This window comes from Malurus melanocephalus, unplaced genomic scaffold, assembly GCF_030028575.1.
Source record: "Malurus melanocephalus ecotype Western Australia unplaced genomic scaffold, MMel_1.1 scaffold_12, whole genome shotgun sequence".
NCBI classification, from domain to species: domain Eukaryota; kingdom Metazoa; phylum Chordata; class Aves; order Passeriformes; family Maluridae; genus Malurus; species Malurus melanocephalus.
Genome location: NW_026623244.1, coordinates 4898323 through 4959757, shown reverse-complemented (window position 1 = coordinate 4959757; position 61435 = coordinate 4898323). Strand labels below are relative to the sequence as shown.

Here is a 61435-nt window from a genome sequence, read left to right as displayed (position 1 = left end):
CCGCCCTCTCTTGTCCCCGCCCGGCCGGTGCCGTGCCCAGCCTCCGCCGCAGGGGCTCGCAGCCCGGTGTGAGCGGCGGGGCTCCGGCTGTCGCCGGGCTGCGGGAGGGTGGAACAGGCTGTCGCGGTGCTCAGGACGAGTCTGCCGGGTCCCCTCAGTGCTGTCTCTTACGTGTCTGTTTACTCGTTCCTCGCTGAACACGTGCGTTTTTTTCTCCTCCAGGAATCCTCTTCGTTGACCCAAAATCTAATCATTTTAGAAGTGACAGAGTAAGCTAGGATAGTCCTTATGTGACCGTGTAAAAACAGGGCTGAACTGCCCTCACATGTGGCTCATTTTGCTCCGTCTTGCTGCCTTTTCCTCTCCTTTCTCCTTGAAGACGTGCGTGGCACCGTGCGCCTCCCGGGTTTTCACGTCTGTTCACAGCTGAAAAAAATCTAACGCTGAGCACGGGGGAGCTCAGAACTCTTGTGCTTATCATGTGTTACCTAGTTCATGTTACAGGCGTTTTCTTGCACGTGTTCATGTTAAAAAATTTATTTTAAAACATTAATATGCCTCCAAACGATAGACAGTGTCTTGTCTCTTTGGTTTTGGGGGCCTTTTCTTTTCTTTTTGCAAGCATTTCTATAATCCTTTCTCATTTTTATTATTTTCATATWGATTATTTTTCARTAATTCATCAAGAMACCWACTATATCCCGTGAGGAAGCTGCAGTGTTTACTATGTAACACATCGTTGTTCCGGAACGCAACAGGAGGGGGAGGACTTACACTGGTTTTGGGGGACCATCGCCAATTTGTGACTAGGCTGACCCGGAGACAAGCCAAAAGCATTTGCGAAAAATGACGTTCAAAAAAATTAAGAGGGGAAAAAAATATAAGCCATCGTGAAATTTCATACCTTGGTGTACCGAGAGGCAGATGTGATTTAACTCGAGTTCTAGAGTAGTGCTTAAGGTTCTTGTTGCTTAATACTTACTTGYCTTGGTTACTGACGAGAGTTTAATCACTCAGTTTAAGAAAAAAAAGCAGCAACAAGTCTGTGCTTTTGCAGTGTGCTTTTCTGCTACAGAATTTCACTAGCGAAAGCTGTGCCGCAAGACAGAACCTGGTGTCAATTTACAGGACTTTTTTTTTCCACAGCTTTGAGTAGTTAGACCGTCATAGATCCACCCATAGACCTCCTTTGCTGTAAACCAGCAATTCCCTGCCTCCTCTTCCTGCTAGCATTTCAGTCCAGAAGTTAAGGACTGTGAAACTGAAGACTTAATTCCTTCGGCAGTAGTCAGCATTTAGGCAAGACGGGAAACAATGCTTCGGGTGATTGTGGAATCTGCTACCAACATCCCTAAAACCAAGTTTGGGAAACCAGATCCTATCGTTTCTGTTATTTTTAAAGGTAAGGAAAACTGTCATTAATGTAGTCAGGGAGGAAGTTTTGTGAAAGGTGGTGCCCTTTGTAAGTATTTGAAAACCTGGAAAACATGTTTTCCTGAAATKACATCTGATGCAATTTTAGGGAAGATGTTTTAATTAGAGACAGGAGTCACCTGAATGAAGTTTGAACTGGGTGGAGTGCATTGCTCTGCTCTGATCAGCTGGGCTTCAGYTTTAGGATCCACATTTTACAAGCTTTTGCAAAGGATTAGCCCTTTGCTTTTAAAACAAATCTAATTGCATAGATGAACCCACTTTTAATTCTGGTATTGAAGATTACCTTATTTTCCATCTGAAAAATCATTCCTGTGTTGATTACTTTGAATAACCACTGCTCACTGTCACACATATTTTTATTGTGACTGGTTTATTGTTTTGACAAGCACTCTGTTGAAAAAACAGTAGTACCATTTCTTAAGTTGTTTGGGTTTTGGTTTGGGTTTTTGTTCTGTTTTCACAAACAGAATTACACATAAAAATTTTGCCTGTGGAGATTATTTAATTTGAAGATTTAGGAAGGAAACTTTTTCACTTAGAGTGCTCGTCAGTTATATATAGGAGAAGACTGTAATAAAATTAGCATTTATATGTAAAGCTAATTATATTTTATGATGTACCTCATTTGTTGCCATAATTTCCTCACTGGGCTAGACTAGAGGAACTTGATTTCAAGTATTGATTTATCCTTAAGGTGCCAAAACCTTAAAGCAGTTSTGGATCATGCAATACATCAAAGCAAACTGTGAAAAACAGGCATCTTAACTCCTGGTGACATGGTTTCCTAACTGTGCACTGAAATCCTAATTGTATTTTAAAGTGTGAAAAATCATTGCAGGGGTTTGCCACATTTAGAAACCAAATCTGAAATCATGGCAGCTGGAGGCTGGGAAAGGACAAGGCATTGCACATGCAGAATCTTAACTTTCAAAGTAACAAGCYTTCAGATACGTTTATTTCAGCATCAGAAAGATGTGAAATCGTTCATTTCCYGTTAGTTTCTTCCTTTTTTCAAGGCTTGGTTTTTTTTCTCCCACCCTGTGTGTTAGAACAAGTGACAGAGCCTGTCTCTGTTCCTTTTAGAACTTCATAATCCTTAAAATATAATTTCCCTTGCCCTGCAAAAAAGTAAATTCTTTAATTTCTCTGGTTTGTTTCACATTCTGCTGCTTCTTCAGTGTCCATTTTCTTTATTCAGTTCCTTGTCTTTATTTGCTCTCCTGTCACAGTTTTGCCTTTCTGTGTTGCTTCTCTTCCATTTCATACTTCCAGTTTCATACTCCAGAGCTGGTTTATGCCTTCCCTTCTTTATGGTTAAGTGTCTGTTTAATCCTTATAATCCCTTTTGTTCCTACTAATGCTCTAATGCAGTTCACTTTTACCCAGTAAATATAAGTTACAGATTTTATTTTTTTTTCTGCATTGCTGGATTTGTTTTTCAGCCTTTCGGTCATCCAAACACAAGAATTGGACAGCAGACATTAAAAGAATGCATTTATATTTACCCTAAATGTACTACAATTGGGATTTTTAATGTTCCTGAACATGCCTAACTAGTGTCAGCTTCATAATTGTGATAGGTTTTTAGAGGATATTTTACTTCTCATTATCCTGCCCCTTCTATTTACGTGATTTTACTATATACCAACAGTCTGATTTTTTGCTTTCTGTTTCAAGTGAGAGAGGAAAAACCAGGCTTTTACCAGCTATTAAGCAGCTCTGAATTTGTAAGTGGAGTGCCTGGTTGCCAAGTGCAAGGGCATAGGGTCATCTGAAATATGTTCAACTTCTGGCTGGTTTTGTTTATAGATTTTTTTTTATGTACACTGCTGGTTCCCCCCTTACTCTGTTAATATGTGGAGATGGRAAACCAGTCTTATTTTGGAAAGGTTCATGTCAAAGGGCATCAGTCTTTAACTTTAGTCCCTACACAGTGTAAATCCTGGGGGACAAAAAACACATTTGGGAGTGCATGTTCTAGACTGAGAAAAAGTCAAGCATTTGCAGGACTTTGTCCACGGCCCTGCTGCACGTTTTCATGTACTTGTTTGACTCTGGAGTATTCTTGGTGAAGTCTTAGTGAGCASCACTCATTTGACAGAAAATTGCTGTGGAAGCTGGCATTTCATTAGAACAGCATTTTTTTTTCAAATTTTAATTTACAGGGCCTTTGCTGATGGGTTCAGTAAATTTAAGACTCCCAGGGAAACAGAGTCTTTCGGTCTCAGACACTTACAGCCAAGCTATGAAGAAAATGCTCAGGATCCAACAATCTGTTAGTGTGAAAGTGACTGCAAATGTTAAGACATMTAAGTTAACACGGTTTCATCTATGAATAAAATAGATTTCATCTAATTTGTTTAACTAATCTGGTTACAGACTAGGCAGTCAATGTAGTTAATACAGTGATATATATTAGCTGCATATTAGGAGGAAATAGGCAGCTGTTTCTGTTCAGATGTCTTACAGCAGAGAAGTTTTGTGCAAGCATTTCTATTTTTTTTTTCTTTACACGTTTATTTCCAGTCCAATGGGATAGAACTTTTATTTACTTTAAAAACAGCTCACTGTTCAAAGAGAACTACACCCTGAGAGTAAACGAATATCGCTCTCTGGAACTGGGTGCTGTTCTTGCGGAATTCTGAATTTGTCACTCAACGTGAGACAAATCATTAGTCAAATCAACACTAAACTATGGCCATTTGCTAAAATGACACTAAGTGATAATGATTAAATCATTATAATTGCTTTGGTTTGTTAGATTCTTGTCTCAGTGTAAAAAATGATCCAATTGCCTGTATGTGCAGCCAATRCTAGAATACTTTGTGCTTTGATCATTTCTTTTGACTGCCTTATTCCAATTTATGAGTAAAACCAGAGGTAAAATGGATTTATCTTGATTGGGCCAGCTTGAATAAAATGTCTTTTTCCATTTGTGCTTAATCTAAGGACTTTTCAGCAGGCCTGCAGTAGTTCATAGTTATTTTAGTTTATATTTCAGTAACTGAAAGAAAATAGTTTTAGAGTGTAATTATTCACTAAATTTATCTTTTTAGTTCTGCAGAGAGCTAAATTATTAAAATTTAATTTCCTGGGTTTTGGGGGTCTGCCCATTTGATCCTGCAGTTGTTGCCACCATGCAATCTTAATTCTCCTTCCACAACTTTKATGGGATACTTAGTTAACTGAAATGTGAGTCTCTCTTGAATCTTAGACTTAGGACTGTTGTAAAAGGACTGTTTGCATCTGCTGTTCCCCACCTGCTGATGTTGATTAAAATGCTAGTTATAATAGGAAAAAAAATCAAGACGGAAACATTGATTGTTCTACTGTACAGTAATAATCTTTTTAATGATGGAACAGTTATTATTTAAACAGCTCATCTTAATTTTTTTTGGCCACTGAGTCAACTATAATTCCTTATTTYGTGGTAGGGCCACCTTAACAATGGTGACTGGACCTATTGTACAGTTTATCCTGATGTGGTTTAGTCTTGGTTGCTGTAACTGCAATTATTGCCAGCAGAGAAAAACAGCCYGAGGACCTGAAATACACATGAGCTCCTGGAATAACTGAGCAATGCACCTCACCCTGCTTGGCAACAGGCACATTTGACTGGAAGAAGAAAGAGCTCTGCCAACAGCTTAAAAACAAATACCACCAACACCCAGTGCATTGAAATACATTGATAAAGGTGTGATAAAAAGGAAGTCAGTAAAGAAATTAGAATATATGCAAAGTATATCCTTGAAGAATGTGAATGTGACACTCTGACTGACTAAAATTACAAGTAAAACCCAGTGTAAGCTGTGCTTCCTAGTGTGTTTTCATCCAAATTTCACACAGATGCATGACACAAATAGATTTTTTTTAGTGTAATCTAGGATAWGCATATTAGTGGAAACATAAATCTTGCTTTGTGAAAATGGATAATCCAGAGTGGAAAATTTTGCTCTCTGTCAAGAATTGTTCTGACTRTTGTTCAAGCCAGGGCTCTCCTCACCTCAGAGAGTCACATTTTAGCTTAGGCAGGGATCATAGGATTTTATCCATTAGTTCCATCAGAGTCAGGTCAGGTAATTCACTATCTCCTTTACAAACAGGTGGAATTGTTCCTGTTTTTCAATGGCAGTGAAAACATCTTTTCATCTCCCACCTTTTAGTGGGTTTGAACTATCAGTGCCCAACCCCAGATATTCTGGGATACTCAGTTTTGAAAATGCTTTGTCTCCTCTTAGATAGTATAAAGTTGAATTTCTCTCACCAGCCTGTTWATTAGTGCTTTGTTCTGCAAAAATGTCACTCCACAATGTGCTATGTTATGAAAGCTCTTTCCTTTGTTTTACAACATGAGTCAATATCCTGTATAAATTCTAGACAATTCCTGTTACATAAATGCGAGTCAGTTCTTGCAATTTGCAGCAAGGGCTGACTTTCACTACATCCCACTCTAATCCAGTAAAAAGAGCCACCACAGTGTGCTGCCTGCATAGTGGGCATATGAACTTGGCCATTTGACATATCTTTATCCTCACTTCCCAGGCCTTTGTAGCTAAGTTTAGTCATAACTAGTTCATTTTCCAGGCTAAGTTTAGTCATAACTTGAAAATAACAAAAATGCGATTATCTTTGCCAGAGTCCTTAAATATGTGGAGTGTGTCTGAAACTTGGCCTTCTTGTGGTAGCTGAGCATTTTGTAGGTCAGCAGCTGTTTTACTGACTGTTAAATATGCTTGTTTGTTATCACTAATATATGCAATCTCTGTTTAAAGAGCTGTGTTTTTGCCTGTGCTCTTCTGTGCTTGAATGTCAAGAGACTCGCCCTCCATCAGAGCTATATACAGTGAAACTGAAAAGGAAAAATAATGCCACACTACATGTAATTTGCACCACATCCCACACTCCCAGGCTCTGTAGGTTGCCCAAATGCAAGTATGGAAAATGTGTAATTTTTGTAATTTTTAGACCACAGTAAGTGTTGGTGAAGTCAGATCTGCATTACCTCTGGAAACCATTTTTTCAGGAAGGATTGCATTTCCTCTTACATGGATGTGTATTTCTGGTAATATTTGCTCATTTAACCAGAAAGTGCTGACAGTGTAAGCCTATCTTCTTAACACTTTTTTTCTATAAGATTTTGTTTCAGAGCTAAACACTTAGAAGTATTTTGTAACTCAAATATGGTAAATATGTACTTTTTAAAGTAGTCCTTTACTGTTTCCACGTAGATGTTTGGTTTGATACCTCCAAGTCTTCTACTCTGTCTTTTTTCATCATTACTGAAGCTGAAGCTAAGAGTCATGAAAGGTTGAGAAACCTAAATATTTATTTAGTTTCTTGGAAATACATCTAGCTATGCTTAAACAAAAGAGAATAAAAAGTTTCAAGTACTAAAATTGCCCAGGGGACTTCTTGGTTGTAAAATGTGCAACTTCTGGAAGAGGTAAAAAGAGTACGAATATTTGGTTTAAAGCTCAAACGTTCTTTAGAAGAGTGAGAGGAAAAATGATATTTGTGTAGTGTTTTATCAAAAACAAATAACCAAACTTCGTTTGTATTTGTAGATGAAAAAAAGAAAACAAAGAAAATTGAAAATGAACTCAATCCTGTGTGGAATGAGGTAATTTTTTTTTTTTAACCTTAATCCTTAGTCATTTTTAAGACAAAATGCTTGTAAGGTCAGTAAGTCAGTTCTGACAGCTGAGTATGCTGTTGGAAAGAGGATCCAGTGCCGCGTGTTCCTTCACGGTGTTAGTAAATGCAGGTGAATGGATTCATCTTGCACCATCTATTACAATTCATAAAGTAATGTGTTGATGTAAAATTAGATGGATAACAGATGAGTTTGTGGCCTGGCTTTGTTCCCACTTTGTTTTGATCACCATGATACTCAGCCATCGTTTAGCAACATGTATGGGAACATAATGGGAACATTTATTGCATACCAGGAAAAGCTATACAGAATTAAAAGGCATCATTAATGAAAATCCTCATGGCTTATTTGTAGCATTTGTCCTATTTTGCTTCTCCAGTAATATTTTTATAGGGAAAATGTTTCTTGGTAGTGTTTTTTCACAAGAATAAATGAAACTTAAAGATTTTTTTTTACATTTTGTAATTAGAATGACAAAGAAAGGGAACCCACAACTGTTTGTTTCAACTCAATAGCAACAGAGTTCAGCCAATATTGGAGGGGATTAATATCAGATATTATGAATGACAAGACAATATGTATGTTAGTGTGAGGAAGTGGAACTGCAAAAGAAATTATGGCTCTATTAACCAATTTAATTGTACTGTTGTTGCTCGTAATTAGAAAATCAATTGTGTGCTATGAGCATTTTTTACTTTACTTTTGCTAAATTTGGTCTCTCACTAAATGCAAAATTTATTTCTGAATAATTTTGTAGTATATGCTGTTCTGCTGTTAATTTTTACATAACTTGTAATTATAATTTGGGTTTGGTGCATTTTTTTTTGTTCAGATTGTTGAATTTGACTTGAAAGGAATTGCTCTGGATAATTCATCTTCCCTAACAATTGTTGTGAAGGATTTTGAAACAATTGGACAAAACAAGTATGTTCCTTCTTTCCATCTCCCTACCCCGCTCCCACCCCAGTATTAAACACAACTTCCAGTAGAGCAGTACAGGAACTGGAAAGTGATAGGAAAATGGAACTGATAGCTGCTGTTTGCTGTGCTGTCTCTTTTCTGTCAATGCCAAGTAGTATTCGCTGTTGCTGTTTTGAAAGGCAGTATGATCATGTCATCTTCTTTCTTTTTTTTGTGGCAGATTTAATATGTGTTAGGCAAACATTCATGTTTACTCATAGTAGCCTGATTCCGCTGTTAACTTTCCTTTACTACTCTCTGCCTCCTCCCAACATGTGGRTTTAGGTTTTTAAAATACTCCAACATCTCTGTCGTAAAATCACTGTGAATMAAGCCAGTGCCCTCAGGTCTCTCATTCTTGAGATTCCTGCAGATCAGTTAGGCAGGAATATATTRCATGCCTCTGACTTCAGGGAAATCTCAAAATCTGAGATAGGAAAGCTTGTCAGTAATCAGAATTTTGTAATGGACGAGCAATGAAAATAACCTACACGGTGTCTTTGGCTTTATTTTCTTTCTTCTGGAGGAAAATAAGTGATGGGGATTGATGGGGATTACTTTCAAGGTAGTCACAACTTTTGCTCCAATGTTCTGCCTCTGTCTGTTCTGCCGTGTAGGCCAGAAGGAGAGCTSTGTGTTTCTCAGCCCAGCCACCCTCTGTGGCTGCTCACTCACAAAGCTCCTGGCCAACACACACTCTGCTGTTCCATGCACTGTTAGTCCTGACCAGTTCCAGGCACCTGGGCTGTGGCCATGCCCAGGTGGTGACTACTGAAGCAATACTACTCTCTGGAACAAGAGAGCAGAAGATTGCAATATAAAGAYGTGATTTGTTCCAGCTCCTAGAAGCTGATATAGCTGTTCATCCAGTCCGTTCTTAAACTGATGCAGGAGGAGCACAGTGAATGTTATCCTGCTTTTACACTGTGCCAAGGCACTGAACTCATTGCTTTGGCATGTTYCTGTAAATTAAGCCTGAAAGAACGTTTGGATATTTTTCCATTTCTTTGTTTTCCTGCAGAGAGAATTTACTGCTTCATTTACAGGATCACTAAACTTTTGCAGATAGGTTAATGAGTGCTCTTCATGGTGAAAAGTCACAGTAATTGGAAAAGATAAATAAAGCCAACCACTGTATACAGACAGCCCATCATAGGAATAAACCARAGGACTCATATGATTCATGCTTAGTTAGATTTTCCAGCATAAAGATGTTTRAAAARAGAACACATCTGTTTTCTATTACATCTAATACTGTTAGTAGAAAGATTTCASATTCTCAGAACACAAATCTTTATGCAGTAAAAAAAGTCCCCCAAACCCCACAGTAATGTCAGCTGTCCCTGTGAAGTTAGAAGAGTTGGGATTATGTGTTTCCCCRTGTCCTTTGTGTAGTTAGTAACCTAGCGAGACAGGAAAAACAGACTGGGCACACCCTTTGCTCTAACAAAAAAGTGCAGCTACAAATGAGYGGTGCAGCAAATTATTTAATCATTACTAAGTATTTCTCATAGTTAAATAATTTCCGGATTGTTTAAATCCTCCTACAGCTGTACCCTTCTGTGTGGATTCTTTTCCACATCAGTGTGTCACTGCATAATTGCAGGCRGTCCTTACATCCACTGTTTAAGACAGTTTAAGATTCAGTTTTGGGCTTTTCTTCCTTGTATAAAAGAGTAGCCATGTTTTGTTTATTTTTTAAAGTTTGTTCKTGCAAAGAGTATTATCAAATAAGTAAAGATAAAAGGTTTTTCTTCATAAAAATTGTTAAACAACGGAACCTTCTGTTAAATAACAGAAGGTGGGTGTTGGGTCTTGTAGCATAGACTCTGTAATGAAACATACACACTGAGAAAGAAAGATATAGTAATTATAACTCCAGAGTATAATCAGGTTTGCTGATAAAACTCATAAATATAAAAATAAACCTCTGCAAAAAAACCCTTAAAATAGATGAAAATAATTAAATGCTTGACTGTCAGGGAATTTAAACCATGGGGCTTCCAGTAGAAGTAGCATGGAGGCAGCTGGAGGGCATGATACKCTRAAGAATTTAGTATAGATTGCTATCTTCAYGGCAAGAGGAATAATAGAATGGTTRGTACTGTGAGTTAGCATTTCCTCATCCAGACATGGGTGTGAAAGTTTCACTTCACTYGGTTATTTGGGCAGCTAACAGGAAGTGCTAACCACAGCACTAACAGATTAATTAGCTTTGGCACAAGTGCAACTCAGTGTTTARTAGTTGGTCACCAGTAGTTCATTGATTTCATGCTTATAAACTMAGTGTTTTCCTGTGATCACTGGGGGGAAACTGTCATAGGCCTAGTGCTGGTAAGGTTCAAACTCAGCTTCTGAATAGGACTTCACTTTTTTTCTCACTGTGCTCTACAGTGGTAGACCAGAATGTTTAAATTGCTTGTGGCAGGGCAGGTTTTTTGCTTTATTCCCACAAAGCTGGAAAAGTTTAAGAGACCAGACTGATTGGACATTATACCTGTAGAAGTCTTAGRGATGGCCAAAAAGGTACTTAAGCATTTAAAAAGCAATACTTAAATGTTTTGGTCTTCTACTAAAACAGCTGATGAACAAAAAGTYAGAGGATGCATGAAGATGTTCCAGTAGCAGAAATTATCCCATTTGGTGGTATCAACAGACTATTGTGATCTGGAATTAATTGGGCAAATGTTGATCTGCTCTGGCAAGAGGAAGAAAGCTGAAATACGTCCAGCAAAGAGCAGTGTCCTTTGATGATGAACAGGTGGGAGAAAGTCTTTTCAGCAGTGCTGGAAGGAAAGAACTCCTTGTCTTCTTGTAARTCATTACTTCAGATGGAGATCACATACAATCCTGCCTGAAGCTAAAAAGTCTTCAGAGTCTAGAGGAAATCGGAAACTTCATGGCAGCTGTGCAGGGAACCTGGGGTTTAGTTTCTGTCAGAGGCAAGTACAGGAGCAGACCTTGCAGCAAAGCACTAAATATCAATGAACTGTTGATGGACATGGTCACAACAGCTCCTGAGATCTGAATTAGCTGACTTAGCCCAAAGATCAGACACCCAAGAGATGTCAGAAAAAAGGCTTTCTCTAAGACTTGTACACAAGTGACAAAAATGAGATCTAACAATGACTTTGAGGCATTCCCTGTTGCTTTGGAATGTATTACTTCAGCCGTTGAATAGCTGTATGATCAAAACCAGATTGGACATGATCACGGGTAACCTGTTGTAGCTGACTRAGCTTGAGCAGAGGCATTGGATTGGATAATCATGAGTGATCCCTTCCTAAATCATCAGTTCTGTGGTTCTGCTAAGGGAGGTGTGAAACACCCCAAATCCAGTGAAAAGAGCAACTTCAGGAAAAGCAGAATAGTGTCCAAAGCTTAGAAACTGGCTAAAGCCTAAAAGTAGGCTAAGATAATTTATAGACTGAATGTCAAATTATCAGTCTTGCAAGWGTGGAAAAAGACTTGCAAGTATTGTTGCCAAACCTGCTAAAGGAGGGGGAAATAAAGACATATTTATATATAAATATATATACACACACACATACACACACACACACATATATATACGCAATATATAGAGGCAACTGGTTGCGAGCAAGAAGTCTATGTAACTGATTCCCTCACCAGTCATCTGAAGGTGATCACTATTTTAAAAATAGTTACTATGCATTCGAATGTGTGCAGGTGTTATTTGCACAGGACAGGTGAGGATRTAGAAATGGAAATGTACAGTGGAAAATCTCAAAAGCACTACAGGTGAACAGCAGTTCTTGAATTAATGTCACCAGATAGGAGGGTGTGGCTGCTGAAACATTCATCCTGATGATTTGAGATTACTTTRGGTGGCTTCTTAATTTATKATTTTTTTGAAGTTAAGTCACTCCYGCTCATATCAAATCAAAATGTCARGTCTGCATAATTTTTCTACAAATGTGCATAGGAAAATGTTTTCTTTGTCTTTCTCTAGAGTCAGATTTGGCCTAGTTGCTTATGACTAGTCTTGTTGGGTTTCCCCCTCTATGACACCTCAAAATATGTGAGTTTCTATTCATTATTCTCAAATGGAAAGACATARTCACGTTGAAGGATTTAGGCAAAATAAGAATATTTGGAATTTACATTCATTGGATTTGCCTTGAAGGAAAAAGGGTGAAAAGAAGTTGGTTTCTCTCAGTATCCAGCTGCGTAAAGGAAATTCAAGCATTTGTTCCTTCCAACTGTAGGAGTAATTTCCCCTTTGCTTATATTATAATTGCTCTCAAAGCTATTGGCATGCTAGAAGGCTATGTAATAAAGAGGAAAAGGCGTTGAACTATCTATCCAGTATTTTTCCYTCTTAACTGCTTTGGGATTTGCAGTCATAACAGAATGAGACCTTTTAGCTTTTCTTTGACTGTTCAATAGTATCGGTTTCTGTCTGCATCACTCCTCCCCTTAACACAGARAAGTTTATATATCGAAGGAGATGTTTGGTGCGTAATGTCAATTTACTTGACATCTATATGACACCCCATTTTGGAATGAAAGACAGGGGAAAAAATATAGCTTCTCTCTGTTTGTAATACAAATCTGCTGTTGTTTTCTGAGCTAGATAGGCATTATATGCCCCACAACCTCTGTATCTGATGTTCCAAATCTGGGTTTGGCTTGTGGATTTAGTGCAACTTTAATTGCATAACAGGCAGAATTACTTCTTAACCTTCCTAAACTTGAGAAATGCATGGAGACAGGGTTTCAGCTAATATCCACCTCTGTACAACAACTTGWAAAAAGTGAAAAGGTACCTATGCTTAATCAAATGCTCACTGAAATAACTGGGTGTACTTCGGTAGTTTTTTAAGGACACTGGATCAAGACTGCAAAATTGGATCCAGGTGTCTGCTCAATAAAGGRGGGAGAAACAGGTGTTAGAAACGGCATCAGAGTTTCAGTTASGGTYTGAATTTAAAGAGTTTAAAGATTTYAATAGCTTCATGCATTTYCTCTGCAGCATGGCCTGATCTTAAAACTGCTTTTCACATGTAGCCCATTCCATGTGTGATAATATRTGAGSCATAGCTGGAATGTTACTGTGCTCTGGTTGCTTTGGGGGGCAGAGGTGAAAGGTTTGAGGAACAAGACAAAACTATCAAAAAGGCAACAGGTTCTGGAGGAGTRGGATGACCTGGGAAAGCAGAGCTGACCAAGGAGGTGAAAGCAGCAAAGTACTTCTAATGGGTCATTCAGGCAGCAAGTGTAGTTATTTTTCATCTGCAGCTAAACAGAAGTTGTGATGTGTAATGCCTGGAAGGTATATTTGCAGGGAATTGATATTTTATRCTTAGAAATCCTAATGTACTTTGCAAAAAACTTATTTATGTTCTTGTGGCACAGCATGCAGGAGTAGCTATAATCGTACTCTTGCATCCTTAGCTGCTCCATGAAAAAGCTCTGTAACTTCAGGGGATCTCAGTTAGGTTCTCTGTGTACAGATCTTTTTTCCACTTTGGCAGCAAAGCTGGTATTTTATTTGTAACACATGTTCTTTGAAATATTTACAGGGTAAAATTATCTTGGTTGTGGTTTTTTTGGTTTGTTTTTGTTTTTTTTTTCTTTTTGTTTGTTTGGTTTTTTTTATTTGACAAAAATCTCAGTTATTCCAGTAATCTACTTCAGTATGGGAGTAAACTGTTACTACATACCATGGGAATGAAATACAGTGCCAGGTATCATAAGACCAGTGCCACACTGAGAAATTTTGCCTAAAAGAAGTTTCTCAGATTAAAAGTACATGAAGTTTTCATGTTTCTGGGGGAGGCTGAGAGTGACAGATGCAGTTCCAAAGTATACAGGAGTAGCTCAGAAGAGTCTACCACATGGCAGATCCCTTCAACACCTTCCTTTGGTAGGCCTCTCTAGAACCAGTAGAAACATTCYGAGAATTYAGAAGCAAGAAGATGAAACTATTCYGAAATTCAGARTATGAGCAAGAAGATTAATTTTGTAATTCACTAGTAAGCACATTGATTGCATTGGTTCTGTTTCTCTGTTTTCATTACAAAGATATGCATGTGTCTGCTTTGTGTCTCTTTCTATGTGGTACAGAAGCTGTCATACCTAGTTTTTATTCAGTACTTCTCACCTGAGAGTTTGCAAATCTGTGCAKAGATTAAAAGCATTATATCCTTTAGTTTACCAATGAGAATTCAGYGGTTGAAATGAGTGACATGGCTCTTCCAAGTTACAGAGAAGATTAATTTCAGAAATGTGCAAACAACAATTCAGTTTTGTTTTTTAACCTCCTTTAGGTTAAAGCTATAACTGCCATAAAGAACACCAACCCATTAAGTATAATGAAATGGAAATTACAAATTTGTRGTAGGCAATCATTTGCAATTACATGGCATTACCTGTCCTTTGTTGTGCTTTGAGTTTTCAAGTCATGGCTGGAGTTCCTTGGTCACTAACAGATGTTAGCAAAAGGAAAATGGGAGCCTGTGTTTGATGTGTACTTGCATTCTTTTAATGATTTTAATTTAATTTCAGATTAATTGGCAGTGCATCTGTAGCACTTAAGGATCTTGTAGGTAACCAAAGCAGATCTTTTCCCTTCAAACTTATACCTCTACTAAATGAAAGGGGACAAGAAACTGGGGTGAGTGCCTTACATTTTCTTATTCTACTGTATTCTTGATCAAAATGCTCCAGCAACAGGGCTAATATCAGTTTAATGCTTGGAAATTCTAGCAAAAGCTCCAGACAGAGGAAATTTATGACCAGGGATATTTATGTCTATACAATTTTGTTTTCTTTCTATATATAGTGTGTAATTGTATATGTGTATTATAAATATTATGGACCACAGAGTATGCATGGAAATCAGCCTGATGTTSAAAAAGTGCATTTTTCAAGTACCARATGGAGTTKCCATATGCCCTTTTTTGGCTGTATTTTTTTGTAACAAGTACATGTGTCATAGTCCTGATTATAGAAGKGAGATAATCATGTACATGTTCACTGTTCAGAAAGTTACAGAAGAACTTGCTTAACTTGATTTAGCACATGTTTAGATTGAAATGGTTATTAACTTAGTTATTAATTAAGTCRTTTCTGGAACCTGAGACCTTACTATGTTTGTGCAGTGTAGCACTTCATACTGCATTCTAGAGCACTTCAATAATAAGAGGCTCTAAGGGTAATTTCAGTATCTCATCAGCTGCAGTTTAATATCATGACTAGCTGGTCACAGGGTTGGGCTTTTTTTGCTGACTCTTCATGTTACTCTGGCAACTAGGAATAATAATGGTTTGTTCAAAAATCCAAAACCACAGTCAAGTACAAAAATTCGAATGGAAAATGACATGGTAATTTCCTTCCAGGATGGAGATATGAACAAGCAATTAGAAAAGCCAGATAGGAAATTTTACTTATCATTCAGACTTGTTAAGCTGTTGATGAGACAGTGTTATTTCTCTACTGCCTTTTTTTTTTCTGTCTGCAGATTTAGGATATCGCCTTGTCTGCCATGAATATTGTGGAACTAAATAAATTRACATTTGTAGAATATCCTACATGCTTCTGTTGTGACAGATTTTTCTAAATATAGACACAGTGACTCCATTAGTTAGGTATTATTTTAGAACCTATTCCATTAGCTGCAAATTGTGTAATCTTTATTGTTTGACTGTAAATATAGCTAAATAATGGTTTATTAATTTACTAGTAGCTGAAACTTCATAAAACTGCCCATGAATAGTTAGCTGTTGATGTACAGTGTTAGAACAAATTACTGCTTTAAATCAACCGTTGTAAATACTGTGAATGACATAAAAAATTGTATTTTGCTATAGGCCACAATTGATTTGGTAGTAGGATATGAGCCACCAGCTGGACCTGCAAATCCAACTGATCCAGGAGGGACCAGTGCACTGGAAGGTATTTCAATCTTTTCTCAGAACATTCTTGTTGAAAGCTCATGGAGCTGCTCAAGGTAAAGCAAAAAAGCGATTCAGCAGCACTGTTCACCAGAAGCAAGTATATCAAGACTGTCAGATAGTGATTAGCATTTCCTGACATAAAATGGATTTTAGCATCATTTTTTCCCCTCTAGTTGCTTAAAAACTTTTTCAAAATAGCTTTTGTTTAGGAAAGAATGATTTTTGAATTCTCAAGGAAASAGCAATTGTCTGCTGCAGTTCTAGGGCTGACCAAAAAGCAGAGATGTCTCATCTATTGCTTGCATRGAATGTCAGTCTCTGCTTTGATACATCTCTTACAAGGATCATGAAGGACTTTGACTTTGTCACACAAATTGATCCTCAGCCTGTAATTCATAATGTTATACATTTTGTTTTTGCCAGCCACCAGAGACACAGCTCATTCTTCCTCTAAATTTTCCCAGAGTCACTGTCCTTCAGTTAAGAAAAGATGGAAACACAAGGGAGTGACGACTTTTGTGGTCTAGATATTTATGGACCCTATTTTGCAATACTGGAATGTCACAGTGTGATTCAGTATTWTAGTGTCATGTGGTTTTAGAACTGTCTTCCACAGAGGTATGCTGATTTCAGAACTGTCCAAGAGGCTTACTGAAAAACTCATTTCAAACGTAAATGTGAAAAATTCAGAGTTTTATTTTGAATGGCAGACCCTAAATAACTTCATATATTCAAGATTCTGAAGTAAAAAGTAGKGCAGTAATATAACCTAGTCTGGCTGATGGGAAACAGCAAGATTCATTCAACAGCAATATTTATTCAACTGGAATAAAATTAATCCCTTGTGGTGTTTTGTAAACTTTGGATGATGATTACAGCTGAACTGTACTTTGCTTCAATCAGTTGATTTAAAAAGTGTATGGGAATTGTATTAGACACTCTGCATCCAGAACAGAGAAAGATCTAGAGTTAGTTTGGTTAGGATATAAACTTGTTCTTAAGCAGGTTTAAATGATTAGCTTTCAAAAGGAGTTGGAAGCATGTAGTTGGCAAAAAAATTGTTGACATGAACTAATAATAGAATTTTAGTGGAACTCTTGGATCTCAGACTCTTAATCCTGTAACTTTGACAGCAAGCTGTGCTATTTGCTTATTAATTGCACTGWTTTTTTTCCTTATGAGATGGAGAAGATGATGGAGGCTACGAGGATGTGTTGGAGGGTCCAGCTGGTGGCATCACACCAACAGTTCCAAGTGGAACAAAGGAAGCCCAGCTAGCTAAACGCATCACCAAAGGAAAGAAAACACGAAGAATCCTTTCTAACAAACCACAAGATTTTCAGGTAATTGATTTATAAAATATTGCATGTTTCCTTTTTCTGCTGAGCATGACACTGCTCCTTTCACATAACCTGAGCATAATTTAATGTTAGCTTATTTAATGCACCATAGACACAATTAATCTCTTCATTTGAATGACAGTATTTCAAAAGTATTCTTTAAATGGGCCTGTTATTGAGATGTCTGATTTTGTGCAACTCTGACTGAAGTAAGGATGAACTTTATTTACTATATAGTTGCATAAACTTCAAACTACTATAGCGGCTTCAAAAATTAATGGTAAAGGCAAGTGAAAAAAGCCTTACTGAAATAATTAACCCTACCTTGTCTTGTAAAATTCAAGTAAAATTACAGTTACTATCATAAKTAAGTTTGAAAAGTCTGTCTGGTTCATATCAGTCAGCTACTTCAGGTGCTGATTAACATTTTTGGTGGTATAATAAAGAACTGTTGTCACCCCTGATGATAGATAATATGGAGGATTAATTAATACAAATATTTGAATTTTTTTCAGATTCGTGTTAGAATCATTGAAGGTCGTCAGTTGCCTGGAAATAACATAAAACCAGTAGTCAAAGTTCATGTTTGTGGTCAGACACACCGAACAAGAATCAAAAGAGGAAATAACCCATTTTTTGATGAAGTAAGTGGTGTAAGAACATTCTAGCTGAAGTGTTGAGGCTGTCAAATGTAGAAAAATAGTTACTACAACTTTTAATATTACMAATTAATTGTAAGAATTCCAAGGCTGTCTCAATATCCATAGTAGTCTAAAACTGGAATRGGAGGGACCATGCTTACATTTTGTTGTATGAAATACTGACTGGAATATAGCTGAGATCAAAGACCAGACTTAGTGAGGCATGATATATTATGAAAACAAATAAGCTAATAAAGTGCATATTTATCTTCATGCTGTCAAACTATCAGATTTATTCTTATGGCCTTGAATTTGAAAATTTCAAATCATTACAATCACTGTCACCACTAGCCCTAAACAAGGCCTCTGACAACTGTAACAGAGATGAATAGACCAAGATTTAATGTCCTGGAAAATGAACAACCTTTATAGTTTCTGAAGTTGTTCCCCTGAGAAAAATATGGAATGCAGAGAAAGGAGCAAAGGGAAGGGCTGAAAGTTTGCAGCACAGTTATACTGATTGCATTTGCTCAAATGGGAGTTTTGATTGCCATGCCATTTTGTACTGAGTCAATTTACTAAATTCAGTTTTTCATTCCTCACTACATTATCACATCATATGTCYAGCAAGGAGGCAAGGTGAAAGTACTGTATCGAGCATTCTTCACGTCTGTTAAAATATTGYTTTTACTTTTTATGTTCAGATAATTATGTGTTTGTCATTTTGAATCAGGGAATTTTTGTTTGTTTTTACGTTGACAGATATTTTTCTACAATGTCCACATGACACCTTTAGAGCTGCTTGATGAAACAGTCAGCATTCGGGTAAGAGAAAACAGTGCATTTTCACAAGGCTGCTGGATGCCTGTAGCATCCTCTGACTATTTCACCATTTCACCATRTTGTTTAGGAACATTCCTGTTTCAAGCTCATCTGTCTTTCCAGGTGTATGATTCTCACTCTCTTCGAGCAGACTGTCTAATGGGTGAATTTAAGGTCAGTATGAAGTAATCACAGGACTAAATTAAATAAAATGGGAGAAATTTTTTAAGTACTGGTTTTAAATGTTTCAATTTATTCTTCTTTTTCATGGGGCCAAAGAATTACCTGATGATTCCTTGCTTCTCATGCWATTTTTTAAGCATTTAATTTTGAGCATTTTGAGCCATTTGCTCAAAGCACTAGTAACCAGTTTTTTATTTCAGTAGAAGAAAAAGTTTTGTTAAAGACAATTGTGTGGTTTATATACCAAGTGCTCTAATTTACATCCAGGTAACTTTTTTTTCTTTTGTAGGTTGAATGATTATTTGGTATGAGGTAGGGTTTGAAGTGATTATTTTACTAGGTAGCTATTAGGCAGAATAGTGATATGTATGGTGGCATAAAGATACATATTCTCAAATTATGTGGAAAGGTGTTGCTTTGGTGAGAACGTAAGGAAAAGCAATGGTGGAAAATTCACTTAGTTAMAGTAGATTCAGTGGTTTTGATATTAGTGAGATTGTCTTTTTTTGGAGTTGTTATGGTCAACATTGAGAAGCAGATATATGCCAAGAATTCCCATGGCAATTGCAGTGCCTGCTGAGATCCTTTGTTACACCTCTTCCAGTATCAGTGTTGGCTGTTGCTTATTTGGCACTGCATAAATTTGATAGGTCCCTAGACCAGCTTTTTACAAAAATATGCAAATGGAKAAGGGTACTCTTTTCTAAATTAAACACTTTCAGCCACAAAACTGGTTGCTTTTGCTTCTCCCTGCTTTTTCCTTTGTGCTTTCTAGTGAGTCAGTCAGTGCTGTATTGCTCTGTGGAAGATTGATTATTCACTAAGCAGGTGACAGCACATCCCTCAGCTACTTTCTGTTCCTGCAGGCACACATTCCAAGAGGAAACCGCAAGGGTAATTYTGTCTAGAGAATTACCCTTTCAGACTTTACCTGCAAGGAATACTGGCCTCAATTGCCATGAGCAAACATACTTACATTCCTGAACATGTTTGAAATCTGACACAATGAATATAATCATAGCATATGTGCAATCTTGTGGGGGAAAGAAATGGTCATGTTCTTAATAAAAAAAAAAGGAAATTATTCATTAAAAAAACAAGTTTCACTTCTGGAACTGAAGGATGAGATGTTGAGCAAGAAATACAAACAGAAGTGTTCTGAAAAGCCTGTTTGAACATAAAATAATGGGTGAAGATATGGAATTCAAGAAACAGTAATTCAGCCCCATCTTGTGTGTCTGATAAATGAAAAAGCTGGGGATCCAAGAAAAGAAGAAAATAACTACTTGTGTTATTCTAATGCATCTTTTCTTGCATCTTCTTTTTGGCTGCTGTATCCATTCAAAATTCCTCCATTTTCAATGTAAGGCATTTTCCCTTTCTCCTCCTAGTAATATTCTATATAAACTGTCTTCTGTTTGTAACAAGAGAACAATGTAGAAAAATGTAGCCCATGAAAAACATGGGGGGAGTTGCTCAACCATTTTTCTGTTTTGGTATTTCTTCAGAGGTAATGCCTTTCATCTTTTTTCAGATTGACATTGGCTATGTTTATGATGAGCCTGGTGAGTAATAAAACTTCTTTTCTTGAAACTACAAGTTGAAATATTCATTAAATTACTAAAGTAAAAGAAGAAACTTAATGTAACTTTATTTAAGTTTGCTGCTTTAGTATTAACWTGAAAAAATCCAACAATATATAACTCTTTCAGTGAATATAAGATGAACTATAAGCCCCTTTTTTATCAAAGACCTAAAATTTGAAACACAGTGCAAAAATTTTTGATAACTGTGTTCCTGAATTAGTATGCCAAAATAGATTAACACTAGATTTYTTGCTTAGCAAGGCACTATTGAAACCTGTCTGAGACAGAATAAATTTTGTTGAATAATTAAGATAAAGCACACTTTTGAAATAGCTGACTGCTTATATGATGTAATAGATATTACATTTTGTAATAGATATTACTGGGGCCAGTGGTGATGTTTGTTTTATTTCAGGCCATGCAGTCATGAGAAAATGGCTTTTGCTGAGTGATCCTGAAGACACAAATTCAGGCGCCAAAGGCTATATGAAAGTCAGCATGTTTGTCCTGGGAACTGGAGATGAGCCACCCGTAAGTTTAATTTAAATGTTTTTCTTCCCATCTCCACTCTAAGGATATTTATTTAAGTCCCCCCAGTATTCTTTTAACACTGTATAATTTGCTCTGTGAGCAGTATTTTTAAGTAAGACAGAATTTACAAGTGGTTTCAAGGACATCCTGTGCTAAGTGGYTAACTCAAAGCTTATTTTGTTATTCTGCTCCATTAAGCAGCCTCTACCATTTGTGGATACCCCTTCACAAACTGGAAGCAGAGATGTGTGAGCCTGGTTTTGCATGCAAGCCAACATGTCATTCTCCTTAGTGCAGTTGAGCAGTCAGAGTACCACTGATACCAGTTCCAGGGCTAAGTCAGGAACGTCTCTACCACTACATAACATCGACAAGCCCATAGAGAAATCTGAGTACCAGAAAGCTCCAAATTTTTCCTGGTGAAAATCAGGCCCCTCAATAATTACAAATCAGGCACAAGCAATTTGAAGGCAGTGTGTAGTTTTAACAATCCAGTCCTTCACTGTCTGCTGTTCTGTCAAGGTGAAAACAAGCGTTTTTTTCTTGTAATGCTTTTCTTACCTGACCATTGTCTGCAGTTAAGTCCTGCTGTTCTTCCGGCCTGAGATTTTTACATACTGGTACTCCTTAGTTAAATGTAATGCGGTCCCCAGAACCATGGGAGATTTCCTTTTAGTTCCGTATCAACTCTTCCTCTCTTCTGTCCTCATGGTTCTAGAAATGACAAGGATGCCTAGTTATTTGTGGTGTGTTTATTTTTAAATGAGGAAGCAGTAAATTCTGGTAAATTATATCAGAGTTGCAAGCCATTTCTACCTATAGTAAGATGTCTTATATTGAGATGGGTAAGAAATCTGCATGAAGCTGGCATTGTACATGCATCATCAAAAAATTATCTTTGTCTGATGATGATGATTTTGAAAATGTGATTATACTGGGCTCCTGCAATTGAGTACTTTAGAGATAAAATTAAAGGTAAAATAGTTTAGCTATAAGTAAATTTTTGTGGCTTGATAATTTGATAGTCTCATTTTTCGTAATGAAACCATCAACAGTCTTCTTTATAAAGAATGTTGTGGGCACCAGTTTAACTAATCACCTTAATTCTAATTCTGTATATTACCCTGTCTTTCTTGTCTACTACTGTATCCCCCAACAGGTTGAAAAAAGGGAGAGAGATAATGAAAGCGATGATGTGGAGAGCAATCTTCTATTACCTGCTGGRATTGCACTTCGATGGGTCACCTTCCTTCTCAAAATCTACAGAGCTGAGGACATTCCACAAAGTATGGAGCTTCCCCCTAGCTGTCCATCAGTGCATTTGGTTAGCATTAGAAATAGCTGTGCTAGCTGTTCAGAATAGAATACAGATGACTTTTTATCCCTTACCAGCATATTTTCTCACCTATATCTCTGCCTACAAACGGCAATGTCTACAAATACATGTGTAATGTTTTTCAAATACAGTGATTCCTTTAAATCCAGGAGCACATCAGCACTTCTTATGATGTTTGAAAAATCTGTATTCTTAAAAYTGCTCCTAAGCCTAAATTCTTAATTTTTACCTGCAATACTTCRGAACTTTGTTTATCAGGTTAGACTTCACCCTTCCTAGATCTGTAAGGTCATTGATTTTGGTAAGACTGTAATGGGCATTTTATTATTTAAGAATAAWAATAATGATAATAATAGCAGCAACAATAGTAGTAGTAATAAACAACCAACCATCTTAATTTAATCTTTGACACCTCTCCAGTGGATGACGCTTTTGCACAGACTGTCAAGGAAATATTTGGAGGAGAAGCAGACAAGAAAAACCTGGTAGATCCATTTGTAGAAGTTTCTTTTGCTGGGAAAAAGGTAATTTAGTAAATACTTGAACCTTTGTATTCTAATTGTAGCCCTAAGAACAGATTTCATGTGCCAATMTGAATTTTTAAGTTCACTGGCATTACAGAAATAAAAAAACTGTGAAAAAGTTCCCTTTGTAAAATGACAGACTTCAAGGTACAATAGAAAGGGTGTAAAACTGATGACTAATAAAAGGAATGTATGACTAAAGGCTGGAACTGACATATTTCAGAYTGCTTGCCTATTAGGTGTTCCTGATTGCTTTTAGTAATTGACGGTACAAATCTTTCTGAACAGATTAGCGGCATTTGTACATTTAAATAATAATGTGCTCCTTTGAATGCCAACTTTGATCTGGAGCACAACTGCACAACTTACATTCATTGCTAGTCAATTTTTTGGTCAGTTATTTAATATGCTAATAGTAAAGTTGGCACACCCAGTGATGTAGAAGATCTTTGGAAGACATGACTAACAAATAATACAACCTCTCCCATACAATGTATTCTTCATCTACTCTAAAATCTGCCTAAAGAAAGCTGGAATCAAGTCRTTCCTTAATCTGATTTCACTGCTGTGATAAAAGCACGTTAAATTGCAGCTTGTAGAAATAACTTGAATAATTTMATTTAATTGTAGCTAGTGAAAATATAAACTAGGGTAACTCCAATTTTGTGTTTAAACTCTGTTTCAATATTTTCTTTTCCTTCCAAAAGTCATTAATGCTGCATATGCAGATTACTCTAGCAGTAATCAGTGGAAAGCTCATGGAGCATCAGTGGCTCATTGCACCATAAACCCAGGATTCATTTACCACTACCCCTAATTTTTCCAGTCAGATGATGATGTGTCCTAAATCATAGCTAGTAAATACTTTTTTGTCTGTTTTGTCTTTGATGTGTTGTGTATTTKATTTCAAATTTTGCAGGTTTGCACAAATATAATTGAGAAAAATGCTAATCCAGAGTGGAATCAAATTATTTATCTTCAAATCAAGGTCAGTTTTTAACCCTTGTTTCTGTTGTAAGCAGCCATTCTTTTGGAATTCAGGGCATTGACATTACAGAGGTGAAAAAAGTAATGAGTTATTTTACTTTCATTGCTCTTCTTTTCAGTTTCCCTCCATGTGTGAGAAAATAAAACTWTCAGTTGTTGACTGGTGAGTTATGACCTTTAATCAAATTACTAAACAAGGTAAATGATATTAAGTGAAGTCTGATTCTACAGATGTGAGGTTTTTTCCAGTCTATGAGACTATTTAAGCAAGTGTTTAAGTACCTTTATGGTTTCTTTATCAGATCTGATTATTGTAACATAAAGTTATTTTTCATTTTGTGCAGAGAACTAAGCACTGTCACTGTTTAATGGTAGTTTAAGTCAGGTGATAGATAAGTCAGGTGACTTATTCATGGTCTACAGCCCACTTTTGTAACTAGTCATTACTGTCTTTTTTAGTAATATTGAAGCATTTCAGGTGTAGAAAATGTGTGTACTAGTAGCTTGCTTCTGTATGAGGACCAGCTTTGTATTTAAATGAAATATTTTTTTTTCTTTTTTGTAGGGATCGTCTTACAAAAAATGATGTMGTGGGAACAACATATTTAAGTCTCTCAAAAATTGCGTCTTCTGGAGGAGAGGTTGAAGGTAACTGAGCAATGTGTATAATATACACTCTTATGTTACAAAGAATGGCAAATATCAGTGTTCTAAGGAAGTATATTTATCTATAGTTCCCTCAGTTCCCTGGCAACAAGATTATCTGTTTCCAAAGTTTTCAAAACAGTGCTTCTGGGAAATATTATATGGGACTTTTCAAAGTAAARTATTAAAATTTAATGACTAAACCACATCATCATGGAAATAGCAGTAATTCAAGATTTATTTCTCTTTTATTTACATATACATGTACATATATGTATAGATGTAAGTTAATGAACTAAGTAAATTTGTGTGTACTTTCCCAAATTCAGAAAACTATGTGATATCACAATTTACCATGGGTAAGATATCCAAATTTACTTAGATGCTCAATAGAACATTTAATTTCAAGATAATCTGGAGTCACTGCTTCAGAACCACTTCTTTGGACACTGATAACCAAGCTCCTTTTGCTACCTGATAAGAGCATCTCTTCTATTTCTGGGAAGAGAACCCAAAAGCTGTGGAATAGAAGGCCTAAAGGAAATGCCTAGAACCACAGTCTCACTTCCTGCACGCTACAAGGCTGCTTTCAGATGCAGGGAGAGCTTGGGCCAGTCTTTGCTCTGATCAGTAGCTCATTAGAAGCAGGCACTGCATCTCCTTGCAGGAGTGTTCCGTATTCCTACTTAGTAATCCTGCTTTTGATTGTACTGCTATGATTGCAGGTTAGAATTAATTAGAATTAATTAGAATGAAGACTATGTGCTTCAATCAGTAGAGACAGCTATGGATATATACAGCTGAAACCCAATACTGATTAATTGCAAGAAAACAAATTAAACAAGATACGAGGTGCCTAACATATTGTTCCCGTTGGAAAATTGCTTTGTAATAAAACTCCTCTTCATAATATTATAAGAAATACTTTTTGTGCCAATATTTTGGAAAAATTAGGAAAAAATCCTGTTACATTTATATTCTAATATAAACTTGTGATCATTGATTTCTTTGTGATCTATATCTACAATCACCTCTTTTTATAGCAGGATACAATTGAGCCAGYTCCAGGACTGGAATTCTGTGTTAACTTGCCAGAAAAAAAAGTTTTATCTTTTTAATGAACATAATTTGGCATATTAGTTGTCTATACAGAACTGTAAAGCCCAAGGCTAAATAGGTTTAGTATGTATTTATCTGACCTGCCACACTAGTTCGAAGGACACTGTCTCAAAACAATTTTCAGCATTGATGCAATAACAATCTAAATTACTGATTTTTTCTGTTGTGTTTATAAAATCGATATGATATGTACTTGTCTGAGATAGACCAATTTGTCCTTAAGTTGGTGGCTATATCAGGTGTTTAAAAACCAAGTTAGTGGCTCCAATCCTATAGTGACTTGAGGCAAGAATTGGATGAAACTGTATTTTAAGTCACATAAAGCTTATGACAAAGTCCTCTTAGAAGAGCTGCTGTTGAAGTAAAGCTTCATGCAAGCATTCTTTTTGTATATCCCATGCACAGCCAGAAGCAAAAGAAAAAGGCAATGGGAAATCCAAGACAGAAGGGTTGGGCTGTTGGGGAAAATTCAGCTGGAGAGAGATCACTTGTTGTCCCCATATCAGTGTTTATCTTGAACTGCAGCTGAGTCACAGCACATTTACACTTCAAACCCAAGCATGGGGTAACTGGGGAGATTAATTTAGTTTGTCCGTCTGCTGAGGCACTGACATTGGAACAGCCATTTCTGTTATCTTCTAGTTAGTGCTGTGCCTGGAGCCTGTTCTGGTTTCTAAAGGATTGTGAAACTGAACTTCTCTGGTCCTCAGTAAATGTAAATGCAGATTCTTTAAGGGACCCTGAAATGTAATGGGTTTTAAAAACATTCTTAAGATTTTAGAAGTCATTTTAAAAAGAAATCTGTATTTTGCATGGAGGAGAACTGTACAAAGCTGGAAAAGAAGCATAAAAGCAAGACAATTTGTCAGATATAGGCTGGGCTTTTTCCTTTGGAATTTGTAGAGAAGAGTAATACTGTCACATATTAACCAGGAAGCAAAATTCTAGCCCACACGGACCTTACTTTTTCTCAGGCCTTCAGCTTTATTTAAAAGGAGATTGCTTTGTGATATGTGGTTTTTTGAAATGCTGTTGTCATTTGTCCTATAACTACTTCTCTTTTCATAATATAGATTTTTCATCTTCGGAAACAGGGGCTTCATCATATGAAGGTTTATATCTTCACCTGTTACTGATTTGTGTTCCRTTGCCCAAACTAAAGAATATCGCCTAAGATACTCCATCAGCTTAAAAATATTTTTTAATAATTGTTTGTCTAAAAGATTTCACCATTGTGATTCAAGAGTATCAGACATAACTAACTCTATAAATCAGTTTTGGCAATGGAACTGGTTTGAAAATATTTCTGTTTGGCTTGTGCTTCAAGCTGTGTGTTAGAGATGAGCDAGTAGTGGCTTCAATTACAAAGTGCTTAGTCTAACAATGGCTTGAAATTTTTAACTTAGCTACAATATTACAAGTATATTTGCACCTGCAGAGCCTTGCAAAAGTAAATAACTGCCTAAAATAATTAGTGGCTGTTTTGCTTATGCTTAACAAGCTATATAAACAAAATCTGGAAGATAAAATCTGCTTCTGCTACTACCTGGACAGACGACTTTTTCTGTAACTGTCTAGGTTGTCATCCAGTTTTGAAAGACTTTAYGGTAAATATTTAAATAGTGAGAAATAAATACAAGAGGATGCAGTTGAAAGGTAACCAATATTCATCCACACAATACTTTATTTACTATCTTTCTTTCTTAATAAAGTAATATTAAGTTAAAGGCTGAAATAATTTCTCAGAGTCACTTTTTTTGTACATGATTGTTAACCTAAAAGTAAACAGTTGAATTTTAAATGCAAAAAATATAGAAAATAAATTATTTTTATTCCAGTTTTGGAAGAGGGTTTTTTGTTTCTCTAAATGTTTTAAAATCTAGATTCTGTTTAATTTATTAGCATCGGTTAGAAGTGAATGTAATAATTTAATACATCTGCATTTAAATCTAGTCATACTGAGATATGATGTGAGCAATTCAGTGTTAGAACTTTTTAAAATTTGAATATTATTCCAACAATTTTTTTTTCATTCAAATACTGAACTGTTTCTGATTCAGATGTAAGGATATGGAAGTATCCAAATGCAAAACAGAGAACTGCAGATCTTTATTTTATATTGTGCAGATTATACATGACTTTGTGTTGGCAGAGAATTACATCAAGACATCACGTTCACTTTTACTGTCCATTTGTGTCACTCAGTARTGGCAGAGTCATGCAAGGCATAACCCTTTACTGTCACTGTCTTACCTCAGCYTTCTTTTCCTGTGAGAAGGAAGTGCATCCCTCTCTGTGCTGCAGATCACTCCAGGTGATTTCAGTTGCAAGGTTAAGGACCTGTTTCTCATCTTTTTTTCCTGCTACAGTGTGCATCTTCTCTGTGTCTGTTTAGCTTGATCACTGGCCTGTGCATTTAAGTGATCACAAATGTTGTTTTACTCAAAACATGTTTTCTGTTAGCATAAAAGCATGTTACCCTTGCACATAAATTAAAGCCAGATATTTGGAGTGGGACATAAATTCTTTTTATTCTGTGAGAAGTTTGCTGCATGAATTAGTATTTAGTGTCCAATGAAGAAGGAACTTAGGTATCATTAATATGGTATATCCAGAGAATAAAGTGTTCTTATATTACTAATACCTAACTAATATCTAACATTTCTTCTAACGGATTTGGTAGCAATGTTTATTATTTTTTGGCTCAATGTGGTAATTAATGAAGTTWTAATGGTAATGTCTTCYRTTAGTAAACTCTGGAGAAACTGAAGTTGGCTTTTTACCAACATTTGGGCCTTGTTACCTAAACTTCTATGGAAGTCCRAGAGAATACACTGGATTCCCAGACCCTTATGATGAATTAAACTTTGGAAAGGTAAGTTTATTAATTGTTTTTTATAAAAGAATTAAAACCAATTCTTTTTAATCAATGAATAAATKAATTTTAATGTTTTTTGTTTCACATTACACACCCCTTGCTGTTTCTTTTTGAATCATATTTMATATTCAAGATTAAAAGGAAGGTATGATAGTATTTTCCACTCCTATTTTAATTAAATTTCATTTTATTTTAAAAACATCTTTCATTTTTAAGGTATTTTTAAAGGAGCAGCAGTGGTTTTGATAATTTTCACTTTTGCGTGAAAATTTAATTTTCACCTTTGTGTGATTTATTGTTTGCATAAATATGTTTTTCATTTTTAGTATTAAGTAAAGCCAGCTGCTTAATTTCACTTGTTCAGATAGGTACATCCATGCCTCTGCATGAGTTTTGAGAACACTTCAGTGGAGCCAGAATCATGTACAGCCAAAGAAAAAATGTCTATTTAGGGCAAATATATGAAATTTAATCTGATATGTGTTTATGTTACAGGGAGAAGGAGTTGCTTATAGAGGGAGAATTCTGGTTGARCTATCTACCATATCTGAAAGCAAGCCTGTTAATAAAAAATTRGAAATGATTCCTAATGATGACTTACTGGTTGTTGAGGTAAATCCTTGTTTTACTGTCACTGTTGGTAGTGGAGATGTGCCTTGGCTGGTTGTTTTTAGAGTGATTTAACTCAGTAAAATCAAAACAATAGAGTTGAATCTTCAAGTTGAGAGAGGTGATTGTTGGTGGCTGAGCAGTAGTAGCTACAAAAATGTTGTGCTCTTGTAGTAAGAAGTAGTAAGAAATGTTAATTTGAAACATTTCATAGTATCAAGTACAGTAATATGTTACACATGTTCTGCTTTCTGGTTTCTTCTCAGAAAATAGCAAAAATATTAAAGTTACTATTTCCTTTAAGAAATTGCTATTGTTTTGCATGACTTTGTATGTTTTCAAACACCAGTGACAAGGTTGTTTTTGTAGAAATACCAGCGCAGACGGAAGTTCTGCTTGGCTGCTGTGTTTCACTCTGCCACGATGCTGCAGGACACGGGCGAGCCCATCCAGTTCGAAGTGAGCATTGGCAACTATGGCAACAAGTTTGACACCACCTGTAAACCCCTGGCATCAACCACTCAGTACAGTCGTGCTGTTTTTGATGGTAAGGATGCTCTGGTTTGGGGATTAAATATTCTAAAATCGTCTTTTGGAATTTATAGCTTTGGAATGTGCTGTATTGAACACTTCATGAAAATGGGGCAGAAAAGGGTGTGTGGCTCTTCACAGCTTTTGAGATGGAGCTGCATGGAGTAAGTGCTGAAAGCTTACTGAGATTATTMATGACATTTTGAGAGAATTCAGTGAAATCTTTTGACCATGTACTAGATACACAAAAATTTGCAAGGAAAAGAAATTACATTATTTTGGAGGTATCTAGAGAAAACACCATTTGAATATCTGATTTAGAATAAAATAATAACTCCTTTTTAAACCATGCATCTGTCAGACTAGAAAAAACCAAACTAGCTAGTTCACAGGAAAATACATTTTGGTTATTTTTTTTTTATTAATGGCAAAGAGAAGTTGGTTTTTTTTTCCTGTAGGTTAAATGAAATAATTACAATTACTCCAGAAAATAATTATTTGAATATTTATTTCAAAGGTATACTTAAATGAATGTGCTATCTACATCAGTAAGTTAAGGGACAGAATAATGAACATGTTAACAGCTGATTTATTTTCAAAATTYTGTTGGATTTTGAAACAATTTGAAGTGAAAGTTTACCATTCAAAAGATGCTATAATGGCTTGAAAACACAAATAATTTGATGAATTTTGAGTTGCTTTTATATTCTTAATGATTTGTAGTACATAAATGAAATAAATATTGCAACAGTGTACATTATGTATTCCTGCCAYGAATTCTAAATCTTGCATACAAATGTTTCACTCCAGGTAATTATTATTACTACTTGCCATGGGCAAACACAAAGCCCGTCGTAACGCTGACCTCTTTTTGGGAGGACATAAGTCATAGATTGGACCCTGTGAATATAATCCTAAACATGGTTGAAAGACTGGTAAGTCATTTAAAATATTTCTTTTGCTGATAGGCTTTTCATTTTCATTCTTTTTTATTTAGAGATGCAATCAAAAAATGGAGCAAATTGTGGAAAATTGGAGCAAATTATGGAGCAAATTATGGAAAATTTATGAGACTTTCTCTCCTCTTTTCTTAGTCAAAATTAAATGTAGCTTAGTGTAACAAATGGCCCTGTTAATCATAGGCCTGTATCTTAGCAAGGCTCAGTACACTCCTGTTGGATATTCAGGGAATTCCCACAGGAAGGGAGAGTCCTCAGTGTTGATTAGGAGCGTGTTAAGTCTGTACAAGTGTTATTTGCAGGTTCTGTTAAATACAGTGGGAGAGAACAACAGAATAGTCCTGTTAAATATGAATCAAGTTTAAATACCTGAGTCTTTTTTTGCTTTGGCRTTTACACAGACAAATAAATAGGATCAAAATCCTGAAACTCCTACTGACCATAAACCGCAATGGAAGTTGATAAATGCAAATTCTTTTCTTTCAAATTCCTTAGCAATCCAACCTAGCCACCTTAAAATCAGGAATGCAGGCTAAAATGTCTGAAARCCGATTAGCTGAGATGTGGTTGAAGCTGATTGATGAACTTACMGAAGATATAAGGTAAAAGAACCTTTTTTATCTCTTATGTTATCATCCTAGCCTGCTCAGAATCTTTGCTGTTGCCTCTGCTAAGTCAGAAAACAAATTTTGWGGACTATAAAACTGACTAATCCCACGAATTGACCTAAGAACTGAAATTCCAAAAGTCTCTGAAAGTTATAAAACATAATGGATATTACCAATGAAATAATCCMTCTAGTTGTGTAATTCTCCTTTATCTTGAGGTAGTTTTATTACTGACAATGATAAAACGAAACAGTATCTCTTGACAAAATCTAAGGGAGGACTGTRGTGAAAATAGCTCTTAGGTCTCTCTGCTGCATTTTTCCATCCTCCCTTCTTTAGAACTCTTCATGTACCTTTGGTTTACCCATGTTTCATAAAGACCACATTTTTGAATAAGCCTCTAGTCAACATGTCTGTGTATACTGGAGTGTTCAGAGAAGGCAACAGGGGTCAGCATTTAGAGTTTTGATAGAGGATAAATTCTTAATAGAGAGGAAGGAATTAGAGAAGAAAGATACATTTAAAAAAGGTGCTGTTGAGATGGGGAAAGTAAACAAGTGGGTCATAAAGCAGCACAGGAAAAGGGAAGGGAAATGACAGAACAAGTATTACACATAATAGGAAATAACAAAGAACATTGAAATTAGAGAACAAATTCCTCAAGTTGTGGAGCCAATATAAGAGTTAACCAGAGGGAAAAATTAAGAGTGTAGATCAGTATACACTAGCAAGGAACTACATGATAGAAAGCTCATGTAAAAGTCAAAGCTARTAACTTTGTAGAGTGCTGCGATCTGGAAGAAAGCAGACAGAAAGGACTGAAAAAGTCTCTAGTCCTCTAACTCAAAAAAGCTAATTTTTTCCACAGGATTGGCCAGCACTGTAAGACACATGGTGTGATTTTTTGGGGTTTTGTGCTGGACCAGGGCTCAATGATGCTGAAGAGTCCCTTCTAACTCAGGATATGCTATGATTTATTGGTTCYATTTAATAGTTACTCTGCCCTCTGCTGACTCAGAAGTTCTGTGTCATGGATTTCTTTTAAAGTTTGATGTTTTCTTGCCTGGGAGTTAGATAAGTCTCGTCATAGACACAAGCCATATTCGTATATTAGGTTTCTGAAAATATACAGTTTTCAGTGAAGGAAAGGAACCTAATCTTGGTCTGAAGACCTTGATTTAATTTTTGAGTGGCACATTTTGAGACAGTAATTTTTTAGAGTGAATATATAGAGAAATGGATTTTCCTTGGCTTGATTAGCAGCAATTACATTGAAGGAAAAACATCAAGGTGTTCTACCTTGGTGCTTGTTATATAAGTACAGCCTTTCCCTTGGTTACTGTAAACACCTCGTCAGGTGGAAATTTATGCAGAAATAGATGCAGTAGCACAGTTCCAGTGGTTTTCCGTAACAGGAAATTATGGCACTCAATCCGTTGCCACTGTTTGCATGTCTGCATTTAGAGTTTAGCTTAATAAAATCCTCTTAGATTATTAACCATAATAAATATTCTCTTTTCAGTAAACCATTTCCACTCATAGAAGGCAAATCTAATATTACAGTCCTTGACACTCAGATAGAAAAACTGCGCCTCAAGTCCCTCAAACAGATTGGAGAAGCAGCAGCAAGGATGAGAAATGAAGCTACTGATGTGAAAGCCACTCTGACAGAAATTGAGGATTGGTTGGATAGATTGCTGCAACTGAGTGAGGAGGTTGGTGCTGGTGCTTGGGTTAGTTTAGCAATAGCTGTCTAACACTAATGAGTGCAAAGTTCACWGCTGATTAAGCAATATCCACTCTCTGTAGAATAGTAATTTTAGATGCTGTGAAAGTAAACATGTTCTCCTCTGTAATTACAATTTATTTTAACAAAAYGTTCTCATGTGTTAGCTCAGTCCTCACTGAGATTGTGTGTTGGGTGATGATCGCTCTGTGATTTGTAGAATAGACCCTCTTCTGTTTAAGTGTCTGTATTTAGTCCTTTCCTTTATTCCAGAGTTGCAAGTCACTTTTCCGATTCAGGGACCGCAGGGTATATGTTGTATTTTCAMAGCTTGTTAGCCACAGTAATCAACCTCTAACAGAGTTAAGCTTGTTTCTGTGGATTTCTTTTTAAATCTTCAGCAATGTTTGCTGTTTTGATCTTGGCTATCTCATAATTGGTTTTCACAACATTTTAGAAATGGTTTTATTTTAAATTTGTTGCTTCTGCCCTGTTCAGCTACTGAAAAAAAAAAAAAAGAGCAGTTAATTGGCCAGACCTGCAGCTAGCTCACAGAGGTGGGCACAGAACTCCAAAAAGGTAATAGATGGTTTCTGTGTTCTGCTAAAAGTCTTATGATAGCATACCCTTCATGTGGAAACATCACATGTGGCAGGTCAATCCAAAGTATCAGCATATGGCATCAGTCACTATCATCGTCTTAAGGAAACAAAATGTCTTTAGAAAAATCTATAAAATATGTAAGAACTGTTTTTTTTTTAATAAAACTTACTTGTTTTCCAAAAATCTTAATGATATTTTTATTATTATTTCAGAACTATACATTGCTTTACTTGCAAAATAAAACAATTCCCTATATTTGTCATAAGTTTGTGGTGATTCTTGATTCTAAATGATAAATCCTTCATACTTATGTTTCTCTTTTCTAAGCTCTAGATTAATTTATTTTTCTATTAGTTACTCTTCTTAACTCTCATTTCCCCACAAATAATCTGCAGCCACAAAACAGCATGCCTGATGTAATCATATGGATGATCCGAGGGGAGAAGAGACTGGCCTATGCTCGTGTTCCTGCTCACCAAGTGCTGTACTCCACAACAAGCCCCGAATCGTCGGGTAAATATTGTGGAAAGACCCAAACAATCTTCTTAAAGGTACATTTCTTTTGCTCCTTAAGAAATAATTATCTGCCTAAACTGAGATGCTATCTGACCTGAGTGTGAAACATGCAAACAAACTGTGAACAGTGCGGTGTCAAAACTTAGGACAGATTAAAAGCCAACTGCATGTAGCTTCTTCAAAATATCACAGAAGTTYTAAGCTCATCATAAACCATTTAGAACCAGTATTAGCCCCTGTCTCTGAGACTTTTCTAAAAGAGTTCAAAATTGTAGTAGGCCTTTTAAAGCATTACTGGAGCTGGTATTTTGGGATTTGACATGAATGGAAACTTTCAGAGGGAATAAAGAGTGTTAGCCAGAGAAGTTCCAAAAACCTATTCAAAGTTTTGGATGGCTTTCTGCAAGCAATAGAGCATGTCTACACCCAGTTGTCTCTCTAAATTGAGTCATACTCTTGAACAGGAATGTCTTTATCCATTTAAGTTGATATTGTCTTAAACCAAAATAAACTTAACCAGAAAAAAAAAAGCAATCTGACTGTAAAACAACAGCACTTACACAGTTTTTAATTTTACTAGTAGTTATATTGATAAATGCTCCAACCCAGACAAGCCTGGATCCTCATGGTTTTATGCAAACTCCCACTGATTCTGCATTTACTGAACCATTCCTGCTAACCTCTGCATTTCCAGAGTCTCCCAACAAGAAACTCAAATATCAACATTGAAGTTTTAAGTTATTGTCAAAACAAAAAACTCACTGCTGAATGAAACTTGGGAGAGAATRTAGAGGAACAGGGATGATACTACTGCTAGTGTGTTTGGTTTTTATGTGCCCYAGGCAGGTATCATTTAAAGAATGTTTTCCTCCTGAATTATTTATTAGTGGCTTTTGAGAAAATGCAGTACAGGAAGAAATAAATAAAGATGTAGTGTTTCTCATATCTCTTTGTTATTGTATATATTTTACTGAAAGCTACAATACCTACATAGCATAACAAAGCATAACATTTTTGTTTGTGTGCCAGTACCCACAGGACAAGACGAAAGATGTCAAAATGCCTGCAGAGTTGCGAATTAACATTTGGCTGGGGCTCAGTGCAGTTGAAAAGAAGTTTAATAGCTTTGCAGAGGGAACATTCAGTGTTTTTGCAGAAATGGTATGTCCATCATTGCCTTCTTATTTAAACTTGGATGTGAGTGTTGGGAATTCAGTGCAGTTGGAACTTTTTGAATTTCTTTGCATGCTGRACAGAGAGTAGTGTTTATTATAAGGAAACAAGTAGACCCCATTCAAGSCAATTAATGATTGAGTCCATTGTGTCTACCAGATGAACTTCAGCAGGCCAGATTCTGAACTGGTACAGTCAGGTACAAATCTGACTAACTCCAGTGATTTCAAAGACATTTATTTTAGATTTTTATCAGTGTAATTAAGATTAAGAGCTAAGCCATTATGTTTTGGCATGTGAATAACTCCTTTTTTTTTTTAATTGCTTCTTCCCTTCTACAAATTGTRCTTGGATACGAGTGGTTTTGCTTAATAATGGTTCTTTTGTASCAGTGGAAAATTTAGTGTTGCTGACAAAGGCTATAATATGATAACATTTCAATGAGAAGAAATTAACAAATTCAGAATACAAATGCTTTAAATAGTCCCACTGCCTATAATAGAGGTGTTGGATGGTAATGGTAAGTATCAGGTGTGTTTTATATGCCACATCACCTATTGCTGCATATAATCTAGTATCAGGAAAATAAATAATAAAGACATTTTTACATAGGTGCCATGTCAGCATGGCATCTATGCTTAAATATTTAGTAGTTGCTTAAAGCAATGGGTGTTCAAAGCCATTATTTAAATGTGCATTTTAAGAGGATGTTGAATGTGTTGGTCTTCAACARTCCAGCAGTTTTGCAGGAATAAGGGCAGAAAACTTCAGACCATCATAAACTACAAATAAACCTAGGAAGGGAAATAGGCTACATAAACTGAGCTGACACCAGAATCATGCCCCTGGTAGCTACTATGGATTTTAATTCAGTTCTTCATTTTACAAGAGAAAATATTTTAATAGGAGATTTGAGATGGAARAGAATGACGGAATCATGCATTTGGGGAACAGAAGGAACTTGTTTGAATAATGTAACAGAGCTTTTATTTTGAAAAAAACTTACTGTAGTTGTAGGGAGGCCTGACATTGAGAAGATTGTTTATCAGACAGCACAGAAGAAAATGAAAGAAAGAAATTAGTGATGGCATTGCAGAGTAATGTGGAAAGGAAGTACTTAATTTCAGAGAAAGGAAATTGATAGTAAAACATTTCAGTTGCAATAGTCACATATTTTTTTTTTCTCCTGAAAGCTGTTTATTATTACTAAACAATAATTATGACAATGAACTTTTGCTTTCTTCCCACAAAGTATGAAAATCAGGCTCTCCTTTTTGGAAAGTGGGGTACCTCAGGACTTGTTGGTCGCCACAAGTTTTCCGATGTTACAGGAAAAATCAAGCTGAAAAGAGAGTACTTTCTACCCCCAAAGGGCTGGGACTGGGAAGGAGACTGGATGGTTGATCCTGAAAGAAGGTCAGACTTTTTTAATTTTTTGCAGGTAGGAATAAAGGCATTTATGATGTTGAGTAAAGGCTCCTCTCTGTTTTCTTGGATGAGAAAGAGATTTCAAGCTGAATGTTCTAGGACAGTAAAAACCCTGCAGTAGTCAAAGCCAGTTAATAGTGCTAAAATTAACGTTACATTTTTAAAGTTAAGCAAAACGAACAACAGAAAGAAGGCATTAATTTCTGAGAACTTACAGTTTTGCAGTCCCCATGCTATGATGGCTATATTGATCATATTCTCTAGGTATCAGTGCTTCATCTTTTAAAAAGGCATCATGATAGTGTTTCATGCCTAGGAAGATACGGTGGGGTTGACTCGTGCCTGTGTGAGATTCACAGATCCTACTGTGACAGATTCAGACAAGACTCCTGGGTTGGTGTTTCATCCCCAGAAGGAAACTTAACCCTGGAATCCAGTATAAAACTGCAATTCATCCTGTTGCAACGCCATTACAGCATTTGCATGGGCATTCACAAGCACTGGCTGGTTTGTGTGTGTTTATTCATTAAATGTTGAKAAGTTCCATTGTCATCACTAAACAATTAACACAGGTGATTTCTCAAACTGAAGTTGTTTGAGGCAGTTGTTTTCAGTAGAAGGTTGAGGTGCCAGGTGACAGCTCCTCCCCTGGCACACCAAATTCATGAAGTGTCAGTCTTTCCTCAGCTCTAACAGGTTCAGTCTTGCTCTGCCGAGGTTTTCAGCGCTGGAGTTTTGCCAGTGTTGCCACACTTTAAACCAGACTGGATACATTATTTGTTTCATAAACAAAAGCCACCATGAGAAAGAGACTGTTTTTTTTTTTGTTCCTAAAAGAAAATACTTGSCCTATTTTAAATTCTTGTGTTCTGATGATGAAAAAGATACAGAAATGCTGCTACAGAAAAACTGTGCAGGGAAAGATATGTGCTATTACTTGATCCATATTAAAATTTTATGAGTTGTAGGTATGAACAGAGAGGAAGTTTGTTTATATTAAATTAATAGTTTGTATTTCAGTGAACAATATGACAGGAGGAAAAGCAGTGACATGGAGGTATTTTCTCAGATGATGGAGAAACCTCTTCTGTTGAAATGCATAATTTGGCCATGCAGCTGCTTCCAGKGGGAGATGATCTGTGGCTGGATTTGGCCAGCAAATGGCACTGTGGAACGCACTTTGATGCCTTCTGAACCTCAGTGAATCACCAAGGGAAAGCAAAAGGCTTTCGTCTGATTTAATGTTCACCTATTTTTTTTACTTGCAAATTAGAAAAATATTAGCCAGCTGATTGCTTGCCTTGCCAACAGCATAAATGGAAACAAAATTAAGTACATTGCCAAATTTTAGTGCATACGTTGATGCGTGTGTTTTAGAGATGCATCCAACTATCATATGCAGTTCAGGTCTCCTATGCTTCTGTATATGATGTATTTTCTTATTCCAAGAGGACGTATTGAAAGCAGATCTTGARTAAAACAGCAATTAAACATTCCTGCTAGTCACTCATATTTATGAGTAATGCTCTTCCTATTGCTTACTGCTACTTGAGTTTCTTTTGTGGTTTTTTTCCTTCATATAGCTGGACAATCCAGAATRCCACCATGTGTGTGCATTCTGTACTGTTTCTGTATGTTCTCTGTGGTGAACTGAAATAGGTTTACCTTATTGTATTTTTTTGGGGTGTGAAGTTTGTTGACTGAAGCTGATGCTGGTCATACTGAGTTTACTGATGAAGTMTATGAAAATGAGAGTCGCTATCCTGGAGGAGAATGGAAAGCATCTGAAGAGAGCTTCACAGATGTGGTGAGATTTAAATTTTTCACTGGATAAGCGAAAGAGAAGGAGTACTATGTTTTGCTACACAGTGTATTTACTAATGCACAAACCTGTTATATTTTCCTTGCATAAAAGAATGGAGAAAAAGCCCCACCCCCACGTGAATTCACRTGTCCTTTTGGATGGGCGTGGGAAGATGATGCTTGGAAATCCGAYTTAAATCGAGCAGTGGATGAACATGGTAAGATTTACTGTTGATCTGCTGATTATTAGGACAATCTGCTGTAGTTATAATGGAGGAGGACACATGTCAAAACTGTGGGAATATCCTAAGTATCATAGTGATTAACCTATGGAAAAAATACGAAGGAAATATTTGGTTAAAGTTGGTTAAGGAATCAGATAATATGATATGGAGAAAGTGTTCACTGTCTGCATCTGTTTCTATTTCCATTTTAATGGATTGTAGCAGCAGTTTAGAGGTTTTTAGAGCAGTCAGAAGCTTGAGACCTGAAACCTCTGTAATTTCACTAAGAGTATGTGGCAAAGCCAGGTTTGGATCTGTCTGGTAATTTACCTGTGAGCCTTTAGTCACCAAGTAATGCTAAGAAGTGAATCAGGAGATCTGGGGACTAAAGGAAGTGGGGAACCAGTTTATGTCAGTCAGACACCACACTAGAGTGGCAAGGTTTCCAATATTGCTGAGGCAGAATAAAAGCATTGATTTTGTGGCAAAGGAGCCATGCAGACTGATCAGGATTAAATGTTGGTTATTAGGCAATYCTGAAATGAAAACCACTTCAAAATCTTTTTGTGAAGAGTCAGGTGCCTGCTRGACAGTGATTTTCAGATTAGATGTTCTACTAAGATGATCAGAACAGATGCACAGAACGTTTAACTCATATTAAAAATTAAGGATTAGTTTTTCTTTCAGTGAAACATGAAAATGGGATATCAACATCTGGAAAAACAAGAATGCAAAGAAAAGAACTTAYATTTGTTTTAATGTTGAGATKTTTATAGTCACATATATTACAACAAAGCATTATTATAAAATGCCAGCAGTGGYCCACTGCCTTTTGGGCATTTAGGGTCTGCAGTGCTGAATAGTCTTGTGTGATAAAGCTTCATCCTCTGTGGGTACAGTCACTCTATTCCCCATCCTTTTCTTCTTTGTATCTCGCTTGTATTTCTGAAAATATACCAACTCATCAATTCTGTTGTAGGATGGGAATATGGAATTACTATTCCTCCAGACACTAAACCCAAGTCATGGGTTGCTGCAGAGAAAATGTACCACACCCATCGACGACGAAGACTGGTGCGGAAACGTAGGAGGGAACTGTCTGAAGGAGTGACAGCTGGAAGGGTAGGAAAAGAGAGATCCACTCATGGCCTTGCCAATGTAATGGAGTCTCTTTTTTGAAAAAAATAATCTGCAAGAGGTTACTCATTGGCTGAGTAAAGAAAAAAGTAATACCAACCAAAAAAAATCTCGAACAACCTTTTATGTTTTCATTATACTCCCTTTCTTTATCTATTTGTACATTGATRTTTCTGATTTTGGTTTTTGAGGGGGTTTTTAGGCCTGCCAGAGCAAGCACTGCTCTTTTTCACTATGGTTACACAACACTGTGTGTTAMAGAATTTATATCTTCTAGGGAGCATCATCATATGAAGATCAGGAAGGATGGGAATATGCTTCCTTGATTGGCTGGAAATTTCACTGGGAACAACGTAGTTCTGATACTTTCCGTCGGAGACGATGGAGACGGAAAATGGCTCCCTCAGAGACACATGGTGCTGCAGCCATCTTCAAACTTGAAGGTGCTTTGGTAAGGGACAGAATATCAAAAATAACTTTCAAAGGTCAATCTGTTAATTTGCAGTAAATAAACAAGTATATCAGCCATTGTTAAACTAATATATAACTGAGAAGATAATGCAGTGTATATTGTTTTAATTGTTTAGTTTGAAAGGTACCATCAAAGTTGGGGCAGAGACTCTTGTATTATTATTAATTTTTTATATTTTGTATTACATATAAAATATCATATATCCCATTCTATATMATTTATTGTTTATGTTACTTTTTTAAATCTTCCTTATTACTTTATTTTTCCATTTTTTTTCTATATATAATTTCAGGGAGCTGACACTAGTGTTGATGACGGAGAAGGGAAGAGTTCAGACAAAACCAAGGATTCAGCTACAAAGGTGTTTGGTGCCAATACACCGATGGTTTCCTGCTATTTTGACAGTAGGTTCTTTAACAATTCCTTCCTCAAAAATCTTGACTGTTTTATTTTAGTCTCAAACAGAATTGTGGTTTACATTTAGCTTTATAAGCATCCTGTAGTAATTACTACCAGACCCTTGACTAAACCTTATTTAAGTTATTAAAAGAAAAGTTACAATTAGTCTTTTCAGTATTTCAGTCCACTGTCACACAGATATTTTTAAAACCTGTATGGGACAGGAATTTCAATACTAAATTTAATTATTTTGTTGGTTCAGGTCACTTAACCAGCTCAGTGCAGGATCAGACAATGCCTGGCCCAGACRAAGCAGTACCATGTAGTTGAGTTGGCAAAGTGAACAAAACTGTAACTTTGCCAACCTGGATTGGTTTGAAATGCTTTGTAATCACTGTAATGTGAATCACAAAAGCAGGGATGTTGAGATGGGAAGCACCAGTGCTAGTTAACAGGAATAGAGGCCAATCCTGCCACCTGACATCCTTTGTGAGGAGCTCTGACTGGAACTTGTCTTTATTTGAGCTCTGCATAACTTTATCAACTTGCTGGGAATGGGTATCTAAATCTTAAATATTTCAGAGCCTGGGGAACATTGTTGAAGTTTCTTTTCAATAATGGTCACAGTCAGAGGAAAATGGCACTTTTTCTTGCTAGGGCTTAGAGGTTTCAGCTCAAGGAGGCTGTGTAGTGGTTTCGATTTTTTTCAAGGGCTGAAAGGGTTAGACCTGACATCTTTTAAAGAAAAAATGATAACTTAGCCCCATGCTGTCCTGGGTTTGGGCCACTCACATCTTCTTTTTAAGCTATTCCACCATACCTTCAGTCATTTATTTTTGAAAATATTTTAACCAAAGGAATCGAGTTGCAATTGGAATAATTTTCTAGAGTTAAGAGCTAAAAATGTCAAACAGGACAGGTACCCAGGACCTTGGAAGTGCTATAGTGAATACTTAAAATAAGCACAGGAATGCTCGGTTCTTGATTCTCTTTGGATGAGCTAGATTATCACACTGTTTCAAACAGAAATTTTTGAATGAAAGGATTTTTAGATGATCATATGGTGAAAAAAGCCCAAATAGCAGTAGTTGTTTGTTTGGGTTTTTTTTTAAGTCCTGCACTTTGTGTTGGAACAAATGTTCTCAGGYCCTAGCTCATCACATGAAAAGCAAAAATTTGACTACAGAGCTTGTGCTAAAATATATAAGRCATTTATATAAACTCAAAATATCTGCATTACAGAAAGGAAGCCTGTATAATGCAGCTGAACTGTTTTTATTTATTTGATRCAGGAGTATATACTTACCACCTTCGCTGTTACGTCTACCAGGCAAGGAACCTCATGGCTTTAGACAAAGACAGTTTTTCAGGTATGGAAAAATCCTGCTAAAGGTACAGAAAACCCACTTTTGCCATGAACTAATTGTTTGATTTATTTGGATGTAGAATATTTTAACTCCTTAAGGTCTGTGCATAGGTCCCAGCTGCTGAAACTGCTGTTTTCTGAAATGAGGAGCATTTTGTACAGCTGCCTGTGTGTGTTTGGTCTTATTTCAATATGCAACACTTAAAAGCAATGTGAACAAACAATTATAAATGTCTCTAAATTGCATATGTGTAATTCAGCACAGGCACCTCAGATGCAGTCRTACATAAACTAGCTCATCTATGTTTTATTTTCCTCTAAAATTAGTTTGAAGAATTAGTCAAATTTTGTAAAACTCTGATCATGTACCTTGTCAGAATCTATTGAAACTGACCTAAAGATAACCTTTAAAATTGCCTTTAGTCCTTTAGTAATTGCAATTTGTACAGGAAACATTAATGACCATAATCAGATACCTTCTACAGAGCTCTTGATGATCTAAAGGCTTGCCAAATACTGGGCTTAGACCACTTTAATCACTCAGCTGGTTCACAAGAAGAGGTTGCTATAAATAAACATGTTTGAAACCAATCCTTGATCTGAGCACTACAGCCTGGGAGAATTCGTTGTTTGGCAACTAGTCAGAACTAGAATTATTTCTYTTTATTATTTATGAGACTGTACAGTTGTATGTCAATGGAGATAACAAAAMAGAGTTTCTACAGACAAGATTTAAGGCAAGATTAGTATAAACAGTGTTTCATTTTAGTTTTCTGGTTCTCTTTCTGCTTTGCAACRTATTTTCTCATTTTCATTTATTACTCTGTTAATCAAAGCTTGTATAAAGGAAGTGATTTAGTAATCAAATGGAAATTGCTCTATTAAATGTAAATTATGTATATGTGTTTTTATTTTACATTGAGTGGCTTACAGAACTGGGAACAACAGTAGAAAAACAACGTATATTTGATAAAAACTGTGCTTGTGTGCCTTAGGGCTTGATGTGGTTTTGTTTGCCTGTAACRCTGTGCTTTCAATCTTTGTATGATATTTCAGATCCATATGCTCACGTTTCATTCCTCCATCAAAGCAAAACAACTGAGATCATTCATTCAACTCTAAATCCTACATGGGACCAAACTCTCATATTTAATGAAATTGAGATCTATGGGGACCCCCAGTCAATAGCCCAAAACCCACCTAATGTTGTTATTGAACTTTTTGACAGTGACCAAGTGGTAGGTGTAATCTTTCTACCCTGCTTGCTTTTTGATTTATTTATATTAGTTGACAATACATTAATGGCTATTACTGCTATTTTTTTGCTGCAGGGTAAAGATGAATTCCTTGGAAGAAGTGTTTGTTCCCCCATGGTCAAATTAATCCCAGAAGAGGATATCACACCRAAACTGCTCTGGTATCCTGTAATAAATAATGGCAAAGCTAGTGGAGACATTCTTTTTGCTGCAGAACTTATTCTGAGAGACAAGGTATATATTTCTCTTTTTTGTGTGTATATGTAATATAATGAGACACAGTACTTATTCTTTCACAGTGAGACATTATGTGAAGAACTGTCTTAATACTTGCAAGGTATTTCATCAAAGGAAGATGGGAGAAACTAATACTCATCTTTGTATCTTAACAGGGGGGTACCAACCTTCCAATTCTTCCATCACAAAGGGCACCAAAGCTTTACATGGTCCCTCAAGGAATCAGACCAGTAGTTCAACTCACTGCTGTTGAGGTATGGTTACTCTTAAACTGAATAAAAGTACCATCTTCTCATCCTGTAGACAGTATTGTGTAAATACAGCTTGTGTATTTACTCACAGAAACCAAAAAAATTCGTAGTGAAAATGTAAGTGTTTATAAATTTCACTGTTTCCCTTAATTTTCCCAGGACTAGAACCTTGAAATATATTGCCAGACACATTTTATTATTGAAAAGACTTCATTTCTTCTTTCCTATTGTCTAAGTATTATATTTATTGATATCCCTTCCCACTTTTGCTTATACTGGATTTTATTTTACAGATTCTGGCCTGGGGGCTGCGAAATATGAAAAACTACCAGCTGGCACCAGTTATGTCTCCAAGTCTCATTGTGGAATGTGGAGGTGAAATGGTGGAATCTGTGGTGATCAAAAACCTCAAAAAGACACCGAATTTTCCATCTTCTGTTCTCTTCATGAAAGTTGTACGTTACAAAAACTTACATACCAGCTGTGTAAAGCAAAATAAGTTGCCCCATAGTTTTAAAGGTCAAGGACTTGTTCTGAATAGAAAAACTCTCACAAYCTTTTTTGATTTACCATGAGCAATTTGTGAGCCCAGAAACAGTAACAAAGATCATGTAAAATGTCTGTACAGTCAATGGTAAATTGCATAATTTTAKATGCACAATCCAGTGCAGTGTATAATTTTTTTTATTTGAGAAGACATYGATTTACCTGTAGATGTTTTRCCACATTTCTACTGCTACAATGGRAGCCATGAGTCAAGAAARTTCAGGATTTGGGGCAATTAAGATTATTCTTACTCGTTCTTATTTACTCTTAAGATTAGAACTTTTCATTCACCATATAGCCATAGARYATAGTAGTTCAATATTGAATAAACAGCTCTAATTTAGGGGGAAAATCTTATTTTTTCTTTCTCTTCTGTTTGCATTGTAAAAAAAACTTCTAACCTTCTATTTTTAGCTTTTGCCAAAAGAGGAGTTATACAGTCCATCTCTTGTTATTAAAGTAATAGACCACAGGCCATTTGGACGGAAGCCCATYGTGGGACAATGCACTATTGATTTACTGGAAAGGTTTCGCTGTGACCCCTACACTACTAAACAGGACATTGCACCACAACTGAAAGGTAGAAAACTGGAAAATGAGAAGTTCTACTTTCTTGTGAGATGCTAGAATTACCTGCCTTCGGTGTTTGTTTACTCTCAATGCTGTACTGATGAATAGCCATCTTGTGTTGTGTACTTAGTTGGAGATAATGTTATCTGAATGGAAAAACATCCAACAGAGTATTCATTACTGTAACATTCTCTGAAGTGTAAGAGGGTGTAATGTAAAGGCAAATCCACTCTCAGACTTGATGGGCTCATTCCCTGAGATTCSTCTTTAGTACAAACTTGGAAGTTAACTAGCTGCAGATCATCTTTCCACTAGTATCAAAGTAATGATCCAATATTCCAGCAATTATGGTCTGAATACAATGCTGACATTTCCTCTTTATTTTTTCACATTTTAGTCTTTCTTTTCATTTTAAGTCTGTATATTTGAAAAATATTTGCATATCCTGCACAAAAATATTTTGTCTGTTTTAGCAAAAAGTCGCAACCAATTGCTTCATTTAGAGGATCAAACATATGGYAAATGAATTATTTTACATCTTCTGTAACTGTCTGGATTTCAAATCTGATGAAACTGTTTAGTAAGATATTTTTCCTACACCATATTGCCTTAATAAAACCTTTGGCTTACAGTTAGTCTGCTCTCTGCTGCACCTCGCCAGGATACAATAATTGATATGGAAGACACGCAGCCACTGCTAACAGCTCAGGTAATCTTTGAAATTTGATACTTGACTTTGTTCTTAAGATCTCTGATTTCTGAGGAACTATCTAGACAGCAAAGTTGTCAGAAACATATGCAACTCTCTGGAAAACCAGATGGAATAAAGTTCCTCGGTGACAGGAAAGCGATGGAAATATGTTAATCATTTTAACCTTTGTTTTCATATAGTAAACATCAAACTATAGCATTTTGTGCTTGGCAAAATTTACCAGTATCTTAAGAATTAATTCACTTGTTCAATAGCCACTGAAAGCATGTGATAGAACATTACCCAGTTCCCAGTGATGGTGGGTAGAACAGCCTGATTTTGCAGACTGAGCAGTTCTAGGTAAAGGATTTAGAAATGGGTGTATGCTCTGGTCCTTCAGCCGTTCATTGTATTTTTTACCTTGAAGCCATTCAAATCTAATACCACTGAAACATTTTTTTTTTTCTGTACTAACACTTATCTTCTTTCCTTTTCTGTTGTGCCTTGTCTCTTTACTGCTCTGATTCTTTCGGGACCACAACAATTCAGTTTTACTTTCCAGGTAAAAAATAATTCTGCTTGCAGAATGTTGCTCTTGAGTTGAAACATGCCTGAAGACAAACTACATTTTCACAGAAAAAAATGTCAATTCTTTTAGGACTGTAAAATGTTTCCCTTGCCTAAAAGGTGTTTATATAAATTTTTGATGGCCTGTTATATTAAAGGAAGCAGAAAAGTTATGCCCTTTAGTATAGAGCAGTTTTGCAGGCTTTTAATCTACAAGTTTGACTTTTGAAAATGCAGAATATTTTACATTGTTACACAGGTCCCAAAGTAAATGCTACTGAATTTTAATTTTCMCACTCTTACTGCTATTTGAGTATATTGCATTGATTGATTGCATTGTTATTCCTTTATCTCTTCTTCTTAACATCATCAGTTTAAGATTCTAATATAAATATATCATAGACCATGATCTTATGATTACTGTCATCATACATTTGTCCTTAATATTTAATTTTGAACAGTCTCTAACTTTTACCTGAAATGCTCTTTCTCTTCTGATATAAGTGGTATATATTCTAATACAAGCTGGAACAGAGAATTTCTATTTCCTTTAAAAAATATTATAAGGAAAAATACTTGGAAAATGAAGAGGACTTAGCACTTCAAAGTCACTGGTGAAATAGAYTCTATCGGTGAAATTTCTTTCAATTACAAAGGGAAAATTTTAAATACTACATAAGCAGAAACACAATTTCTTTGAGTTTGACATCACCCAAGCCAAATATAACACTTAGATACAGTGATAGCAGCTGTATTAGAGGAATAAAAATTCAGAACAATCCAAACTGATATAAGTACAATTTCGGAAAGTTAAGTGCTGTGCAGACAACACCCTGAGGGCACAAAATGCCAGAATTTCATCAATTACATTCCAATTTCCAGTGTTTAAGCAGTATGTCAACAGCACTCGGCAAAATGGCTTCTCCAACAGCAGTGCATGTATGTACCAAACTAATGCATGCAGGTGACCAGGACGGGCTGGGTGGGGAGGAACATGAACCTGATGGGGCCTTGGGGAACTTCTCTGGGCACTTCTGCCATTGAGAGATTTTGGAGGAGATGATGCTCAAAAGTCCAGAATGATTAGTTATAATAAAATATTAAGGTGTCCTTGTTCTGGAAGTCTTACTATGCACATACAATATGCATGAACTACTAAAAAATTACTTAGTGTGTCAGCCTACTTAAAATCTGTGTAATAAAAGCACAAAAATAAACAGGAATTATTTCATCACACTGGAAATATTTAAACTTTGTTTAGAAGTCTACTTCCTGGAAAATAAAATTGCAGTTAAAAAATTATAATTCTGACTTTTCTAGGGATCAACTGCATCTTAGGTCTTTTTCCATAATTCAAAAATACTCCAAAAATTAACAGTTAAGTGTTAATGCCTTGACAACTTCACGTATAACAAGCTACAGTGAGGTCACTGGGTACATTTTGAAAAGGACAKTAACATTACATTGTTTTTACCATGTGAATATTTCACTCCAAAATCTCCAATTCATCATATGGCATTTTATTCTGTGTTTTGGCATTCTGTGAGCACATCCTGATTACAACTTTCAGAAACAATCATATCCAAATATTGAAGACTATTATTTGCTCTGGGAATTTTTAAAGAAGATCTTAARGTTTTGATTTATTTTTCTCCTTAACTACTTCTTCCCAAAACTACCAAGTGCATTATTTCAAGAGACATTCRAAGATATATCAAGTGAAAAACAAATACAAACCTAAAACGTAACCCCTGAGTCAAACTCTTCCAACATTATGCTTTGATGAAGGATTCAGAGCTCTGCCCAGTATATTTTGTGAAAAGGCTTTAAATTGGGAGTTTAAATTATGATTGCATAATTATGCAAGCTAGCTTTCTCATTGTCAGCATTACAAGCCAGTATTTAAACAAACTGAAATTTAAATGTGGCAAACCATTCCAAATTACCACATGAGTTCTGCTGTTAAGTTTTGCAAATCACTATTGATGTGTTTTCTGTAAAAAAAAAGTCATTCTGTCTTTAGTAAATGACTATCCCATGCAAATCTGAAAAAATATGCTGTATTTCTGATTTGAAGGTAGACAAGACTAGTAAAATACAGTAGACCTGAACACCCCAGCAAAATAATTACTTAGGAGAACAGAAATGGGGTAAATGAGAATGATATACCAGAGTGATCTCCTYACCTGTTGATGCATTTGGCTTGTGTTCATAAAATGTTTTGCATATTTCTTCTGCTTTGCACAAAAAATCATTGCTAATGCTTTAAATGAAAACACAAGGCATAGTGTATAAAAAGTAGCACAAATAATACTTGCTAATCATGGTTTCCAGACAGGATGCATGGTGCTTGCTTTTAATGGGTCATGATTAGGGTTTCTGTGATTTAACAGGTGAAGCATTTTGGATTGTGCACATTGTTTTTACACTTATATAGATAAATCTGTAGATACATAGAGTGGTTGCTACTGTACTTTACAATTCATCATTTTTTTCAGACTCCTGAAAATCCCCAACCTGTAAACAATTGTTAAATAATAGTAGGAGGAAAAGGGGAAAATGTTGAGCATTGGCAAAATATTTTATAGAGAAGCAAATAGTTATAAAAGGGAAAAAACCCTCTTGAATCTTACGTGTGTGAAATTCGTTTGGAAATCTCTGGAAAGGGTTCTGTTTTGTAACTACTCTTGGGAGCATTTTTCATCTGAAATAAATCAGATCCAGTGATCATCTGTGCAGCCACAGATGAAAGTGGRGAATGATGCTACTGTGAAAACCAGTAAATAGAATCCAGACTGKAACACTTCAATGATAGAATAATAATCCAAATTCCTCTCAGTTTTGCTTTATTATGTGAAGAACAAAGCACAGGGTGATAATGTCTTACAGTCCTGAAAACCTCCCTTTTGAAATGTATATCTATATACGCTCCAGTTCAATATTGAGAACATTCAGCTTTTCTGACAGCAGAAAAAATAATCAAGTTAAACACATGGTGTCTGAGTATCGTTCAAAAGCACTTCTAAATTATTGATGTTAATAACTTACTTCATAGCATGCTTACTATATGCAAACCTCTAAACATTTAAAGCCTATTTTACTGTATAAAATTCTATAAATCATATCCTTACCATTGTTTTTATTTTGCTCTTTTTTTTTATGACTTGATCTTCATGAGCAGCTTACAGAAAAGGTAAAGTATACTACTTTAAAAAATCTATGCATTGTTTCTTCAGTTGTAAACCAGTATATCAATAATGTCTATAAATTAGCATTTTAAGCATGTGGGTGAGAACAGTAATCTCTGAAAGTGTTTAATATAAAACATACAGTGAACTTGTAAAATGGTAAATTTAAGAAAAATATGCAAGATTGAAATACGATATATATATATATAAATAAATATGTATTTAAAAACCTATATATTAAAAAACCCAACAAATCCAGATTAGGCCAAACAAACCCTCACCTTTAATGATCTGCATAATATTTTCAGAWTCTCTCTAAGTCCAAACAATCTTTAAAAAAGAATCAGATTTACACAGTGCATGAATACTATTCATTCGGTACATTCATAGCAAATAAATGCTATTCACTACTATGGGAAGTCAGTTTTCAGTGGCAAATAATTTATTTTATTATGCAATTCCGTGGACACAAAAAGTAGCACTCTCTTAAATAGTGATTATCAGGCTTAAAKAAATAAAAATAGAAAATAACGACCAGAAACACTGTATTAGTGGATTGTATAGCTTGCTAGTAGCTCCGTTCCATGAGGCTTATTGAAGTACTATTTTTAAGAGGGCAAGACCCAACTACTYATTTTCAACTGCATTTGGTTAACAATGAGGTAGATCTGCAACTGCCTTAATTATTACATTTTTATTTTCTTTCAGATAAGGCTTTAATATTACCTAATACTAAGCTTTGGAGTATATTATTTGTTACTATGATTAACTGTTCATTATTTTTGCTGTACAGTAGGATMTGAGAGAGGCTCTATCTCCCAATAAAAGCTTTTTTTATTTGCTTTTCTTTAAGGAGGAAGAAATTGTTGATTGGTGGAGCAAATTTTATGCTTCAATAGGAGAACACGAAAAATGTGGMCAGTACATTAAAAAAGGATATGACACTTTGAAGGTATTGCTCAGGATATAATAAGAATATATTTCAGAGTTTATGGGCCCAAGACCTGATCAGAATTGTCCCCCCYTTTTTTTTAAATGCTCTTCAAAATTTAACAATACATGATCCTCTATAAAGGTTTTTTACTAATTCATGTGATGAAATGAAGGTTTTAAGAAGATATCTTTGCTTCTCTYCTGCTTAACTACACTTATTAAGAGRTGGATTAATAGTTTAATCTTACCTTCACTCAAAGAGCATTTTACTCTCAATTTCTTGGGTGCCAGACAGATCCTAAATAAACATACACATTAAGAAAAGATGAGCACAGAGAACAGTACTTTTACTGTTTCTTGGCTAAAATTTGAAATGAGACTACTTCATTTTTTATCTAATACAGCTAACAAAGGTAGTAAAGATAAGCTTATGACATGCTACTTACTCTTGTTTTTAACCAGGCCTAATAAAGCTTTATCACGTGTTCTCCAAACCAGGCCTAATAAAGCTTTATCACGTGTTCTCTTCTTCCACTTTGATATAAAAATAAGAATAGTTCCAAAAGCTTTGGAACTATAAAGCTAAATATTCTATCAAACATAATATGCTTTGCAGTGCCACTATGGTGGAGCTGATATGTATGATAATTTCTAAACTTTGCTTTTTTCTTTTTCCAAGGTGTATGACTGTGAATTGGAAAAAGTAACTGAATTCAATAACTTAACAGACTTCTGTGACACATTTAAACTGTACAGAGGCAAAACTGAGGACAGTGATGATCCATCAGTGGTCGGGGAATTCAAGGTAAATTTCAAATAGCAGGCAACTAGCAAATGCTAGTTGCAGTCTTGTATGTAAGTGGTTATTCAAGTGGATCTATGTGCAAGTATTTCAGCTTAAATATGGATGTGTGCATTAGTAAGGGCAACAAATGTTAGATGCAGGCACATCTTTTTCAAACAAAGTACAGCTACACATTGCTCACACTAAATGTGCTACATTTGAATTTAAAATACATATCATTCCTGCTAATGTAACCTTCCCTGGTACCCATGGGATAACCTTCCAGATAACCTCCTGAACAGGACTAAAGTTATCCAAAGTGCATTTTTAGAATTAATTTGGAAGAGGTATTTTATACTATTTATGTGTTTCTGTGATGTTTATAGATTAAAATTATGCTAGTGTAGATAAAACCAACCAACCAACCAACCAACCAATCCCTGAACCTTCAATGATGGTTTTGGAGGGAGAAACAAAATATTTGTTACATATTTTCATTTGGAGCAAAACCGAGTAATTGTGTTGACACCAAAACAGCTGAATTGAGGATATAACCTTGCCTTTTAGTAAGTCTTAATATCCAAAACCCACGGAAGCAAAACAAAAGATTTCTAAGTCACTGTGGATCAGGCTATGATTTTGCTATTCCTGTATGAAACAGGGTTTGTATATGTAGGATAAATAAGAAAAAACAGACTTAACAGAGTGACTTTTCTACATTTATCTTGACTGAGTCTTTATGCTATTTTTTAGGGCTCCTTTAAAATCTATGCGTTGCCGGACGATCCCACTGTCCCAGCCCCTCCTCGGCAGTTCCGGGAGCTGCCGGACAGCGGGCCCCAGGAGTGCATCGTGCGAATCTACATCGTCCGAGCTCTGCAGCTCCAGCCCCAGGACAACAACGGGCTGGTGAGGCTCTGCTTTTGCAGTGTCTGTCAGCTAACTGCTCCAGCATACTTTACATAAAGATAGTCTTGATAATTATTTCCTAACAACATTTTTTTTCTTATTTTAAATAGTGTGATCCTTATATAAAAATATCTCTGAGTAAAAAAGTAATTGAAGACAGAGATCATTATGTGCCTAATACCCTCAACCCAATTTTTGGCAGGTAACCTACTTTTTTGTATTTTCAATTTACTGTATTTTAGAACGTTTTCCTATTTTTTAAGGTAAACCATTACTTGAAATATGCAGTGCTCTGTTCATAGTTGTATAATGACAGTTAACTGTAACGAAAATTGCATAAGGCGTTTCCCTTTGAAATGATTGCAAAAMCACAGATGTTTGGCTAATCTATAGATTTTCTTTGTCACATGGGTAAATGCMCAAAGTAAAACAATGTGTGTATCTTAAAATCATCCTGTGTTAGGCACAGAAGAATAACAAAATATGCTTATAGAATATGGAAAAAGTTTTAACTCTGAAAACTAGATGGATCTCATGAATAATCAGCTTAACATGCATTCCCAGTACACTGGTCTTTCCACCAAAAGTTAATGATACTATTTAAATATATATATATAAAAAAATACTAGTTAGGGATGAAAAGTTACATCATCTGCATAATTACTATGAAATTCTGGTTCTGGTTTGGTGTTCAGAGTTGGAGGAGATTTTGATAAAATAAAAAAGTTCAGAGAAGAGGACTAGAAGGATTATAAAGGGTTTGGAAAGTAACCTTTGCAGGGATGGACTGCAGGTTTTCAATCGTTCAGATTATGCAAAGAAATAGATGGTGAAGATACTTATTTCAGACAAAAAGTCACTTCCCTTCTCAGTCCAAATTCAAGCTGCTGCACAGGAAACACCTAAATAATACCCTGTGCAGAAAGAAAGAGGTAATAACGAAGGGAGTACAGATTAAATTACTAATAAGTACTAATAGAAATTGGATCATGAATGGTAACTACTGCTAGATTTATCAGCACTGGAAGCACCCTTTTAGTATCTACTAAAGGCTGTTGCTCAAAATTAAACTAATAAGTGGGGTTTTTTTAAGCTGAAAAATAAGAAGCATTGCTAAAATGARCAATAGCAATAATGGGGATTTTTATGTTTAGAATGTATGAACTCAGCTGCTTCTTGCCTCAAGAAAAGGATCTGAAAATTTCAGTCTATGACTATGACGCACTGACTCGTGATGAAAAAGTGGGAGAAACCATAATTGATCTTGAAAACAGATTCCTTTCTCGTTATGGATCTCACTGTGGCATCCCAGAGCAGTACTGGATGTAAGTAATTTTGTCAGTTGAAAATCTAAATCTAYAAGACCTACTCCCCAGTCTCTAAAAAAACCTTGATACTAGGGTTAAAAACAATGCCCTGGCTTCTCAAGGATATTTGTTGTGCTCCTTCTATTATCTAAATTCCAAGTGAAAATGTAAATCGTCAGAACAGCCTTGACTGAAAACCATGGCATCAAATATTTTAATTTTTTTTTTTAATACAGTAGTGTATGTTATTTCTGTCCAGAGAACTCACACTTAACAGGATTTTCTGACCTACTCATGGAGGCAAATATGAAAGGATCTGTTAATATAAATTATTTTGATATATAAAGAAAAAAGCACTCTGTCTTGGAAGGTAATTGAGCTGATACAAAATTATGTCACTGTATCGAACTCCAGTAGCCTCAATCTAGGCAGTTACAGTGCTGCTCTTTCTGAACAGGTTTAATAAATGTGTTTTACATGATGTGTAAATGTGTTTTACATGATGTGTAAATAGTGAATAATTTTAGGATATGTTTCTTTTGCTCTCATAAAAGTTCAGGTGTGAATACCTGGCGTGATCAACTAAAACCCACCCAGTTATTGCAAAATGTGGCCAGGTTTAAAGGCTATGCTCCTCCTGTCCTCTCTGAGAATGGCAGAARGATTAACTACGGGGGACGAGACTATACTTTGGAGGAAGCTGGTGAGCTTGTTCACTTATTTTATATGCATGTCTCAAATTCATACTGATAAAATATAAAACTTTTCAGTTATTTATGGAATACTAAAAAAACACCCTTATTTTTTCCAAGTTGAGCACATTTTTCTGTTAAATTTTAAATATCTGGTTTAAAACTTATTTTTTTWAATTCAAATGCAAATTCTAGTTCATGAGTCCCTGTTCTTTTCCCATTTTGTATTTTAGAAGCTAACAAAATCTTGCATCAGCATCTTGGTCCGGGTGAAGAGCGCTTGGCCCTTCATATCCTCAGAACCCAGGGTTTGGTACCTGAACATGTGGAAACCAGGACCTTATATAGCACTTTCCAGCCCAACATCTCCCAGGTACTGTGAACTTCCTTATTTGTGGTTTCTTGAAGGCAGAAATGAAGCTTTCCAGAGTTTATACCATGGTATTAGCAGTGTGGTATCACTCAGGGAAGAGGACTATGAATCATTATTGCTTGGCTGAAAGTGTAAAGCACATAAGTCTAGAAATACAATAAAATACAGTAATGTTTTGCCATTAAGACTTCCAAATGACATCTTAAACACTGACAGAGTGGGAAGTAGGGAAAATGTATCTGTTTGTTACTGAAATGAACTGGAATATATATTTATACCTTACCAGCAATAAAGGAGAAGCTCAAGAACTTCCTAGCTGCATCCAACAAATGAGACCAAACTTGTCCATTCTCTACAAGGTTCATAGGGGCAAGTTGAAACATGAATTCTTATATTAGACATCTCRGCTAGAAAGGAACAAAGGCTATTACTTTTCTGGCATTACCTGACTCACCAGTGGTGGGGTGTTTTYAAGAAAGTTTCTGTAGAAACCAGAAAACTTAGCTAAAAAATAAAGGGGCTATGACAAACCTATGTTCAACAAACTATCCCTCATCCATCTTCTTCACTGCTACAGGGAAAGCTGCAGATGTGGGTTGATGTTTTCCCCAAAAGCTTAGGACCACCAGGCCCCCCATTCAACATCACTCCCCGAAAAGCCAAGAAGTGAGTATTCCCCCATACCACAGCCTCTCTGACAGCCTTTACTGAGGCAATTCAACTCCTGCCCTAACCATCTCTCTTAGGTATATCTTGCGTGTGATTGTCTGGAACACCAAGGATGTCCTTCTGGATGAGAAAAGCATCACAGGAGAAGAAATGAGTGACATTTATGTGAAGGGGTAGGAGCATTCTCTCATGTAACACTTCCAAATGAATAATGTTCAGAATGTCTTGGGAATACCTTGACCATGGGTTTCAAATATCACTTGGTTCAGCCAAGTCAAACGCTAACCTCGGAGAAGTACAGCTGTGTTATGAGATAAAGCATGACCAGTTAATGTGTGGTGAAAGATGCCASAATTTCATCTCTTGAGATGGAGAGCAACTGAAAAGATACAGAGGTAGCTTTGCTGCTGAGTAACCTGGATTTTTAATTTTTACATTCTCTAGTCTTAATACTAAAAAAAACCAAACAGTAGGAATCAGAGAAATTTACTATTAGGCAGAACTAATTTCTCCCTAAAAAAAAGAACTGAGCAACTCACTGCTGATACAGCATTGGTATTTGATCAGAAATTAGTTCAGACATTCTTGTTTAGAGTGCCAAATTGGAATCAAACTGCAAAAGGGCATGAAGAGCTCCCCAGCCCTCTGTGAGCAACTCTTACAACTTACTGCAACCCCTTAATGACACAGAGTACAAACAGGCACCAGTGTACACCCACTACAAACACCACATAAATCTCTCCATGTTTTCAGATGGATGCCTGGCAATGAAGAAAATAAGCAGAAAACTGATGTTCACTACCGATCATTAGATGGCGAAGGGAACTTTAACTGGAGATTTGTTTTYCCTTTTGACTATCTCCCAGCAGAGCAACTCTGTTTGGTTTCCAAAAAGGTAAGTATTTCTAAGGATTTCAATACTTAGAATACAGATTCTAGTTAGCCTGGTAATTTGTATCTACATATTGAAAGAGACAATTTGGCTCAGTTTTGCATACTTTAGTCAAACCTCTGTTGTCAACAGATTCATTTTGCCTTTGGGCCAGGAGCAACACACTGGCACCACCAGCRATCTCCTTTTAGCAGGGGCAAGGTTTTTTTAATACTTCCACCAACCCCAGAATTCACAAGTACTTGCACACCCCAGCTTTGAATTTTCATAAGTAATTTTTAAAGGTGCTTGGTATTTGTTTTTTTAAATTTTAGGAACATTTTTGGAGTCTTGACAAGACRGAATTCAGAATCCCACCCAAACTGATCATTCAAATATGGGATAATGACAAGTTCTCCTTGGATGACTATYTGGGTAAGACTTCTAATTAAAATAATTACTGTTGTCTCAAAGAAGAATACAAAAGCGAACAATTTTAAATTATCACATAAGGATTGCATTTACAGAGTGAGAAAATATGCATGGAAATACACTCCAGCTTTCCTACACAGCACAGGCTTATTGAATGAATGAGTATTCACTCAGTAAAGGCTTCCTTGCAGGTAAACCAAGACACTTTTTATTCAGGTAAACCCTCACACAAGGCACATGAAATGATAATGTGCATGAAAATTTACTTTGCTTCTTTCTTTAAGTAAAATTAATTAAACAGGGGTACTTCAGTTCTAAATAAGAGTTTTGACAGAACATGTAATATAGGTTTAAACAGTCTACTTCACACTGTTATTAATCCCTACCTTTTCTAGAGATGCTGCTCTGCACAGGATTCTCTGCCCTGTAATGAGACAGTGACAGTTCCAAAGTCGTTAGCTTACATACAAACCATACAGGCCTCAAAATCTGAAAACAAAAATTGATTTATAACCGTCATTAAAGTTTGCTAAACTGTCAGAAATTACTTATTGCATTGCTGTATTTGGGTATTTTCTGTTTAGATGTGTGGGGAAAAGGTCCTCAGCTTAAAAAAATCAAGTAATCTTGCATTAAAGAAGGAGGAGTCGAGCTTGCTAAATCCAGTTTATCAACACCAGCAAGAGGGGCTTAAACACAATGTGTCCTACTTCCAAGTGGGAAGACAAACAAGTCTGTAATGTGTCTGTAAAATATGTTTAGGGATAGAAAGGTTGATGCTGAACTGCTGTGCTGTATGCTTGTTTGTGTTATGCAGTGTTTGTTTTTGTATCCTCCTCCTAGGCTTTGTGGAACTTGATCTACATAAAACAATTGTTCCAGCAAAAGTTCCCGAGAAGTGTAATATAGACATGATTCCAGAATACAAGGCAGACAGTTCTCAGAAGGCTCCCAGGACCGCCTCTCTCTTCGAACAGAAATCCATGAAAGGATGGTGGCCATGTTACGTTGAAAAGGATGGCTCCCGTATTTTAGCGGTATGATGATTACTGCCTTTACAAGTACTTCAGATGTGCTCACTTTACTTTTCAAATTATGAACAAAAACTGCAAAGAATCTCCCACTTAGCTTCCAGTGGATAGACAGAGAAGGGACAAATAGGGCATTCCATGCACAAGTTGAGGCATTTTGGTCCAGCAACAATTTCTTGTTTTAAAATGTGATCTTAATACTTCATTTATTTAATTTGCTGCTCATCTTGTTTAACTTGCCAGGTTGAGTCACAGTTGCCAAAGCAATGTGAATGAATATATAGCCTCAAGATGTGCCAGGGGAGGTTCAGSTTGGACATCAGGAGGACTTTCTGCACAGAAAGGGTTGTTAAGCATAGGGATGGCTGCACAGGGAGGTGGCAAAGTCACCATCCCTGGAGGTGTTTAAGAAAGGACTGGACATGGCATGATCTAGATGACAAGGTGGTCGTTGATCAAAAGTTGGACTTGGTAATCTTAGAAGTCTTTTCCAGCCTAAATGGTTGCATGATTCTTTGATTTATCCCATTAGTGCTCAGAACAACATCAGAGACATCCCAAATGTCTTAAAGACTAAAGGAAAAAGCKCAAATCCAAAGGATTTTTGAACACAGCAAACCAAATTTCTGAAAATTTGGACTAACTTTGTGGTTATAAATGCGATCAGAAGACTCAAAGCATTTAACTTGTTCTACAGAGAATATAAATGCATGTATCATTTATCATTTTATCATTTGCAGAATATTAAGCATTTCAAATGTATCTTCTTCTTTCTAATGTTTTGCCTTTAAACTTTATCACTGGAATTTATTAAAAAAAAAAAAGAAAAATATTCAGAAACTTTTACAAGCCACAGCAATAAGAAAAATTAGACGCTTGGTCATTTGCAAAATATGAAGTCCTTGGGTTGCTCCTGAAAGAAGAGAACTGTTTATGTTTTGCTAAATTGGGAAAAGTATTACGGTTTAAAACAGAACCACAGATGAATTAGCTGAACGATTTTATGTCCAGTGATTTGTTTTTTCCTATTTGTCTTTTCCTGCTATTGTGTTGTGATACTGTCATAGTACACGAATCAGTRTATTTTGAGGAGGAAATAGGAAACAGAGATGTACACCATGAGCTGATCCTAACTATCCAGTATAAGTAGCAARCAAGTCCTATTAGTGTGATTTCAATAAGAAGCTTGTCTCATGCCACCTTTTTTCTGAAGGGTAAAGTTGAAATGACATTGGAAGTTGTCAATGAAAAAGAAGCTGAGGAAAGGCCAGCTGGTAAAGGAAGAGATGAACCCAACATGAACCCCAAACTAGATCTACCAAAGTAAGATACTTTTACTTCAGAAACACCTAGTATCTAGCTACTCAGATGCATGCAGTAATATATTAGTCATCAGTTATCCTTTGCAAAACTTCATTTATAAAAGCCTATCTTGTTTTCTTCTGCAGCCATTAGGTTAAAATGCAAGGAGGTTTCAGTACTAATGGCACATTTTTACTGCAACTGCTGTCTTGCATTTCTAAACTGTTTTCTTCCACCTCCAAACCAGCATGTTTCAATGTGTTATAACATCATGCCTAAGTATTCCCTGGTTTTAGAGCATGAATAATACTTACTTCTTTCAAAATGCAGCCGGCCAGATACTTCCTTCCTTTGGTTTACAAATCCCTGCAAGACCATGAAATTCATCGTGTGGCGCAGGTTTAAATGGCTCTTCATAGGCATTATCATCTTGCTGATTCTCCTCCTGTTTGCAGCAGTGCTCCTCTACTCCCTGCCGGTAAGAATTCCTAAATGTTACTGTTCCTCAGCTGTGGGAWGAGCTCAGAGAGGAGTCATCAATAGGATACACTCCTTACTCAGACAGGAGTCTATCAACTCTCTTTAGCTATAAAAAAAATCAACTGATTTTTATTGAGAAACAATAAGAAATTTAKGTTAAAACTAATCTATTAACTAAAGATGGAACAAGGAACTGCTTTGGAAGAGTTCATAACCTATGAAATTAAAATAGCTAATAGTTGGCCCAGAGCTTGGATTTCAGTCTACATTRGTCTGAAAAAAATTACCGATTTTCACTGTATTTTTACTGAAAATACCACATTTTAAATACATTTTGATCCATTTTGATATCTTAAATGTCTTTTTCAAAACTACACTGAAATATTTTGTGTACATCATTTAACATCTCGTTTCTTTCCTCTTCCCCCAACAGAATTACTTGTCAATGAAGATCGTGAAACCAATTTAAAGAAGTTCTTTACCTCATCTTTTTAAATAGCACTGAATTTTTGCCCCAGGCTATGGACCAAAATCAGCAAGGCTCTCCATCCTTTGTATCTGCTTGTATTTAGAACGGTAAAATAGATAATTAAGACTTTCCATAAGGTTAGCTAAGGTTCAAGAGGTCATGTAATGTGTTTTTTAAAAGCAAGGACTACCCCCCCCGCCCCCCCCCGCATTTTTTTTACTTCAGTGTTATCTATACATGGTAAAATTCTGACTTTGCTTTTAAAGTGGACTTTTCATAAAAATCACCCAGGACAGGAGGSTGCCTGCTGTTGATATCTCTGGTTTAAAATGGATACTTCCTTTTGAGAATCCTTTTCATTTGGCACATTTTGAAACTTTGCATTTTCAGTTGAAGGAAAACAATCACTACTTACCAAAACATCTACTGAACAAATATCACAGTGCAKCCAGAGGGTCATAAGTTGATTCTAGTTGCAAAGTTTTCATCATGCTGCTTAAAAATCTTATTTGCCATGCTGTAGACTTAACAACACTATACAAGTATCTTGACAACAACTGCACAAACACARAAATTAATTATATATTGTTTTTTAGTATAATTACAAATTTTTAAATAAACTTATCTAGTAAAATGCAAGTTTCCAGTTTTCTTCATCTATTACAAAACTACAATGTATTAGGACTTGCTCAGTGTCTATCAGAGGATGTAATGTCACAGACCTGGAATTTAAGGTATTTTACTGTTACCTGCACAGGGAAGAATAAGGAAATACTTCTGCACTAAGTTCTCATACATTWATTAGGAAATTGGTAAAGAAATTAAATCTGTTGACTAGTTTCACTATACTCCTTGTATTTAGAGATGATCATGAATCAAAACACAAGAGGATACATGACCCAGAATCAACCCCTGTTTGAAATCTGATCTGCACATGGGAAGTATCTCATTTTGCCTCAATCTCCTCTCCCAAGGCACAGTCAAATATAATCTACACTAAAAATCAGGTTATAGTCTGTGATTCTAGCTCACTTTTACTGAAGGCTGAAGCAGAAGCACCTCCGAACATCCTCTGGTCCTTGAAATACAGGGAATCTGCCACAAACCTGAAATCAGCATTTTGTATGATTGTCACACTTTTGACTTCACAAAGACTTCAGCTCTCTTTAAAAAGATGCCAGAAAAACCTACAAGAATTAATTAGTCTTAAAAAACCTCTGTCATTGTATTTAGTGACTTAACCCTGTCTTATAACACAACTGTAAAATAATAAGCAAATACTTTTTGAGCAAAGTGAGTAACCTTATTCTGTTGGAGGAGCTAGGGTAAAGGTCTTACATGAAATAACTTCCATCACGTGAAGTCCCAGTGGCGAGAGTGGAGCAAGCAGCAGTCATCCTGTCGAAAACATAACACCATTTTTGTTGTTAAAGAACTCTCAAGCATCTTGACCCTTGAATGAGAGCTCAGAGCTGGAACTAATCACTATCCAGATGGATTGTSCCTCCACTAATGATGAAACAGAACTCCAGAAATAACCAGCAATTTGCATGAGCTAATGTTTGATCATCCACTATTAAAAACTGTCTCAATCAATGCCATAAATCTGACAAAYGGCAAAAATCAGAGCAACCTTATTTTCACATAAGACAAGAAAGCGTGTTGCTTCTAAAGGTTGTAATTAGAAAGCATTTAACTTCAAAGAGCGTGGAGCAGAGATCCAAGCAAGCCTGTTCACAGAGCATTTGAAGAGTGGCAG

General features: G+C 36.0%; 1 protein-coding gene across 3 annotated transcripts; it reads left to right on the top strand.

Moving 5' to 3' along the window:
- The first annotated feature begins 837 nt into the window (after window positions 1–837).
- MYOF (myoferlin) lies at window positions 838–60309 on the top strand. Of its 3 annotated transcripts, XM_057381243.1 has the most exons (54): window positions 838–1402; window positions 7002–7057; window positions 7923–8014; window positions 14582–14690; window positions 15886–15970; window positions 17155–17315; window positions 17828–17956; window positions 18716–18778; window positions 18899–18949; window positions 20493–20523; window positions 20960–21075; window positions 22235–22361; window positions 22832–22935; window positions 23855–23923; window positions 24042–24085; window positions 24488–24570; window positions 26760–26798; window positions 28437–28561; window positions 29060–29176; window positions 29543–29720; window positions 30515–30639; window positions 31159–31265; window positions 32794–32986; window positions 33996–34151; window positions 35146–35277; window positions 36542–36705; window positions 38410–38524; window positions 38633–38738; window positions 39724–39866; window positions 40159–40332; window positions 40646–40757; window positions 42045–42122; window positions 43175–43356; window positions 43450–43608; window positions 43767–43865; window positions 44156–44317; window positions 44823–44988; window positions 45611–45687; window positions 49418–49429; window positions 50278–50376; window positions 51037–51162; window positions 51895–52050; window positions 52161–52252; window positions 53205–53375; window positions 53912–54060; window positions 54283–54422; window positions 55000–55088; window positions 55169–55264; window positions 55845–55986; window positions 56298–56397; window positions 57238–57431; window positions 58639–58748; window positions 59058–59205; window positions 59641–60309. In XM_057381243.1, exons 1-54 carry the CDS (start codon window positions 1315–1317, stop codon window positions 59674–59676), a joined length of 6177 nt encoding a protein of 2058 aa, XP_057237226.1. In that variant the 5' UTR covers window positions 838–1314; the 3' UTR covers window positions 59677–60309. The 3 variants fall into 3 exon arrangements, with proteins under 3 accessions (XP_057237226.1, XP_057237235.1, XP_057237243.1); XM_057381252.1 differs by lacking the exon at window positions 26760–26798; XM_057381260.1 differs by lacking the exon at window positions 7923–8014 and having other exon boundaries at window positions 1345–1402.
- Window positions 60310–61435: the final 1126 nt, after the last annotated feature.